This window comes from Hyla sarda, chromosome 4 (genome assembly GCF_029499605.1).
Source record: "Hyla sarda isolate aHylSar1 chromosome 4, aHylSar1.hap1, whole genome shotgun sequence".
In the NCBI taxonomy this organism is placed as follows: Eukaryota; Metazoa; Chordata; class Amphibia; order Anura; family Hylidae; genus Hyla; species Hyla sarda.
In genome coordinates, this window is record NC_079192.1 from 385945763 (window position 1) to 386017851 (window position 72089).

General features: G+C 41.1%; 2 long non-coding RNA genes across 2 annotated transcripts in view; both read left to right on the forward strand.

The window, feature by feature from the left end:
• The first annotated feature begins 25090 nt into the window (after nt 1-25090).
• On the forward strand, nt 25091-39770 carry LOC130267379 (uncharacterized). The gene is made up of 3 exons (XR_008843168.1): nt 25091-25234; nt 28661-28778; nt 38548-39770. It is a non-coding gene; the product is annotated as an uncharacterized LOC130267379 (long non-coding RNA).
• A 31122-nt stretch (nt 39771-70892) lies between these two features.
• Nucleotides 70893-72089, forward strand: part of LOC130367098 (uncharacterized) — a 3326-nt gene continuing 2129 nt past the window's right edge. Inside the window, exons 1-2 of the long non-coding RNA XR_008892075.1 lie at nt 70893-70985; nt 71719-71777. This is a non-coding gene — a long non-coding RNA (uncharacterized LOC130367098). The remainder of the gene's footprint in view (nt 70986-71718; nt 71778-72089) is intronic.

The window sequence follows — 72089 nt, forward strand, 5'->3', positions numbered from 1 at the left end:
TGCCATACCATTCTCTCTCTTGTAGGCCACATGTTACTTTAGGCCGGTGGAATTCAAGACACCACAACCACGCCTAGGACATCAGTGCCCTGGTGAAGGTGGCATAATGATGTTACTGCATCACATGTCCTGTGCCAGGCTACCAAATTTACCAGCCAGAAGGGGATTTAGCTGCCCTGATTTTCATGGTATTTAAGTGGGGTGAGGATAAGTTTCATTACTTTCTAAAGAAAAAACTGGGCGATGTTATCTATTATGAGCCATAAATGTGAGTATTTTTGCTATGTGGGAACACAATGGAGACACTGTTACTTCCAAGTGGACACAACAAGAAGCATAAACACTTTCTAAAATGGGTTATTACTTTGTAGGGAACCCAATTCTGGGCATTTATACATTGTATTGAGCACAGAGGGGGTCAATATTACTGTGTTGGGGCAGAATGAGATAAATATTGCTGGGTAACTGTATAACATGCAGCTTTTTATAATATAATGAAGTATCAAAAGAGTGTAAGAGTTAATATTTGCATTATATCTTTACAACATGAGTAGATCAGATTCATTGGTCACAGACACTCACCAGCTAGTTTCCATGTAGAAGCTTCTGGAAAAGCTGAGGGAAGAGTTCCCTAGTCCAACCCCCTCTCCCCAGAGGACTGGTTCAAAAACCAGTTTAGTCTAGCTCAGGCCTGAGTAGTGTGCACATCTCTCTCGCTCTACTGCTGCTAGGCAGACCAGTTTAGTCAGTTAGCCTGGCTACCATATGACTAAAAGCTGTAACTTTGCAAACTTTATTTGGATTTTGCACAGTAAGTTTAAGTAAAATGCCACCTTGTTTGCAAGTTACTGGAAAGTCTGGATTATCATTTGTGTACCCGATGCCACAGGTACAACCACATTGACAAAAGTGTTATTTGGGCTCACAGGGGATCCACAAGGTTAGCAAGATCACCCTGCCATATGACATTAGCATCTATTGCTACCAAGAGATTACAACTTCCATCTAGCCTGCACTACAGCCCCTATCCGTGGAGGTACCACAGTATTACATCACCAAACAGAGAAGGTTTTATTTTGAATGCTGTCCCTGCTTTTCTACATTAAGTAATGGCATCGGTTCTTATTATCCTACTCAATGATTACTGACCTTTAAGCTAGTATTCAGCAAGTACTGACTATATAGTTTCAATGGTGGCCTAGCATTGAGTGTCACAAAAAGCTATGTGAGTGGAGCAGGGACTCTTATCATAACCTGACAGGAGCCTGCTGCTCCATTTACAAAAACAGAGATGTTTTAGAAATCACTGGCTTACTTGTAGTAGATTATCTAGGCCATGTACTTTCCCCCTAAGTAGTATTGTAAAAATATTTACCCCTTTCACTGCACCTGTTTGTGGCCAGGTCCAGGCAGGTGTTTTCCTCTGCATGTCCTAGTGACCACTTACTGTAAACATCCAATGCAATGCTATTTACTGTATAGGCCAAGGAGATAAGTGGCAATGCTGTGCTTTGCCACTTATCTACTTACACTCCATGGGACGGGCACTCTGCACCTGACCTAGGTAGAGCAGAATCTGATCAAGCATTGAATATGAAACAAATTTGACTGCCTAAGGCTACATTCACATCATGTTTTGTCCTATGGCTGCCGGGTCCGGCTGCAAAATTTAAAAACTGGGTGCTCCAATATCCCAGCTAGACTGGCGGCGGATTTTATTCACTAAAATGAGCCGACCAGAGTCATATAGTGACGTGGGTCAGCTCATTTTTGCCCTGTATTCGGTTTTGGGACTGGACTTAAAACCATAGTATACCATGGTTTTAAGTCCGGTCACAACCAGATACTGGGCAAAAATAGGCTGACCGGAGTCACCATCTGACTCCGGTCGACTCATTTTAGTGAATGAGATTCGGCCCTGGTCTGGATAGGATACGGGAGCGTCATGTTTTGAAATTTCCCAGCTGGACCATACACTTGCAGCCCTAGAGACAAAACGTGATGTGAATGCAGCCTAATTCAAGTTCATCTCAGTATTCCCCTTCTCGATAGAATGATGGCAGAATAGGGCACAATGATAGATGCAAGAGATGCACTTTAAATGTATTTTTCATGTATCTTTTTCTTTATATTGTGTTTAGCCACTGTTCTTTGTTTTGATCTTTTTTTCATACATTATATATCTGATAAATCATTTTCCCTCATGAGAATGTGTAGACCAGCTGCAGTCCTGTAGATAGTGTTGAAAAGGAGCACATTCCTAGCATTCAATCTGTGTCTGGCAATGCACTAGGGGCAGTGAAGTGGCGAGAAGACTTGGCTGTGTCCAAACCACACTTCTTACTATCTCCTTCAGGTATATTAATGAGATTTTTTTTTTTTTATAGAAAAAATAACTTTAATTAGTAAATTTCTAATCCTTGTTTAATGAATCATTCCATTGTCGACTATGAGTAAGAGCATTTCAACTTTTCTTCTGCTATGGTTGTTGTAATTGAAGATATTTTGGTATGTTTAAGTCAAGGAGCCAGTTCAATGTTTACTTTATATATTTGCTATACAAGGTCTTTAACAAAAGAATGTAAAGGGCAGTCGATTTTGGAGAAACCATCCTGTTAAAATATATATTGATCACAGAGTATCCTTTGCTGATAACCTGGTACCCCTAACAACCAACTGTAGTCTGTTGGATAACCCAGCAGAAACAGTATTGTTCAGTTTCCCAGTTTTAAGCATTACACATTTCCTATTGTAATTGAAGGGCCTTTTAAAGGGGGAGGCATCATAAAAGAGAAGAAAAGAAATGAGTAAACTTTCTGAAATCCATTTCAGAAAGGTTCATTTGAATTGCCCAATAAATTTGATTTGGATTTGATAGCTAATTTAGATTTGTGCAGGAGCAGGGACTCCTGTCAAGATGTAGGAGTCCCTGCTCCTGTAAGAAGCGAGACATACACTACATGCTTTGCACTCATACAGACAGACAGACACTTCATGCTTTGTTAACATTTGCTTTGCCCGGCAACATCACCTCTTTCAAGCAGCCACAGACACTCCTTGGCACCGGTGGTCTGTACACGGCCCAGTGTATGTTAACTGAGCAGTGAGGTTACGGTGTATTTTTCACCTCTCAACCTAAACGAGTAGGGACTTCTGCATTTCACAAGAGTCGATACTCCTGTATGTACTTTCCATGGCGCCCTATGCTATAGGCTTAGGGTGCCAAGGACAGTCTGTGCAGAAGTGGTCATTTCTGTCAAGGTAGGTGAATGTCAATTTAAAGACATTTTAATCAAATATATCATGTTGTTATGAATGATCTAAGCAAACTTAGTGGAAACCCACAGCTGGGACTCCAAACAATACTTATGAACAATGAGTCTTTTCATTCTTTGCCACCCTTATCTAACTATGAGAACCTCTCAGAACGATGTGGTATACTAGCTGGCGTATTGTATAATACATGACATTTCTGATTAACAAGTCATAAAAGTCTTTAGGTATAAAAACCCTTTAAAGGAGTACTCCGGAGCGCTGGTACTTAAAAAAAAAGTTTATCTCATCTGATAGCTCTTTCAAAGACCTTTCCAACGATACCTCATTTGTCAAATTTGGCCCAACCATTCTCTTGTAATTGCCACCTGTAGCAGTAAGCAGCCATGTCATAAAGACTACATTTCCCCTGACACCCTGCGCCCCCCCCCAGGAAATTAAAATAAATTATAATAAAGTGATGCCCACAGCTCCTTCCCTTGTGGTTATCTCCTCCCATTATCCCCCTCCCAGCTCATCAGCCCTCTCCATGTGCCCACTAGCCCAATGATCCACCCATCCATGTGCCCACTAGCCCACTGATCAATGTGCCCACTAGCCCACTGATCCACCCATCCATGTGCCCACTAGCCCACTAATCCATGTGCCCACTAGCGCAGTGTTTCCCAACGAGGGTGCCTCCAGCTGTTGCAAAACTACAACTCCCAGCATGCCCAGAGTTGTAGTTTTGCAACAGCTGGAGGCACCCTGGTTGGGAAACACTGCACTAGCGGTGTCACAAGAATGCCGCAGCACTACGCAAATAGCGTAGGGCTAACATAGGCAGCGATAGGAGCCTAGCGTTAGCCCTACGCTATTTGCGTAGTACTGCGCATGCGCAGAATAAATTAACTTTGGGGGAGTAGCCGACTCCGGGCGGGGAGGCCGGCACAGCCCGCAGTGACTCATGGGAGCGATGAGTCACCGGGTGAAGATGGCGGCGGATCAAGAAGAAATACAGGTCGAGCGTCATCAAAAGACCCAGCTTCCGGACGGAGAGAAAAGCGAGGATAAGACCGGGAAGAAGACCATATGGAAAACGTGAGTATATTAGAATGTTATATAACTTTGCCTCATGCTCCAATTCCCCCATAAAAGGTTAGCTCCGGAGTACTCCTTTAAAGTTTTTTTTTTCTCTCGCTGTAAAACCCCCTTTAGTGGGATGAAAAATATAAAATGACACATAACGTATCAATAGGACAAATACATCATATGCACTGGCACTTTCACAAAGTAGATGTTGAGCTTCTCAGTTAAAGGGAATAGCCTTGTAAAATATAAGTCAATTTAACACTACATAAAGTGCAAACATTACATAGCAGAATACAGAATGAAGGAGAATATAACAATACAATAAAAGCTGGCCTATATTGTTTTTAATAACGCCGGGTGATTGTGTGCCAGGCTTAGTGGTAGTTAAGTATAGAAACAATCCTTACCAAAGAAAGCTTTGAAGGGAGAAATCAAACAACAATTGCCTTTTGGTTATTATTACAATTTATTTAGATTCAGGTTATTGAAAGTCAGAAATAAATATTGGAGACGCCAGCCCCCCAAGTATCGTAAATCGTATTCAGCTATGGCACCCTGTGTTTCTACTTTAATTAAAGGGCAGAAGGTGAAATAAACTAGCGAATGAAAATAAACGTTTTAAAACTTTTGCTGAGGAGACAGAGGGGTTATTTACCCAAAGCCAAAATCGCACATGAAGTTTTACGGCAGTATATGTTTAAAAAAAATATAAGGAAGTACTTATACTTCTCATTCCCACTGGATCCACTTTTGGCATTGGCTCAAACACTGCATGTGTGTGTCCAACCTTAGACCCCCCCTTCAGTGAGAATAGAGGAGAAGCAGTAGTCTAAGACCCCTTCACATATGTCCAGCGATCCTATGGCATTTCCCTCTGGCGCTGAAGAAAAGTGTTGGAGGGAAACTTATATAAGTGATCCCATTCATTTGAATGGGACAGTTAACATTTATCAGGCATCCCAATGTGGACACCAGGTTGCCAGACAGGCCAGACGGGAAGGCATCCTTGCTGATCCTAGAAAACTCATGCCATTTGATGCACTTTGCCATCAGTTTAAGGCTGGGTTCACTGAGTTGGATCGCCAGATATATGTGAACACAGGCTAAATGGTTGGAGTTGGAGGACTGACCTTGTTATGTCATTTAGGGGCATATCTATAGGAAAAGCCGGCATAGCTGTCACACATGGGCCATGTTGTTTCTGATAAGAAGACACCACCAGTATTATGAACTACGTATAGTGGGTGAGGGTTCTGATACAGATTTTGCATTAGGACCCCTGAGCTTATCACAAGATAAAAAGTTATAACTAGCTGATCGGTGGGGGTCTGACCACTCTGGCTCCTCTTGGAGAATTGAAGTCAATTGTCACCCAATTGATGGAGTGGTAAGGTACATGCTCATCCACTGCTCTATCTACTATCTATGAGACTTAATTTCCATAGAAAATAAATGGAGTGGTGCTTGGACGTGAACGCTGCTATACTATTCATTCAGGGGACAACTGACCTCCATAATGGTCATCAGTGGGGATCCCAGTGGTCAGATTCCAATTGATCAGCTAGATATTCTCTATCAGGCAGGCACTCTACCTAGCAGATAGGGTATAACTTTTAATATTAGATAACCTGTTCTAAATAAACCTACGACCTCTAGTCAGTCCCCACCCACTACATTCTGAACCCACTCTATGGGACCTATAATGGCTGTTAAACCAGACGGTAGAACAAGCGTCAATACCCTAAAGCAATATCAGGAGGGAAATTTTGAATAAGTGAATATGGAATGAAACTGCAATTCAGTGTATGATAGTAGGTAAAAAAAAGTTATGCCCAGCAATTTTTGGGTTACGTGAGGAGGCAAAGGATGAAAGCTGTTATTAAAGATGCCAACCTACGGTATTTATGGTGCAGGAAAATACTGTAATATGATGTGTTGGAAAGAAGAGCAGAGTTTCAAGCATATCCCGAAATCTGCACCAAATGTATCATTCTGCTTGATCCATTTCGATTAATTTGGCGCAATTTGTGGCATTTTTCATAAATTGATTCTACAACACTTCTGATATTCCACAATCTCTTTCTTTTTTGTACACTTGTTTCCTCAACTCATTTAGTTTATTCTCATCTATACTAAACAGTATGATATATTTAATGCAATATCTTCTCATCATTGGTATAGCAATAAGAGCAGCAGGAACAGCAACTGCTACTGGCTCCAATGTACGCAGCAGCACAGCAGTACCCAGTGCGTTCTATACCTGCCTAGGCTTCTCGCTCATTTCCTCAGCTTGTTTCTTCACACACAATTATAAGTAAAAAAAAGCTTTATAAATCTTAATGTTCTGACGTGTCCTACCTACTGTTTTCATGCTAGATGTTCTTAGAAGAGACTAAAAGTGGAGTCTATAGATCTCTGATTTCTAGAGGGTGTCTGGATTTTTAAAGATTTGGGATAACACTCTACAGAAAAAATCAAATTGTGCCCACATTAAGGTGCCAGTTTTTTTTTTCCAGCTACATTGTCTCTGTGATTGTATTCCCTCTTCCACACTCTTTTTATGAACTTTAAAAGAGTCAAAAAGACAGAACGCTCACTGGAAAGAAGCGGCCCCATTTTAGAGATCACAGGGAGTCCCAGCGGCTACCACCCCCCCCCCCCCTCCACGATCAGACACTTATCCCCTCTCCTGTGGATAAAAGTCTTTTTCATACTCACTTGCCCTGGATCCTGCAGTTGCTTTTCCAATGGCGGCAAGCCCTCACTGCTCCCCTCTTCCTCTAACATGTAGTTCCTGCAGAAAAACATTGGTTGAGGTGAGTCTCCAGTGATTGGCTTAGTTGGCATCTTCTGCAAGAACGACACATCAGAGGAAGTGGGGAGCAGCGGAGAACAGAGGGGACCCAAAGCTATCTTAATAGCATTTCCGGGGGATGAAGTCAGATGAGTATGCTCTTATTTTGTAAGCTCCTAAAAACCCTTTTCCTTTAATACTGCAAATGTTACAGACTTAACCTATCAATTTGTTGACTGTCCCATCTCAAAAGTTAAACATTTCTTATTTTGTGGGATGGGGGATGCATTAGACAGCTATGCTATTTTTTCGTTTTCTTTTTTTGCGATTTTTACCATATGGTACAATTAGGACTTTTTTCTATAGGTTGTTATGATTGTATCAGTGTAAAATATGTATTTCTTTTTCATAGTTATGGTTTGTTTTTTATTTTTAATTTAATGTTATTAACGTAAACTATACTTTTTGCCTAATAGATTCTTATAGCAGACCTGTTGCTAACAGCCTGAGCATTGGGACTGTATAGGGCATAGAGCTGCAATGCAATCTCTATGTTATACCTCTCCCGAGAAATAAGTATTCATAATATCAACTTGTATGTGACAAAGAGGATTACTCCACCTTTCTTGTAAAGTATTACAATGATAAAACTTTTTTTTTAAAAAACACCTGTTCTCAGGTTGTGTGTGGTATTTCAGCTCAGGTCCATTGAATTGAGCCAAGAAGTTATAACACCACAAACAAATTGAAGACAGCTGTGGTGCTGTTTATCCCTATATGTGGATATCCAGTTATTGTAAACTTAATAGAGCACTCAAAAAGCTTTATTTACATTACAGTAACAGAAAAAGCAAGTAAGCACTGCTTACCGACTTCTAGTATCCATTTCTCAGTAGGGCCTATAATACAGGGGCATGGAAAGCCTTTGGACCTATAAAGCAATATGATAGATAGATATATAGGAAAAGATAACCTAGCTCCCAGACAACATAAAATCTTTAATGCTTTTGTCACGATCACACCCTATGGGTCCAGCCAAGACGCTAGAGAGAGTGTGATGGTGCAAGGGTTAATGCCGCCAGACCTCTGGGTATCCACTACTAGTCCCAGCAAGTCACCAAATTAACCATCAGATAAACGTGTTTCCACCCGAGCTGCTTTCAGAAAGGTGAGCTCATATATTCAGAGACCAGAGCTGATTAATTAAACATTTAATCTGATAAAAGGTATCACAGTGCTATGCATAAAAATAAACAAATAACATATAGGTATAAGAATATATATAAGAGTTCAGCAAGACAAGTTCAGAAAGCAAAAATGAAGTTCTTACAGCACGATGATATTAGCAGTCCATGAGAGAGAGTGAGGTTCCAGCTGTTCTTAGGATGGTCTTGTCAGCTTGTTCAACAGCATTGACCACCCTCTCTAGCATTGTTAAATATTATATATCTCCTTTTTTGGAGGGAGACTCCATTCCCCTCTCCCCTCTTATCCCACCAGGGGGGCATCTCTCTTCCCAGCCCTCTTTTCTGGTTGAATATATGATGGGACCAGAGTGCATGACTTCAAAGGAGATGAAAACACACAGCCAGACCCCCAATAAACTGCAATACACAAAAAACACAGGATACACCGTCTGAATGACCCCTCACCCCCCAGGTCTTAGTTTATACATAGATGCAATTATAAAAAACATGTATGTTTCCATAATCAGGCATTGGGCCTGACAGCTTTATTGATCCATTTTAAAGAACCAATATGTCATGTTCTTCAGATACACTCATGACTAAGGGTGCTTGCATGCATCTGAAAAGCGTCAGTGACAAACTGACTTTTCAAAATGGATCAATAAAGCATTGAAGATTTTATTTTGTCTTGGGGCTGGTTTAAGTTTTTTCTCTGCATGTTGCGATTATTATGCTGAAAAGGTTTCATGAGAAATTTGAATCCTTAAATGGACACTGTCAGAATAAAAAAATGTTTTTTTATATGTTGTACATCCTGGCAAAACAGTAACCTTTCTAACATATTTCATATACAATTCATATCTTTTTATAGAAATTATGGCTTATAAAACAGACCACTAGGGGTCCCCATACCATCCAGAAAATGATCCTGCCCGGCTACAGCTGAAGCACAGCCTGGGACAGAGTCCAGGAGGTGAGGGCAGGACTAGCACTTCTCTTTGCTGACTCCTGTCTGAAAACAGAGAGGATGGGGTTACAGAGCAGCCTGCAGTGATTGGATGAAGAGACCCAGCACAGTACAGTAGACTCAGGGAGGAGGTGAATGCATGGTGAGTGAGGGCAGGCTCAGTACTTGCCTCTGACACACCCCTTCCTGAGCAGTGGATGTCATAATGAGTGAGTAGAAGAACAGAGAGATTTGTGAGCTGAATTCAAAAGCTAGGCACATAAAAGACATGTAAAGCATCTGCATGATCTAGTGAGTAACATCTATGAGCATTAGATGACAGGTACACTTTAATTTAATAAAAGGAAAGGTGGACACATCTTTACAGTACTGATATCTTCATTTTGGGCAGAGAGACAATTAGGGTCTCTGCAGTCTCTAGGACATTACATTATGCCCCTAAACTTTATAACAGTCAGTCAGCACTTTCTTTATTTACATACATGACCATTTGCTGACTTTTCATCCTAACTAATCCTAATGTCGCAGCTTCTAGTCCCCCCCCCCCCCCCTGGATGTGCTATTTTTATGGAACAGAACACACACAAGCTAAAGACAAGAAACTATTGAATGTATTTGGGTTTTTAAGACTAATCCTTTAATGTAATGGCCCTGCCAGTGTATAAACCATGTACGTAACTTCCTCGTTTAGAAAGCTTTAGCATACATTTGTAGAAGAGAAGACGCCAAAATGACTAAACCAATTTCACGTAACAGTAGCATAAGAAATTAAAACCGGGCTTACAGCTACCATGTATGAAATATAGGACAATAACACCAAGAGAATTCTAGAACAAACCCGACCATTGTACATTTCTCAGTGAAATGCTGTACACTTGGAAAAACAAATGTAAAAAATGTTTCTGGGTATGCATCACATACTGCAAGAAACCAAGGATCTGTGAAATGGAAATTTAAAACCAGCAAGATACAGCAAAAAGTAAAAAAAAAAAATATTGTAAGCACAGCTCTGTAGTATTCAGTTGTTTTTACAGCTTTCCATATGTTTGTGCAATAAGTGTGGGAACTGGGTACAAGCTCTGGGTGCCCTGGCTATCACAGCTATTGACAACCTAAGAGAGATGACAGGTGACATACAGAATCTCTGTGCACGTCTCCCCGGCTTGCTACTTAATCCATTTCATTGTAGTAGATGGACTCCAAAGGCTTACAGTATAACGGAACCTTACTCCTGCAAAGAGTTGGATTGGGAGGCGAGCCTTTGAGTGAAGCGCGCAGCCACAAGCTTCTCCTGGCTACATTTAGGCTATGTTCACACTACGGAATTCTCGCGGAATTCCATGAGCGCAATTCCGCGGTGTTAACTTGACATTAGTGTGAATGGGTCTCCGCGAGACCCGTTCACACTGCGGAATTTCCGCGGCGGACAATTCCGCTGCTGAAATTGTTCCGCGCAAAGAAAGAACATGTTCATTCTTTGCGCGGATTCCGCGAGCACTGTATAGCCGTCAATGGTGACGGCTCAGTGCCCCGCAGCCCTAGCGCCGAGCCTACCTCAGCGGCGGCCGCCAGGCGGAATCTCCGCGCGCCGAATTCAGTGAGCGGAGATTCCGTAGCATGAACGGGGCCATAGAGGGATCTCAGCACTAGCCAAGCTTAGCCTTAACAGCAGCTGGATGTCGGTCTGATCCTGTGATCCTATGACACGGTAGTTGTGCTGATGCTATTCCCGGTGTTGTACGCACAGCACAACACCAAAAGGTGAGGTGATCTCGACTTCTCTGATTATACACCTGTTCTACTGGTGGTAACAACACTAAGAGCCCTTTTATCTGTTACATTTTGTCTTTTTGACATATCAAAAGTTTTTCACATGTCAAAAGTTTTTTAAATGACCATGACACTTTACTAAAAAAAACTGTCCCAAGCCATTATACTGTGCCCACAGGCTACCCTGGGGCATTTTTGTAACTGTTTTCTTTTCTGTTGGATTCCATATGATCATCATAACATGATCCATTGGAAGCCACATTCCTTTTAACCCCTTAAGGGCTCAGTCCTTAAAGGGGTACTCCGGTGAAAAGCTTTTTTCTTTTAAATCACCTGGTGGCAGAAAGTTAAACATATTTGTAAATTACTTCTATTAAAAAATCTTAATCCTTCCAGTACTTATTAGCTGCTGAATGCTACAGAGGAAATTCCTTTCTTTTTGGAACACTGATGACATCACGAGCACAGTGCTCTCCGCTGACATATCTGTCCATTTTAGCAACCATGCATAGCAGATGTATGCTAAGGGCAGCATGGTGGCTCAGTGGTTAGCACTGCTGCCTTGCAGTCCTGGGGACTAAGGACAACAATAAATAAAGCGTTATTATTATTATAATAACGTCAGCAGAGAGAACTGTGCTCGTGAGGTCATCAGAGAGCATTCCAAAAAGAAAAGAATTTCCTCTGTAGTATTCAGCAGCCAATAAGTACAGGAAGGATTAACATTTTTTAATAGAAGTAATTTACAAATATGTTTAACTTTCTGCCACCAGTTGATTTAAAAGAAAAAAGGTTTTCACCGGAGTACCCCTTTAAGGATTGAGCCCTTTTTCGCAATTCTGACCACCGTCACTTTACTCATTAATAACTCGAAAACGCTTTTACCGAATATTCTGATTCTGTGATAGTTTTTTCGTAACTTATTCTACTTTATTTTGGTGGTAAATTTTTGCCGTTACTTGCATCCCTTTTGAAAAATCCCAAAATTTCATGAAAATTTTGAACATTTAGCATTTTTCTAACTTTGAAGCTCTCTGCTTGTAAGGAAAATGGATATTCCAAATAAATTTTATTTTTCTTCACAAATACAATATGTCCACTTTATGTTGGCATCATAAAATGGACATATTTAAACTTTTTGGAAAAATTAGAGGGCTTCAAAGTAGAGCAGCAATTTTCAAAAATGTCATGAAAATTGCAAAATCTCAAGGGACAGATGTTACAGAACTACAACTCCCAGCATGCCTGGGCAGTCTAGGCATGCTGAGAGTTGTAGTTTGGCAACATCTGGAGGGCTACCATTTGGGCACCACTGTAACAGTGGTCTCCAAACTGTGACCTTCCAGATGTTGCAAAACTACAACTCCCAGCATGCCCAGACAGCCTTTGGCTGTCTGGGCATGCTGGGAGTTGCAGTTTGGCATTCCTAGTGGTTGCCACTGTAAAGATTGCTTTACTTTCACTTTTATTCCCCCCCCCCCTCCCCCCCACCGTCGTTTCCCTACCTGAGCCGGGATCTCTGCAGTCTCCATGTTGATCGTCGGTCCCCACACCATCTTCAGGTAAGGTACCGGTCTCCATATTCTCCCCCCATTCTTCTCGACATCCAGGGGTGGGCAGAATGGGGGGTTTCCATGGCAACCCCCTGTCCTCCGCTGCCATTGGTCAGAACTCAGTTCTGACTAATGGCAGGGGACAGGAGGAGATCGCAGCACTGCGACCTCGCTCCTATCCTGCAGGATGATCGAGGGTGTCACTGACAACTCCATTCATCCCTATTTTCCGGGTGATCGGGTCACCAGAGACCCGATCAGCCCAGAATAGCAGAAAATCGCATGTATGAATCTGTGATCGCCGACAGGGGGGGTCTTAGGACCCCCCTCGGCCATGTGTCGGGATGCCTGCTGAATGATTCCAGCAGGCATCCTGGTCCGGTCCCCAACCGGCTAGCAGCGGGGAACGGAATTCCCACGGGCGTATCCATACGCCTTACGTCCTTAAGGACTCGGGATGCAGGGCGTATGCATACGCCCCACGTCCTGAATAGGTTAAGGGAGTATAACTTGTTAATTCATTGCCATAACAAGCACCATAGTCCCACTGCTTTCCTCGACTGACTCGGGACATCCTCTTTGACGACTGCTGTCTCTTTGAGAGTGTGCATTACTATTACCTGTCCATCTCCAATCTCTTCCATGAAAGCACTCCTCGCTTCCCTATAGTGTTGGAGGAATAGTGTAGCTTTCTATAAGTTAAGGTGTCTGTTCCTGTCCTGTGGTCCTGTGTCTGACCTAAGCCTGTAACCTGACTCTAGCTTTGCCTGATCCTGTTGTATCTTGCTGACCTCCTCCTGTGCCTGACTTGGACTCTTGACCACACCTGTGCTCTTATCAAGCCTGCACCCCCCGGGTGAATCTGAGCCCCTCAACTCTGCAGTTCTACAAACTTAGCTTTGCTCTAACACTAACTCAGCTGTACTACAGTGAACTTTGCATTGCCATGCTACTGTCATCTATTACCACCTTTCATAATGGGCCTTCGCTTCTCCAAGCTATCCAGAATGCCTTTGCCAGTCTAATCTTACTGTCCACTGCTACATTTACACCTCTACCCTGGGTTCCTATAAGTTATGGAAAAAAAATTCCTCTGTCCATGTCAGGAACTATCAAGAGCAGGAGAGGATTGTTATGGGGATTTGCTCCTACTCTGGACAGTTCCTGACAGGATAAAGGATAAGATGTCTGATCGCAGGGGTCCTGCTTTGTGAGCTCTCCACAGTGCTGGAGGCTCTGAATGTGCAGCATGATGACCATGGGGCCAGAGTATCGTGTTACTCCTCCCCGTGGTCATCACGCTGCACACTCGGAGCCTCCAGCGCTGCGTAGAGCTCGCAAAGGTGGGTGCTGAATGAGAGATTACGGGGGTCCCCAGCAGTGGGACTCCCATGATCAGACATCTTATCCCCTATCCTTTGGATAGGGGATGATATGTATTAGGGCCGGAGTACCCCTTTAAGATTTTTAAATAGAAGTAATTAAAAAAATATATATATTTTCTACTGGAATACCCATTTAACACTTCCACCTACAAAGCTCTCCACAATTGTGAACTTTCCTACACCTCCTAGCTTTCTGTTCTGCCAAAGTATAACATCCTCCACCAGCTTCCACTCTCATCTACAAGACTTTCTTCATGCTGCAGCAGTTCTCTGGAATGCACTTCCCTGGACTGATTTAAAGGGGTTATCCAGGAAAAAACTTTTTTTTATATATCAACTGGCTCCAGAAAGTTAAACAGATTTGTAAATTACAATATGAATTCTAGTAGAATACAGACATAGCGCACATCTACAATCTTGTATAATGATCTGATTGCTTCTCAGCACAATATCAAAAACTAACAGGTTGTTAGTATACATTTTTGATCAAAAAGTACAAGCCCACTTGCCACGTCAAGGCCACCTATTCAGAGTGGGTCCCTAACGTCCCTAGCATAAAATGGCGCAGCACTGGGTGGCGACCACCACCGCCGCAACACAGGTGCCCACGGGGGGGGGGGGAGCGACCCACTGGCAGAGCGGCCCCAATGCCACTCAAACCAGTCTATAGGCCGCACCCGCCCTCAGACACAGCGCCCCGCACCACACCAGTGTGAACAAGGTGTAATGGCTCACCCACCCTGCTCTCCCAGTCAGACTGGGAGGCAGCTAGGAGTGAAATGGCCCTAGTGTAGCTAATTACCACCTATATAGGTTTGGGGTGAGGGGGTGGGGAAGAGTGCAGCACATGTTCAAAAAAAAAAAAAAAAAAAAGAAAAAGGGGGAAGATAGAAATCACAATATGAATTCGAGTAGAATACAGACCGGTGCTGCGCCATTTTATGATAGGGACGTTAGGGACCCACTCTGAATAGGTGGCCTTGACGTGGCGAGTGGGCTTGTATTTTTGATCAAAAATGTATACTAACAACCTGTTAGTTTTTGATATTGTGCTGAGAAGCAATCAGATCATTGTACAAGATTGTAGATGTGCGCTGTGTCTGTATTCTACTCGAATTCAGATTTGTAAATTACTTCTATTAAAAAATCTTAATCCTTTCAGTACTTATGAGCTTCTGAAGTTTAGGTTGTTCTTTTCTGTCTAAGTAAACTCTGATGACACGTGTCTCGGGAACCGTCCAGTTTAGAAGAGGTTTGCTATGGGAATTTGCTTCTAAACTGGGCCTTTCCCGAGACAAGTGTCATCAGAGATTACTAAAACAGAAAAGAACAACCTTAACTTCAGAAGCTCATACGTACTGAAAGGATTAAGATTTTTTAATAGAAGTAATTTGCAAATCTGTTTAACTTTCTGGAACCAGTTGATATATAGAAAAAAGTTTTTTTTTCCTGGAATACCCCTTTAAGTTCAATGATCACAGTTTTAAGTGAACCCCGAAAAATCACATCTTTTTAGTCAGTCCTTGTAATAATTTCCTGATTCACAATTTATTTTTACCCCTCTTCAAAATGACTCCTCGTAACCTGGTGCCTTCACGTAGCACTTTACCCTAAACTCCATACACTTGAATGCACTGCCGTGTCTATCAGGTTTTACACATATTTCCAATAATAAATGGTTTCACTTGAAATTTCCTTTATTCTGAGTTTTGTAAGATTTATTTAGATATTTAAAACTTGCGGAAACTATGATGAATGTGGTTAATATACAGTATAATATGTATAATGTACACCGCTTGCTATTTGTATGCACAAGGCCTTATGCATTTTGATGGAATGGTAAGTGTAGAATTTTAGAGACTAAAGCTGTAAAAATAAATAAATAATATAATAATAAAAGGAACAGAACATGTGAAATCCGACAATTAATATGTTTCAGCAGGAAATAGCCCCTGTCCTTACAGCTTTAGATAAGCTCTGCTTGTGCTTCATTAAAACCACCTGCAAGTCAAATTTCCTGCCACCTTTAATTGTTACAGGAAAGTGCGAGGTGTATGTCGAGTCTAATGAGTGCCAAGCCAGAATCGGGCTGACCATTAAAAAGTAGAATGTGGTTTATTTTAGATATAAAATAATAATCTCACTTTTATAGAGATTAGACCACAGAATCATCATATCCCTGAAATATATGTATATATATATATATATATATATATATATATATATATATATATATAATATTCCAAGGATTTCTCTACAGTATTTAATAATCTAGACTTTAGTATAGCACATTGTTTTCTCCCTTTGATATTTTTTTTCAGGTTTTTTCTATGTTGGTCTGTCAAATGCAGTATAGGAAAACACACAAGGCTCCTTACTTTAAAGCATTACTGTCATTTTAATAAACTTTTTACATGTCACATTCAATTTCAAAAGATTAGATCTGTCAGGGTCTCATTGTCGGTTATTAGATATGTCCTGGTGTAGCACACGGCAGTAGGATTCACTCCCTGGCCCAGTACTTGATATATCTCATTGCAGGTGTCAGGCTTCATAGACTATTAGACTGATTAAGCCCATAAAAGAGGTTGTCTTTTAACCCCTTAAGGACTGAGGGTTTTTCGGTTTTTGCACTTTCGTTTTTTCCTCCTCACCTTTTAAAAATCATAACCCTTTCAATTTTGCACCTAAAAATCCATATGATGGCTTTTTTTTTGCGACACCAATTCTAATTTGCAGTGACATCAGTCATTTTACCCAAAAATCGACAGCAAAATGAAAAAAAAAATCATGGTCCGACGAAATTGAAGAAAAAATGCCATTTTGTAATTTTTGGGGCTTCCGTTTCTACGCAGTACATTTTTCGGTAAAAATGACACCTTCTCTTTATTCTGTAGGCCCATACGATTAAAATGATAACCTACTTATATTGGTTTGATTTTGTCATACTTCTGGAAAAAATCATAACTACATGAACGGAAATTTATAAGTTTAAAATTGTCATTTCTGACCCCTATAACTTTTTTATTTTTCTGCGTATGGGGCGGTATGAGGGCTCATTTTTTGCGCCGTGATCTGACGTTTTTAGTGGTACCATTTTTGTATTGTTCGGACTTTTTAATCGATGTTTATTCATTTTTTCATGATATAAAAAGCGACCCAAAAATACGTTATTTTTTGTGCGTACGCCATTGACCGTGCGGTTTAATTAACAATATATTTTTATAGTTTGGACATTTACGCACGCGGCGATACCACATATGTTTACTTTTATTTACATGGTGTTTTTTTTATGGGAAAGGGGGGGTGATTTGAACTTTTATTAAGGAAAGGGTTAAATCACATTTACTAACTTTTTTTAAAACATTTTTTTTGCAGTGTTATAGCCCCCATAGGGACCTATAACACTGCACACACTGATTGCCAGCACTGTTCACTGCAAAGCCATAGCTTTGCAATGATCAGCGTTATCGGCGGTCGATTGCTCAAGCCTGCATCTCAGGCTTGGAGCAATCGCTGAGGGGACACGCCGGAGGCAGGTAAGAGGACCTCGTGTCCCAGCTGATCAGGACACTGCATTTTCACTGCGGTAGTCCCGAGCAGCCCCGCTGAGCAGCCGGGCAGCTTTCAGTTTCGTTTTAGAAGCGGCGTTCAACTTTGAACGCTGCGTCAAAAGGGTTAATAGCGTGCGGCACCGCGTAGTCCCGGGTCCTGGCTTCAGATACATGCCAGGACCGACCCGATATGACGCTGTGTGACCCCGCGTTATATTGCGGGAGCCGGCCAAGGACGTAAATATACGTCCTCGGTCGTTAAGGGGTTAAAAAAGTTTACTAATATAATGTTATTAGCTATAGAGTACAGATCTCTCATATCAGCTGTGGTATCTGGCTTGTAACTGTGACATCATTTCACAGGCTGTGAAAGCAAAGTTTCCATACTCCCCCCTCCCATCTTCTCAGGAGACACCAGTGATGTGATGAGGGGACCTTATGTTACTGCTTATTGGATTTATGATTCATTAGATAAGGCAGCAGTAAGCCTATTTTGACAGAAACTACTTCGAATGAGAATGGATTCTTGCTGCCTTATCCAATGAGTTGTAAATCTATGGAGCTTTAATATGACCCCCCCCCCCCCCCCCCCTTTACATTACTTGACTTGTCCCGAGCAGACAGGTGGAGAGGGGGGAGCAGGGACGGAAGTTCTGCATTCAGAGAGTGTGACTTGATGTCATAGCTACAAGCCAGACAGCTCAGCTGATATCAAAGATCTGTGCACTATGGCTAATAACATTATAATAGTAAGTTGCTTTACTATACTTTTTGACACCACAAGTAGTATCTTTTGCTGGACAACCCCTTTTATTTTTGCATGTGCCCTTAGGCCCACTATGGGGACAGGAGGCACTTCACAATACTAAACTATAAATACTCAGGTATTTTAGAAGTTTCCTGGAAAATGTAGGATTTTTTAACACATTATGGTTAATGGTGCATTTATTGACATAATTTTTCCAAAACTTAGTATAATCTTTGCAATTTTGGAAAAAAAAATGTAATGTAAGTGCAACATGGCCTAGATGTCCAAATCATCCTTTATGCTGGTTATACAAGTTAATCGAAACTTCATGATCAGCTGACATCAACAGCAGATGAAGAAAAACAGATCAGGTATGCACAATTTTAACACTGTGCCTGCTGGGCAGGGACGTGCAGAGGAATTTTGAGGAGCAGGGGCTCAATGTGAAAAAAAGGGCACACTCGATCCATATGCAACTCCCTAGACCAGTATAAACCCAAGCACGGTCCTTAACCCCTTAAGGACCGGGGTTTTTTCCGTTTTTGCATTTTCGTTTTTTGCTCCTTGCCTTTAAAAAATCATAACTCTTTCAATTTTGCACCTAAAAATCCATATGATGGCTTATTTTTTGCGCCACCAATTTTACTTTGTAATGCCGTCAATAATTTTGCCCAAAAATCTACGGTGAAACGGAAAAAAAATCATTGTGCGACAAAATTGAAAAAAAAACGCAGTTTTGTAACTTTTGGGGGCTTCCGTTTCTACGTAGTATATTTTTCGGTAAAAATGACACCTTATCTTTATTCTGTAGGTCCATACAATTAAAATGATACCCTACTTATATAGGTTTGATTTTGTCAGACTTCTGGAAAAAATCATAACAACATGCAGGAAAATTAATAAGTTTAAAATTGTCATCTTCTCATCCCTATAACTTTTTTATTTTTCCGTGTATGGGGTGGTATGAGGACTCATTTTTTTGCGCCGTGATCTGAAGTTTTTAATTATACCATTTTTGCATTGATAGGACTTATTGATCGCTTTTTATTCATTTTTAAATGATATAAAAAGTGACCAAAAATGCACTATTTTGGACTTTGGAATTTTTTTGCGCGCACGCCATTGAACGAGCGGTTTAATTAATGATATATTTTTATAATTCGGACATTTCCGCACGCGGTGATACCATATATGTTTATTTTTATTTTTATTTACACTGTGTGTTTTTTTTTTTTTTATTGGAAAAGGGGGGTGATTCAAACTTTTAATAGGGGAGGAGTTAAATGATCTTTATTCACTTTTTTTTTTCTCATAGAGACCTATAACACTGCACACACTGATCTTCATCATTGATCACTGGTTTCTCATAAGAAACCAGTGATCAACGATTCTGCCGCATGACTGCTCGTGCCTGGATCTCAGGCACTGAGCAGTCATTCGGCGATCGGACAGCGAGGAGGCAGGTAGGGGCCCTCCCGCTGTCCTGTCAGCTGTTCGGGATGCCGCGATTAGCCGCGGCTATCCCGAACAGCCCGACTGAGCTAGAGGGCAACTTTCACTTTTAGCCGCGCGGCTCAGCTCTGAGCGCGCGGCTAAAGGGTTAATAGTGCGCGGCGCCGGGCCCGCCGTGATATGACGTGGGGTTACTGTGTAACCCCGCGTTATATCAGGAGAGCAGGACCAAGGGCATACCTGTACGCCCTTGGTCCTTAAGGGGTTAAAGGACAACTGCAGCCAAAATTTAACTTATGCCCTATCCACAGGATAGGGGATAAGTGTTTGATCATGGGGGGTCCGACATGCCCCCTCCATACATCTGTATGGGAGAAGTGGGGAGGCAGCGTTCATGCCTCCCACATAGAACTGTATGGGGACGGGGCATAAACCGTCGAGCTCAGAGCTCGACACTACGCGCATTAGCGCTCACAATGAGCGCTAATGCCGGCGCCCCATTAGGGAGATCGCGGGGGGTCCCAGCGGTCGGACCCCCCGCGATCAAACACTTATCCCCTATCTTGTGGATAGGGGCTAAGTTAAATTTGGCTGCAGTTGTCCTTTAAATACCCCCAACAGGTCATGTTATCAGGTGATATAGTTGTAGAGATGCCTGATGCACAGACCAGAATTATATCACCTGTGAAAGACTAAGGGAATCTTGAAAACATGACCTGTTAGGGGGACTTGAGGACCGCGCTTGGGAAATCTACAGGATAGAGGATAAGTGTTTGACCCCCGCGATCTCCCTAACGGGGCCCCTGCATTAGCACTCAGTGAAAGGTCGACAGTTACGCACCCTCCCCGCCCTGTCCCCTTATAGTTCTATGGGAACGCTGCCTTCCCGCTTCTCCGATTGAACTACATGGAGGAGGTGTGTCAGCCGTGACGTCACGCTGCGGCTGGCACGCCCCCTGCGCGGCAGAGCTGTGGCCCCGTGCACGAGATTGTGGGGGGCCCAGCGTTTGGACCCCCCGCGATCAAACACTTATCCCCTTTAACCTCTTCAGGACAAAGGGTGTATGGATACGCCCTGCATTCCGAGTCCTTAAGGACCGAGGGCGTATCCATACGCCCCTGGGAAATCCGGTCCCCACCGCTAGTCGGTTGGGGACCAGAGCCGGATGCCTGCTGAAATCGTTCAGCAGGCATCGCGGCATATCGCCCAGGGGGGTCATTATGTCCCCCCATGTTGGTGATGGCCGCAGATCGCTGGACAATTCAGCCCAGCGATCTGCGGCGATTCCGGGTCAATCGGGTCTCCAGTGACCCGGTGACCCGGAATTACTGACTGATCGGGTCCGTCTCTGACGGCACCGAACAGCCATAGCCAGCAGGGGTGAGGTGGCACTGTTGCCACCTCATGATCGCCCTGATTCGTCGGCCGGTTTACCGGCCGACCAATCAGGGCACCTACTGCGGGTGTCACTCCCGCAACCCACTCCGCCCCTCTTCCGGAGGGCGTGAGCGGGTGCGGGACGTGGACCCCGGCAGCTGGGGACCCCGATCCCCGGCGTCCCTGATGGGATCGGGGCCCCAGGAGTGGCAGCGACGACGAGGGACTGACCTGTGTGCGGCGGCGTGGAGCAGCAGTCGGTGGTGAGTGACAGCCTCCTGCTGTTGCTCAGCAACAGCTCCCAGCATGCAAAAAGGGCATGCTGGGAGCTGTAGTTATGCAACAGCAGCAGGCAGACCACCACAATTCCCAGCATTCCCTTATGGGCATGCTGGGACTTATAGTTTTGCAACAGCTGGAGGCACATTTTTTCTATGGAAAAGTGTACCTTCAGCTGTTGTATAACTACAACCCCCAGCTTGCACAAACAGCTAAAGTGCATGCTGGGAGTTGTAGTGGTGCATCTGCTGGTTGCATAACTACAACTCCCAGCATGCCCGTTGGCTGTCGGTGACTGCTGAGAGTTGTAGTTTTGCAACAGCTGAAGGCACACTGGTTGTGAAACTAAGTTTTTTTTTACCCAACTCAGTGTTTCACGACCGGTGTGCCTCCAGCTGTTGCAAACTACAACTTCCACCATGCACCGTACATGCTGGGAGTTGTAGTTTTGCAACAGCTGGAGGCACACTGGTTGTGAAACACTGAGTTAGGTCACAAATTCAGTGATACACAACCAGTGTGCCTACAGCTGTTGCAAAACTAAAACTCTCAGCATGTACAGTCTGTCAGCGCATGCTGGGAGTTATAGCTTTGCAACAGCTGGATGTCCCCCCCCCCCCCTCCCCAATGTGAACGTACAGGGTACACTCACATGGGCGGAGGTTTACAGTAAGTATTCGGCTGCAAGTTTGAGCTGCAGCAAATTTTCTGCCGCAGCTCAAACTGCCAGCTCAAACTACTGTGAACCCCCGTCCGTGTGACTGTACCCTAAAAACACTACACTACACTAACACAAAATAAAATAAAAAAAAGTAAAAAACACTACATATACACAGCCCCCCTCCCCTCCCCAATAAAAATGACAAACGTCTGGTACGCCACTGTTTCCAAAACAGAGCCTCCAGCTGTTGCAAAACAACTACTCCCAGTATTACCAGATAGCCACTGACTGTCCAGGCATGCTGGGAGTTTTACAACAGCTGGAGGCACCCTGTTTGGGAATCACTTGCATAGAATACCCATATGTCCACCCCTATTCAAATCCCTAATTTAGGCCTCAAATGGGCATGGCGCTCTCACTTTGGAGCTCTGTTGTATTTCAAGGCAACAGTTTAGGGTCACATATGGGGTATCACCGTACTCGGGAGAAATTGTGTTACAAATTTTGGGGGCTATTTTCTGCTTTTACCCTTTTTACCCTTGTTAAATGTAAAATTTTTGGGAAAACAAGCATTTTAGGTAAATTTTTTTTTATTTTTTTACATATCGTAACATAAAGTCGTGAAACACCTGTGGGGTATAAAGGTTCACTTAACCCCTTGTTACCTTCCCCAAGGGGTCTAGTTTCCAAAATGGTATGCCATGTGTTTTTTTTTTTTGCTGTTTTGGCACCATAGGAGCTTCCTAAATGCGGCATGCCCCCAGAGCAAAATTTGCTTCCAAAAAGCCAAATGTGACTACTCCTCTTCTGAGACCTTTAGTGCGCCAGCAGAGCAATTTTCACCCCCATATGGGGTGTTTTCTGAATCGGGAGAAATTGGGCTTCAAATTTTGTGGGGTATTTTCTGCTATTACCCTTTTTAAAAATGTTACATTTTTGGGAAAACAAGCATTTTAGGTAATTTTTTTATTTTTACATTTGCAAAAGTCATGAAACACCTGTGGGGTATTAAGGCTCACTTTATCCCATGTTACATTCCCCGAGGAGTCTAGTTTCCAAAATGGTATGCCATATGTTTTTTTTTTTTGTTGCTGTTTTGACACCCTAGGGGCTTCCTAAATGCAACATGCCCCCCAAAAACCATTTCAGAACAATTTTCTCTCGAAAATCCCCTTGTCGCTCCTTCGCTTCTGAGCCCTCTACTGCGCCCGCCGAACACTTTCCATAGACATATGAGGTATGTGCTTACTCGAGAGAAATTGGGCTACAAATACAAGTAAAAATTTTCTCCTTTTACCACTTGCAAAAATTCTAAAATTGGGTCTACAAGAACATGCGAGTGTAAAAAATTTAGATTTTGAATTTTCTCCTTCACTTTGCTGCTATTCCTGGGAAACACCTAAAGGGTTAAAACACTGACTGAATGTCATTTTGAATACTTTGTGGGGGTGCAGTTTTTATAATGGGGTCATTTATGGGGTATTTCTAATAGGAATATCCTTCAAATCCACTTTAAAACTGAACTGGTCCCTGAAAAATATCGAGTTTGAAAATTTTGTGAAAAATTGGAAAATTGCTGCTGAACTTTGAAGCCCTCTGGTGTCTTCCAAAAGTAAAATCATGTCAACTTTTTGATGCAAGCATAAAGTAGACATATTGCATATGTGAATAAATATATATATATATATATATTTGTAATATACATTTTCCTTACAAGCAGAAAGCTTCAAAGTTAGAAAAATGCTAAATTTTCTAATTTTTCATCAAATTTTGGGATTTTTCACCAAGAAAGGATGCAAGTTACCACAAAAATTTACAGCTATGTTAAAGTAGAATATGTCACGAAAAAACTGTCTCGGAATCAGAATGATAACTAAAAGCATTCCAGCCAAAATGGGCTTGGTCCTTAAGGGGTTAACATACCATCCACAGCTCCCCAGTTGCACTGATATAGCTTTCCTGTCCTCCGTTCCGGCCTTCTTTCTGCTTCCTGTGCACAGATCGAAACACTGCGATGAACTTATTGCCGGGCGCAGCGATTTCCCGCCTTGACCAGTGATACAATGAGCGCAGTGTCATATAACAGGCCAAGGCTCCTTATATGACATGCGCTCAGCCTATTACCGACCGAGGTGGGACATCACTGCGGCTGGAGATAAGCTCATCACAGTGTTCTGGTGCTGTCCACACCTCGTGTCACACTGGGTCTGGTGCTACATAAGCTGCATATGGACTATGCTCAGTTATCAGCTGTACACAGTTCCAGGAGTGGGGAGAAAGGAGCCCTGTTAAAAGGGTACTCTGGTGGAAAACGTTATTTTTTTTTTTTTTAAATCAACTGGTCCCAGAAAGTTAAACAGATTTGTAAATTACTTTTATTAAAAAAAATCTTGACCCTTCCAGTACTTATTAGCAGCTATATACTACAGAGGAAATTATTTTCTTTATGAATTTCTTTTTGTCTTGTCCACAGTGTTCTCTTCTGACACCTGATGCCTGTATCAGGAACTGTCCAGAGCAGGAGAAAATCCCCATAGCAAACCTCTCCTGCCCTGGACAGTTACTGTCATGGACAGAGGTGTCAGCAGAGAGCAGTGTGGACAGGACAAAAAAGAAATTTAAAAAGAAAAGAATTTCCTCTGTAGCGTACAGCTGCTATATTATTAAATTGCAGTAATTTAGAAATCTGTTTAACTTTCTGGCACCAGTTCTTTAAAAAAAAGAAATACCCCTTTAAGGTATTTAGAAGCCAAATTGGTTCTGCACAATAGTTATTTATCATAAGCAACGGAGTTGTGCTTTAAATGTTAACACAAATACAGTGTAAATCCAGCCATTGGGATTTTGCTACAGATTTTTTTGCTGCAGATTTTATAATGTGGATTTTGTTATGGAATTACCAGCAGAAATTCTGCAGCAAAATGAGGGAGATTTATCAAAACCTGTCCAGAAGAAAAGTTGTCCAGTTGCCCATAGCAACCAATCAGATTGCTTCTTTCATTTTTAACAAGGCCTCTGAAAACTGAAAGCAGCGATCTGATTGGTTGCTATGGGCAACTTTTCCTCTGGACAGGTCCACAAGAAAGGTGGGACAATACAAAGATTGTAGGGACTGATGATGTGGGGAAGATACAGATGTGGAATGGCATTATAGGGGCACAGGTGGGTAACACTATTGGTTTATAGCAGTGTTCCCCAAGCAGGGTGCCTCCAGCTGTTGCAAAACTGCAACTCCCAGCATGCCTGGACAGCCTTTGGCTGAGAGTTGTAGTTTTGTACCATCTGGAGGCACCCTGGTTGGGAAACACTGGTTTATAGGGAGGGAAAGAACAACTATGCTGGACTAAGCTTTTCAGGTACTGTAGGTGGGGGACACTATGGGGGAGATTTAACAAGACCTGTCCAGAGGAAAAGATGCCCATAGCAACCAATCAGATCCTTTCTTTCATTTTTCAGAGGCCTTTTCAAAAGTAAAATAAGCAATCTGATTGGTTGCTATGCGCAACTTTTCCTCTGGACAGGTCTTGTTAAATCTCCCCCATAGTGTATATCAGAATAAATAAGGAAAAAAAACAAAACAACACGAAAACACACTATAATTTCCCTGAAGCTGCTTGTACAGAGGAGGCCAGTCCTCCCTGACAGACCACCCTGCTGATCATCAGTTACTGTCTCTGTGGACTCTTCTAACTCTTCTAAGTCCCCTCACACAGTCCACCCTCCCTACAGTCCTCCCTGACAGACCCGGCTTTAATTTTTTTATGTTTGATGTGTATAAATTGTATATATTTTATTATGTGTATAGTACTTCCAGGACCTTAGGTCACATGATCACTAAGTCTAATGTTAAATGGGTACTCTCATTTAAAAAAAAAAAATTATTAAATAGATTATGAAAAAAAAAATGTTTTTAATATATTTTATTTTAAAAAAAAGTCATGTTTTATGTGTTTTTTTAACGTTTGTAAACCTGGCCACTACTTGTCACCCTATATGGCTCAGGATTACTTCCCCCCCCCCCCCCCCCCCTTGTGGTTCAGCACGTTCGGATCAACGCTGGCCGGGCAGCGTGGCCCAGCGTGGTCCAAAACGCGCGTTCACTTGAATGAGGAGAGGGAGATGCAGGGGGGAGGGATTATTAAAATTTTGTATACAGGCAGAGAGTGAGTACAGCGATCGTGTGCGCGCGGCGCGCAAAATTTTAATATCCCCGCCCCCTGCATCTCCCTCTCCTCATTCATTGCAGCACGCGAGCTGCAGGAAAGAGAGAGGAGATGGGCGGAAGAGAGCCCCGGCCAGGCTTCAGATGACGTCGCGCCTGCCGGGGCCGCCCACTTCCTGCCCTCACTAGAGAGCTCAACTCTGAGCTCCTGCAGCCGTTTTTCCAAAGGTATTTTTATGGGGATTTGGGCAGAAATTCAGACAGGGATAGATGTAGTTAGTGTCAGGGACAGATGGGGAGGGGGAATAGGGAAATTTAATTTAGTGATAGCTACTCTTTAAGCTTAAGGACCTTCCAGGGCACGTGATGTGGTCACATGTTGTACCATAATGCTTTGTGAAAGGACTGACAGCTGGTGGGAACCAATAAGCTCTAAGCCTGACCCTCTCCATATAAGGGAGCTGTTAACCAATCCTCGCTCTCTTGCTCCTGGGCTGCAAAGCAAGCAGCATCTCTTGGTTTCCAGACTAGCAGAGAGAGAGAGAGATCCGTGCAAACCTGCTAGACAAAACTAAGCCTGAAGCCTATCAATTCAGCAGCTTACTAAACGTGAGTCTACCAAATCTAAATCCTGTTAATCCTGCGTGACTGTTGGACTGAACAATTCCCCTAAATCCAGCGGAACAGCGTAATTCCAGACTCAGAGCTTATATACTACTAGGTCCCAACCAACTGTGAGGAACTTACAGACTACTCTTCTGTATAGACTGTTTGCCGTTATCAACCTGCATAAAAGCTGCAATAAAGTTATCTATAATTTACTAAACCTCTGGTTGTGGACAATCCTTTATTCCTCCCTATCATTCCTGGGACGGGTGGCAGTAGGATATATATATATATATATATATATATATATATATATATATATATATATAAACAAAGAATAAGTTGTCCAGCACTATTTGATTCCAAACTATTGTATAGACCTGGCTTACAGGTGCAGGCTGCTGGGCTAAATATACAGCAACAGGAGAATACAGCAGCACACTGCTAGCACAAAGATATAGATAAAACATGAGTATATAGATAAAACATGAGTATATAGATAGAACATGAAAAGCTATACAGCTGTAGTGCAATAAATGAAAATATGAAACTATGAAATTATGAGGTACTTAGCTTGCGAATTTGGCGGCCAAATAGCGTGGACCGTCCCACCACGGTAAGGTGACCTCATTCTGGGACGGACCCTACACTATGAATATGCCTCTGTGTGAACAGTTCAACAGGCATTGCAAGGTCTGAAACTTCCAAGGCACCTTATATACACCTAATAGAGGTGGGTGGGGTGCAGGAGCAAACATGGAGGTAGATCCCTTGAATGCTCTCTTAGTACATTTGTTTGACTACTGTTGGCAATGCCTCTCCACTAACTTTCATTGGAGGAAAGAAAAGTCACTAATTCAGTAAATATTTTGCAGCATAAATTCAGACTTTACATAAAAGTGGGCCAAATTAGATGATACATTCCCAACATTGAGCTAAAAAAAAAAATATACATTTTCTCCACAAGTCTTAAAAAAAAATGTTGTTAAGTTTCTCTTCTCCAACCTGTATAGTTTTCTGTGTGAGCTCTAACTTTTCTTTATATTTCCACACAGACTATCCCCTGTAGACTGCCTTGTATTCTCACTGCCCTCTTTAAAGCCTGTGTGAGCATTAGGACGTCTCTGTTAAAAAATGTTATTTAGTTTATCTTTTACAGCCTTTATAGTTTACTGTGTGGACTCTAATTTCTTTTTATATTTTTACACAACTTATTTGATTCTTCCCTAAAAATGTTGTTTAGTTTCTCTTCCACAGCCTGTATTGTTTGCTGTGTGAACTATATTTTCTCTTTATATTTGTAAACAGCCTATTTGATTCTTTCCTTTAGACTGCCATGTATTTGCAATCCTCTCTTTAAAGCTTCTGTGAGCTTTGGGAGGTCTTTATTAAAATGTTTTTAAGTTTCTCTTCTATAGCCTTCATAGTGTTCTGTGTAAACTATTGTTTATCTTTATATTTTTACACAGCCTATTTAATTCTCCCCTTCAGACTGCCTTGTATTTGCACTCCTCTGTTTAAAGCCTTTGTGAGCTTTGAGAGGTCTTTATAAATAATGCATTTTTTTTGTTTCTCTTCTACAGCCTTTATAGTGTGGTGTGTGAACTCTAATTTATCTTTATATTTGTACACAGCCTATTTGGTTCTCCCATGAAAAGTGACTTGCATTTGTGCTCCTCTCTTTGAAGCCTGTGTGAGCTTTGTGAGGTCTTTTTTTTTTTAATGTTGTTTAGTTTCTCTTCTACAGCCTGTATTGTTTGCTGTATGAACTTTGTTTTCTCTTTCTATTTGTAAACAGCCTATTTTATTCTCCCCTGCAGACTGCCATGTATTTGCTCTCCACTCCTTGCCCAGCCTTTTTGAGATGGCCTCCAAGGTAGCTCTTTCTCTGTTCACCATATGAACTGTTATGCCCAATACTGAGAGAGAGAACATAAAGTAAGTCCATCATTTTGCATTCAGGAAATAAATCTGCAATACAAAACAAAAAAAAAAAAAAAAAACGCCACTGCAATGGTGTCCATAACCTTTAAACTTTTTACAGGACTGTTAAGCATTGTGTTCATAAATATTTAGTGAATGGTGATATGCGTTTGGGGGGTTCTGTACCATGCCACCTGGTTTTGCATGCCGACATTAAAGTTCCCTACCAGGTTACCCTGTAAACTTCTCTTCCAGGTTTACATCCCTGATGCTCTGGGCAATCCAGCTGCTTATTCTTTGAAGTAAATCGTATAAATATCTGCAAACTGCTATAGTCAAAACCGAAATAATCAAATACCAACACTATAAATAATAAAATATAGTGGCTGTCAGATCTCATGTACCTATTCCGAAAGCTGGATCATGACCAGAATCTCTTCTGCTCTTTAGTCCACAGCATGTTCCATAAAATGAAAATACTAATAATGATAAAGGGAGCAGCACTCTGGGTTTCATAATCAAAATGTATTCCCACGTTCATTTTTTATTTTGTCAGCGTTTTCATCCGATGTGTGAGAAACAGAAGCACAAGACAGATCCTTAACAGATGCATTAGGAATTATAATACCATCACAGCTCTAAAAGGCCCATTACATCCGAGGATTACTCTACCCGCTGCATTACTCTTTGAGTTAGCAAACATATCTGTTCCTTTGTTGTATTGCTTAGCAAGCTTTGGAGGAAGGCGGCATCGATGTCTTTTAACCCTAACGCTATCTCTCAACAATGCTTTGTTACATAGCATACGTTCTGCTAATCCTGTTCCAGTTAAACTACCATATTGTAAGATCCTTGTTCTAAACTTTTTGGAAGAAAACTCTTGCTAAAAGCTATAACACAGTAATGAAAATGTAGAATGTACAATGATCCTTGTTGGGTATGTGCACTATTGAACATCATTTTAAAGTTCATATATAGAAGTATTCTACTTAAAAGGTGTGTAAGCTTTCGGATACTTCTCTTGCTCTGATCCTAAAATTCTGTTTAGGTGCGTATTCAAACACTAGTTTGTTCTGAGCAGTTTGCTATTCTCCCTGGATTAGGAATGGTTAATGCTCAGAACCAATGAGATCTCAGGTGTGTCTATTTTAAACAGAGTTTTCCTGCATTCTAGCTGCTGGTTATTGTGCTATGCACTTCCTAGTTTGCTTGAGCATGCACCTTGTATTTATCCTGTGATATAGCTTAGTTTTAGCCATGGTTAAATAGTCTTGTTTATTGTAGATTTTAGTCTGTGTCATTTGTCGGTTTTAGGATGTATGTCTGTTCTTCTTAGTCTGTGTTCACACTGTCCTGTCCTATTCCTCCATATTGTGGAGTTTGGTTTAGAATTTATCCTGTCTTGTATATTGAGAAATATCCCGTCTTACCAGTTATCCTCTACGTTGTAGAGTTTGGTTTTCTTATATCTGTTTTTATGAAGTTCATGTTTGTTATCTGTGTCCAGTGGGAACTGTGTCCTATGTTACCTGATCAGTTTAGTGTCCCAGCTAAAGCCCCAACATTTGTCAATCTCCAAGGAAAGCAGTTGTATGCATAGAGACTGTTCAGTTTATGAAGCTTGCTGAAAATCTTCAGTAAAAGTTATACCTGTTTCAGAAAACTCTCCGGTTGTGGACATTCTATTATTATCTACCTCCCTATCGCTCTTGGGAAGGGTGGCGGTAGGACAAGCATTACGGGGGAGCCCTCACCCTGGCGTCACGAATAGCCAACAAGCACCCTTTAGTCACCGCACAGCTACACTCCCCATACACTACATCCCCCAGGCTATCACAGCATATTGAATGTTTTTCTTTGCAAATGTAGAAAGTGAATGGCTTTCTTTATTGTAATGAAATGTATCGCTGTATACATGAATAGGCCACTTAAGAAGAGACACCATCAGCAGATGCTTGACTCAGTTACAACACCAGCATACGTGACACTTCAATCCGATCGGTAGGAGTGCACGAAAGAGGAAACATGAATGAGCAGCAAAGTCATAAAACTCTCCATGCTACAGGCCTGAAAACCCATCATAAGACCCAAATATACCTGCATAACATTTAGAAACAGTGGGTGACATATTCAAAAACTACTGCCATGTTTGTTACAGCAAGATCATTCAAACTTTTTTTTTCTCCTGAGTTAATTATTGCGACATTTAATTACTTTTTTTTGCTCCATTTGATTTTTTTGTGTGCCAAAATTGTCTGAATTAGGTCAGGTTCACGTGCTCTGAAAATGTGCCGAATGCCCGCACAGAAAACATGTGTTGTTATTTCACACATTTGCCCAATCCGGCGGGCGCTAGGACAACTCGGAAATGGGCCGTCTCATAGACAGCAATTCATTTCCTTGCAGACTCTATTGTTTCTGCAGAAGCAAATATCTGGCGTGCAAATTCTACCGTGTGAACAATGCAGCAGAATCCCATTAAAATCAATAGGAGTCTGCTGTAACGGAATGTCCGTGCGGAATATTCCCTGAGAACGTTTTGCACAAGTTGCGCCCGTGTGAACATACCCTAGGGGCCAAATATTAAATCAAGATAATTCTGGTGGGAACAAGCTACTTTCATGAAATATTCCATGATTACACTATTAGTGCCCAGACAAGCGACAGCTGTGTGGATGAAACATGTCTGAAGGCAAAGAAAAGAAGAAAACAGATATAGATATAAAAAGTAATCTAAAGAGTTAATGGCGGACATCAGCATCATCACTGATGTCCACCATAAGTGGCTTTCAGCAGCCGGGATAGGCAGTCTATGAGTAGAGCGCAGCTCCAGCGCTCGCTTCATAGACTGTAAACCTGCCGAAATGTACATGTACGTCGCTGTGTGCCAATTACCAGGGCATAATGACTTAAATCTACGTTGCATGTCCCCTAGGGGTGAAAGGGGTACTTCGCCCCTAGACATCTCACCCTCCCCCCCTTCACCCCCTCCCATAGACATGAATGGAGGGGGAGTAATGTGACATCAGGAGGGGGCATGACGTGACATCACGACCGCCCAAACCCAGCATTCTGAACATATTGTTTTGAACACCAGGTGCTGGGACCCCCGCGATTAGACATCTTATCCCCTATACTTAGAGGATAAGATGTCTAGGGATGGAGTACCCTTTTAAATGTAAGTGCAGGTGCAGCGACCTGCAATTTTCATTGAAACAACCATGATGACAGCATGTCCTTGACAGATATGTTGTTGCAGCCCTATAAAGAAAAATGTAGTCTAAGTCAGAGTTTAAATTTTTTTTAATTTTTTTATTATCATTTGCCAAAAAATAATATTTATTTGATAAAAAAATTAATTCAATAATGGAGCCAATGCAACTTTAAAAAAACACACAAAAAAAAAAGAAAACATATTTTTTTTTTTTGTGATTTTCCACTAGCAAAGAGCTAGTGTGAAATTTGGGATTTAACCCGTTAAGGACTCAGCATTTTTCCATTTTTGCATTTAAATTTTTTCCTCATCACCTTCTAAAAATCATAACGCTTTCAATTTTGCACATAAAATTCCATATGATGGCTTATTTTTTGCACCACCAATTCTAATTTGCAGTGACATTAGTCATTTTACCAAAAAATCCACGGTGAAACGGAAAAAATAATTAATTGTGCAACAAAATTGAAGAAAAAATTCCAATATGTAACTTTTGGGGGCTTCCGCTTCTACGCATCTAAAAATTACATTTGACCTTTGTTCTGTAGTTCCATACGGTTAAAATGATACCCTACTTATATAGGTTTGATTTTGTTGTACTTCTGAAAAAAATCATAACTGCATGAAGGAAAATGTATATGTTTAAAATTGTAATCTTTTGATCCCTATAACTTTTTTTATTTTGCATTGACTGGACTTTTTGATCGCTTTTTATAAATTTTTTATGATATAAAAAGTGACTAAAAATACGCTATTTTGGACTTTGGAATTTTTTTGGCGGACGCCATTGACCATGTGCTTTAATTAACAATATATTTTTATAGTTTGGACATTTACGCACGCGGCAACACCACAAATATTTATTTTTATTTACACAGTTTTGTTTATGGGAAAAGGGGGGGGGGGGGGGTGATTCAAACTTTTATTAGGGAAGGGGTTAAATGACCTTTATTAACTTTTTTTCTTTCTTTTTCTTGCAGTGTTATAGCTCCCATAGGGGGCAATAACACTGCACGCACTGATCTTTTACCCTGATCCCTGCAAAGCCATTGCTTTGCATGGATCAGCGTAATAGGGGCTCGATTGCTCAAGCCTGTGTTACGCCGAGCGCTCCGGGTCCCTGCTCCTCCCCGGAGTGCTCGCAGCTTTCTCCTCTCTGCAGCGCCCCGGTCAGACCCGCTGTCACTGCCGGCGGGGATGCGATCCGCGTAGCCCAATCAGTGTCAATCACTTCCATTGATATAAAAACCCACTTCCCCTTCCTGTCCTCGCCGGATCTTGGCCCTCATTTACTATTCTAAACCCGACCTCTTTTGTCGGGTTTTTTTGTCGCATCTTTGTCTGCGCCATGTCGCAGACATCGTGCGCCAGTCTGCGACACTATGCGACATTTCTTCCCGACAGACCCGATGTGGATTCTCCCAAACCCGAAAAAGGGGCGTAACCTGACATTTCTGAGCTTTCCCACGTATTTATTAAGGTTTCCAACCCGAATTTGTTGAATTGTTGTGGATTTTTTCCCGACAGCTCAGAGGAGTTGGAAACCAAAACCTACAAAACCCACGTGCGACAAACAGGATGCGACATAATAATAAATACCAGGGGAAAAAAAGCAGTCGGGTAAGAAAGCAACATAGACTTACAACCCGATTTTCTTAGTAAATGAGGGCCCTTGTTGTCTTAGTGCCCTGAGAAAGCGTTTTAGTGTGTTCCCAAGCCTGTGTACCCAGATCTTCTGCTGTTGCCCCTGACTACGACTCTTGCTGCCTGCCCTGACCTTCTGCTACGTCCGACCTTGCTCTTGCCTTGTCCCTGTGTACCGCGTCTGTCTCAGCTGTCAGTGGGGTTGAGTCGCTATCGGGTGGAACGACCTGGGGGTTACCTGCCGCTGCAAGTCCATCCCGCTTTGCGGCGGGCTCTGGTGAAAACCAGTAACCCCTTAGATTCCGTTCCCCTGGTACGGCCCACGCCATCACCTCACTGACACAGAGGATCCACCTCCAGTGTCCTCGCTGCATACCAGTCCGGATCCTGACAGCCTGTAGGGGCTTGGAGCAATCAAACGCCGATCGGATGCGACTGAGCAAGGTAAGGGGGCCTCCGCTTGCGTCGTAGCTGATTGGGACATCATAATTTTATCGCGATAGTCCCGATCAGCCCAACTGAGCTGCCAGGAAGCTTTTACTTTCTTTTTCGACATGGCTATCAACTTTGATCGCTGCGTCTGAAGGGTTAATAGTGCGCGGCTATTAGCCCAGGGTCCTGGCTATCAATAGCAGCCGGGACCGACCCGGTGTGATGCGGGGTCATGGCGTGACCCATTTTAAACTCTGGGAGCAGGGCGTACAGGTATGCCCTGCGTCCTTAAGAGGTTAAAATATACTCTCCCCCTTTGAAAAATTATGAAATTTACATAGCAATGCCCACTTGCATATCTGCCATGAATGGTGTTGAACTCAGATCATTCTCATGTAAAACCCTTTGAATGTTTAGTGGAAACATTTTGCGGCAAAATTTGCACCTTTCCCGACAGAATTTTGATGCAAAAAAAGTTTGGAATATGTTCCCAAGTCATTTTCAAACAGTGGGGGAGATTTATTAAAACCTGTGCAGAGGAAAAATTGTGCAGTAAGTCCATAGCAACCAATCAGATCGCTTCTTTCAGTTTTGATAAAAGCCTGTGAAAAAATGAAAGAAGCAATTTGATTGGTTGCTATGGGCAACTGGTCAACTTTCCTCAGCAAAGGTTTTCATAAATCTCCCCCAGTTTGCCCCAGTGTGCCTTCATTGACATGAATGGGATTTTTTGACGGCTGTTCTATGGACTTTCTGACAGGAGTTCATGACAGGAGTTTTTACAGGAGCAAAACAGAAGTGGGAGAGGGGCCTAAGTTATCAATACGCACAAAATTATTCAAACCGCTCACCGTGTCACTCAGCAATGACAGTAGCAAATTCAGCTCTGCTACATCTGTTTCCTATTCCTACATCCTACCTTATGCACAGTTATACACTTCTTCTAAATTGTATATGGGTACATAAATCTAAAACTGACATTCCAAACCCATGTATACAGTTGTAAGGGTGTGGGTATACAGAAGTTTTAGCAGTTCCTGTCTCAGATGTGTGTTCTGCACTATAGGTCCAGAGAACAAGTAGATTTGACAGTCATGTTAATTGACATTGAGATAGCATGCCGAGGAAATCTGCTTCTAACCACATTGCTGCCGTGCTGCAGATTTGTCTCAATGTACTTCTGCAGACGTAAATGGATTTAGCGCACAATGTATAGTGATTCATTCTGTTAAGAAATGATAAAGTTGTGTGCAAAGTATCTAGTCCATGCAAAAAATATCTATCAATGTATCCATCTATCTAATATCTATCTATCTAATCTGTCTCATATCTATCTATCTATCTAATATCTTTTTATCTAATATATTTTTATTTCATTTCTATCTATAATCTATTTATCTCATATTTATCTATTTAATTCATATTTGTTTATTTGATATCCATCTGTTATATATATATATATATATATATATATATATATATATATATATATATATATTATCTATCTATCTCATATCTATCTATCTCTATCTATCTCATATTTATCTATCTAATATTTATCTATCTATCTCATATCTATCTATCTCTATCTATCTATCTATCTATCTCATATCTATCTCTATCTATCTATCTAATATCTATCTATCTATCTCATATCTATCTATATGTCTAATATCCATCTATCTCATATCTATCTATCTCTATCTATCTATCTAATATCTATCTATCTCATATCTATCTACAGTGGTCCCTCAACATACCATGGTAATTCGTTCCAAACGAGTCATCGTTTGTCGAATACATCGTATGTTGAGGGATTCGTGCAATGTAAAGTATAGGAAGCTGTACTCACCTGTCCCCGCCGCTCGCGATGGTGTCCCCGCCGCTCTCGATGGTGACCCCGGGCCTCCGCTTGGCTCTCCGCTGTCTTCTCCAGTGCTCCGCTGTCTTCTCCGGTCCTCCGCTGTCTTCTCCGGTCCTCTGCTGTCTTCCGCAAGGCCTTACTGGGCCTGTGTAGCGACGTCATTACGCCGGTGCATACGCCATTCCTATTGGATGACGTGCGCAGCAGCGTATTGACGTCATCGGAGAGGGCCGAGAAGACACCGGAAGACCAGCGCTGGACCCGGAGGGCACCCCGGAGCATCGTGGAGGGGTAAGTAATACTTACCATACCACACGTTGAACATTAACCTCTTAAGGACCAATGACGTATGCATACGTCATGGGTCCCGGTCCTGCGATATAACGCAGGGTCACACGGTGACCGCGCATCATATCGCGGCGGGCCCGGCGTCATAGTGAAGCCGGGACCCGCCTCTAATAGCGCGCGGCACTGATCGCTGTGCCGCGCGCTATTAACCCTTTAGCCGCGCGCTCAAAGCTGAGCTGCGCGGCTAAAAACGAAAGTAAAAGTGCCCGGCTAGCTCAGGGAGCTGTTCGGGATCGCCGCGGTATAATCGCGGCATCCCGAACAGCTGTAGCACAGGAGGAAGGTCTCTTACCTTCTCCTGTGCTGTCCGATCGCCGAATGAATGCTTCAAGCCTGAGATCCAGGCTTGAGCATTCAATCGCCGAAAACACTGATTGATCCATTCCTATGGAGATGCATCAATTAGTGTAAAAGATCAGTAAATGCAATGTTATAGCCCCTTATGGGAGCTATAATGTTGCATAAGAAAAGTGTAAAAAAATCATTAACCCTTTCAATTATCCCTTCCCCTAATAAAAGTTTAAATCACCCGGCATTTCCAAAAATAAAAAAAACATTATGTAACTAATAATAAAAATAAACATATGTGGTATCGCCGCGTGCGGAAATGTCCGATTTATAAAAATATACCGCTTTTTAAACCGCATGTTCAATGGCGTACGCGCAAAAAAATTCCAAAGTCCAAAATAGCGCATTTTTGATCACTTTTTATACCACAAAAAAGTGAATAAAAAGTGATCAAAAAGTCTGATCAGAACAAAAATGGTACCGCTAAAAACTTCAGATGACGGCGCAAAAAATGAGTCCTCAAAGCGCCCTGAACACAGAAAAATAAAAAAGTTATAGGGGTCAAAAGATTACCATTTTAAACGTATAAATTTTCCTGCATGTATTCATGATTTTTTTCGGAAGTGATACAAATTCAAACCTATACAAGTAGGGGATCATTTTAACCGTATGGACCTACAGAATAAAGATAAGGTATCATTTTTGACAAAAAATGTACTGCGTAAAAATAGAAGCCCCCAAAACTTACAAAATAGTGTTTTTTCATCAATTTTGTCGCACATTGATTTTTTTTCCCGTTTCACCGTAGATTTTTGGGTAAAATGACTAATGTCATTACAAAGTAGAATTAGTGACGCAAAAATTAAGCCATTATATATAATTTTAGGTGAAAATTTTTAAGAGTTATGATTTTTTAAAGTTAAGGAGGAAAAATTGAAAATGAAAAAACGGAAAAAGCCCGGGTCCTTAAGGGGTTAAGCTGCTATCCGGCAGCAGCTTAAGCATTTTGCGCTGCCGGATAGCAGTTAATACGATGGCCCCGACATAAAAAAGCATTGTATGTCGATGCTGACATCGACATGCGATGGCCTCTGAGAGGCCATCGTATGTCGATTTGATCATATGTCGGGGCCATCGTAGGTCGGGGGGTCATTGTATATATCTAATATCTATCTCATATCTATCTTTCTTTCTATCTATCTATCTATCTCATATCAATCTATCTATCTCATATCTATCTATCTATCTATCCATCTATCTCATATCTATCTATCTATCTATTATTTTATCTTTACATTTCAAGGTTTCCTAGTCTTCTTTTTATCTTCCACCATTTTACGCAGTGCTTACTTTGGCTTCTGTATTCATACACAATTGAAGTAGATAAACTCCTCTTCTTTCGCCTGGGTTTGTTTTCTGTGCATTGCAGGTTTTTAGCAGCTTTCCATCACTTCCCTGCTTAACATGGAGTGCAGGGTGCGGGCTGTGTGACTGACAGCCATCCTTTTCATATTTACTTCCCAAACTTTCCCTGCACTTGTCTCATTTTGTATGCAGATTAGGCATCACTAAGCCTCCTCCAGGTACAATGCACAACCAGCTGTCATCCAATCCTTAATGGACTGGTTTCCTTCCCTGACAATAATTAAAGTTCCTTTTAAATATTACAAATAACTCCATATTAGGGATTTCTACATTTCTTTCTCCAGACATGGATCACTCAGGCAGAGCATCCTCTCCATAGCTGATCTGGGAAATGTCAAGTTAATAGATAAAAAAAAAAAAATAATAATTAAACCATTTGCATTTGTTCATCTATTATCAAGAAAAGGAAAGGGATATTTTTTTTCCTTCATCATCATTAGGAAACATCTGACAATTCTATCTCAGAGTTGTAGACGCTGCACTTTCCATCATATTTAAAAGTTAGCTGATAAATGGGATTGTGTTTACTTCTGTTTTCCCATGGAACTAACAGTAATTTTATTTTCTAGGCGGTGGATGGTATAAAGCTAATGAAACAAGAGAAAATAATTACAATACATCATGAAGATGAGTATACTTTGCTTTGGAATTACATTGAATTAAACCTCAATAAACCTGCCATAATGAATGCAATGTGCGGGATAAAAAACAACAATAATCAATAAAAATACCGCGGATCCTCGCAATGTGATGATGCTGCCAACTATTCGGAGCGATCGCCTTTTCAATTCAGTGCAAAGAGGTCACCGTTGTTCTTCATAGATAACATAGTTGTCCATAGACGAGAGCTGTTTTGTAGGAGCAGTAGTCTCTGGTGGATTAAAGGGGTATTCCAGGAATTATTTTTTATTTGACTATGCTACAGGGGCTGTAAAGTTAGTGTAGTTCATAATATAGTGTCTGTTCCTGTGTGTGACGGTTTTCTCACAATTCTTCTGTGATTTTCACCCCAATATTTATTTTTACCAGCATACAAAAGTACTGTTGTCTCAGATTTTTCCCAGGTTACAATGCGGCCGAGACCTGACTCACTAGTCAGCTGATGACAGGGAGCCTGTCTGGTTCAATTGGTGGAGGGATCACTTGGTGGGAGAGAGATCAATCTGCAACTAATGCAACAGCTGGAGGCACCCTGATTGAAAACCACACTGATTTGAATGGATGCAGCTCATTTATGTTTCAATGGGTGGGGTGGCTGATGTGTGGGAGGGAGGAAGATGAAATTGTGGGATTTGTAGTCAAAAAACGAAAAGTCAAACAGGAAATACTAGTTCACAAACAGCTAGTCACAGTGTTATGGTAATCTTACAACACAGCCATTTAGCCCCAAGACAAGCCCAGATCCTTCCTAAGCATGTCCATTACTGTCTGCCAGGTATGTACTAAAATCATCTTATGGAGGATAACCCCTTTAAAGTTGTCTACATAATACATGGACCGCCAACAATCTAAATAAATGCCATACAATATGATGTTTTTTGACTGAGGTGAAGTGTCCGGAGTGGCATGGCTAATCCTGACTTAAATGTGTGGCACAAAGAAGAAAACACCTTTAAATTTAAACAGGCACTGTTAATTCAACTAATTTTGCATAAATGAATAGTACATGCTTATATAAAAAAAAATGGTATATCTTATGAGAGAAAAATGCCTCTGTCAGGAAGTTTTCAAGGGGACTTCAATGCGATGTCACAGAATTTCTAATTAATAGACACGAGCCCGCTGAGAAATGACCTGACATAGACTCAAGCAGTGTTCAAAATCAGTTCTCTTGAGGGGGAGAAAGACCCCTCCTTATATATATATATATATATATATATATATATATATATATATGTTACAAGCAGAAAAAAAAGTAGGGTGATGGCATCCATATGGTACAATACTTAATTAAGATGTCTTTCCACTTGCAAAGAGGCCAACATCCTGTTGAAGCTGTGTTCTCAAGCCCTTGCATTCCTTCCAGAAAAATCTTATCTCAGGTTGCTAACAAATGTGATATAGAGTTCAATCATGACTGAAATTTTACATCATGGCGTCTTGAACCAACTTTATTCTCTCACAAATCCCCCATTAGAAGCTTGGAAAATGGCAGCATTGTTTATATTGAAGGTACTTCAGAAGCTCTAAACCGCCGTCTGCTGGACTTTGGATTTCATGCTTTGGTGCTTCACCGGATTCCCACCACTGTTCCATTTTCCTTTAACTTCTGAAATATAAAGAGACAAGTGAAAGCATTATTTGAAATACAGGGGTATGCGACTTACTTGACGTTTAATCCTACAATAAACCCATATGTTAATTTTTAAAAAAAAGGACAAAAAGCAAGAATAATATAGTCATGGGACCAAACAGGAAATAACCAATTTCAGTAGCCGTTGTCGACCAACTGCTAAATATGTCATACCATTTGTGTGCAGTTTCATCCTTAATAGATCAAGCTAACCCTAGAACCTGATCTTTGTCTATATATGCAGACACTAAGCTATCCTGTAAGGTATGATTATATTTAGGTGGCCAAGCAACAAAGGACACCTATTGTTTGTGCTCAGATTATTATTATTATTCCGCCACAAATTTCAAATGCTTATATCTGCTGCACGGTAACTCCAAAACTTATAAGACTTTGCATAGTGGTAGACCCATGAGCTGTGCATAATCTTGTGTAATATAAAAGTTATAGGTCACATGGTAAGGTCGCTATCTAGGTTTTTTGTGGCAATTTTGCACAATATTCAAAAATCTTCTTCTCCACAACCACTAAAGCTACAGGTATATTATTTGCTGTATGTGGTTACACTGTCGTCCTGAGTCAGATTTGTTCATTGTAAGATTTTTTGATCACATGGTGTGGCTGCCATATTGAATTGCACAATATTATACAAACATCTGCTCTGAAACCGTTGGTTAGAATAATGTATAATTTGGCAGACATGTTCATGGTTACCTCCTGTACCAAGTTTGTTAAATCTGGTTCATTTGCATAATCAATATGGCCACTGTTCACCAATATTTTTTTTTTTAAATGTATGTAATATGTACACCGTAAATTAAAATGAATAATTCAAAAAATGGTAGAGTACTCTATTGTGATTAATATTTTTTTAACATAAAGGTCATAGGTCACATGAGCAGGCAGCCATTTTGTTTTAAGTGACAATATTCAGTGCTATTTGCAAAGATATGTCTTTCTGAAACCATTAAAGATACAGATGTACAAATAGTGCACGGTTACACTGTGATCTAGACTCATACATGTTTGTTTGATGTCAATCAACCATATGATTCGGCCGCCATATTGAATAATGTAAATATCCACAATTATTCCAATTATTTCTATGGGCCTTTTTGTAATATGCCTGTAATTGCCTCAATGTTAATTCACAAATCAGGAAATGTTACCCAAAGGTAGAGTCCTATACCATGTATAATCTGTTGCAGTATAAAGGTCATAGGTCACATGGTCAGGCAGCCATATTGGTTTGTGTGGCACGATTTCGCACATTATTGAAACCTCTGCATTTCCTCAAGCACTAAAGATACAAATAAAAAAATTGTCTTATTTGGTTATACTGTGATCACAATTATTACTTGTTAATTACAAGTCTGTTGTTCACATGGTTTAGCCGTCATGTTGAATTGCACAATATTCTATAAACATCTTCTTCTCTAAAACCGTTTGTTAGAATAACGTATATTTTGGTGCACATATTCATAGTTACCTCCTGTACCAAGGTTGTTAAAGCTGATTCATTTGCATAATCAATATGGCCACCGCAAGCCAATAACATTTAGATAGCATTAATAATGATATGCAATTTTGTTAAGTGTGCGTAATATGTAAACTGTTAATCTAAAAAGTTATATTTCTTTGCACAATATTAGATTACTCATTTTCTGTACCACAGTTGATCACCAGATTTGGCAGCCATATTGGATTGCTCAATAGTCTGCAAACAGTTGTCTCTAAAATTGCAGGTCAGAACAATATGAAAATTAGCACACATGTTCGTGGTCACATTCTGTAGCACTATTAAGGACCAGATTTGGAGGCCATATTGGATTGCGCAATATTCTGCAAGCAAAGTTGTCTCTAAAGTTACACATGCTCGTCATGACTTTCTGTACCACATCTGATCACCAGATTTGTGGCCATATTGGATTGCGCAATATTCTGCATACATAGATTTTTCTTAAATTGCTGGTCAGAACAATGTGAAAATTAGCACATATGTTTGTGATAACATTCTGTACCACAAATGATGACCTAGTTTGGCAGCCATATTTGATTGCACAATATTCTCCATACATTGTTCCTTCCGGAAATGTTGGTCTGAACAATGTTAAAATTGCCACACATGTTCTAGATCATGTCCTGTGTCACAATTAATCACGTTTGGCTGCCCTATTGGATTGCACAATATTCTGCATACATTTTTTCTCCACAAATGCTGTTTGGAATGATGTTTGTGATCACTTTCTGTACCCCAAATGATGACCTTGTTTGGCAGCCATATTGAATTGTGCAATATTTTGCAAATAGTTTTCTCTAAAATGACTGGTCAGAACAGTGTGAAAAGTAGCACACATGTTCATGATCACTTTCTGTACCACTCGTGATCACAAGATTCGGCAGCCATATTGAATTGCTCAATATTCTGCAAACAGTTTTTCTTTAAAAATTGTTGGTCAGAACAATGTGAAAAGTAGCACACATGTTCATGATCACTTTCTGTACCAGAACTGATCACAAGATTTGGTGGCCATATTGAATTGTGCAAAGTTCTACAAACATAGCTTTCTCTAAAATGACTGGTCAGAACAGTGTGAAAATTAGCACACATGTTCGTGATCACATTCTGTACTGCACGTTATCACAAGTTTTGGCAGCCATATTGGATTGCACAATATTGTGCAAATATAGTTTTCTTTGACAATGCTGGTCAGAGCAATGTGAAATTTAGCACAGATATCCATGATCACCTTCTCCAATATAGGGGGTTAATCAATCATGTGCCATAACCCAGATTTCTTGCTTGGATACAGACCCTCACACAATTTAAATATAATTTACTCCCCCTTTCATTTAAAAATTAAAGAAATTGACAGAAAAAAAAGCGGTATATACAGTATATCATCATGAGTAAATACTGCCTTTGAAAAGTAAATTATTTCTGAGTTAACACATAAGCAATTAGAAGAGTGAGAGTTTTATTGTCTCATATTTCATGCTATATCCCAGAGACTGGCTGCTCCTTTATCAGGGCATGATTCCTTAGTTGTAGTGTGTGTCAGGATCCGGATAGGTATGCACCGAGGACACTGGTGGTGGATCCTCTGTGTTAGTGGGGTGATGACGTGGGCAGTACCAGGGGAACGGAGTCTAAGGGGTTACTGGTTTTCACCAGAGCCCGCCGCAAAGCGGGATGGACTTGCAGCGGCAGGTAACCCCCAGGTCGTTCCACCCGATAGCGACTCAACCCCAGCTGACAGCTGAGACAGGCGCGGTACACAGGGACAAGGCAAGAGCAAGGTCGGACATAGCAGAAGGTCAGGGCAGGCAGCAAGAGTCATAGTCAGGGGCAACAGCAGAAGGTCTAGAAACACAGGCTTGGGAACACACTAGACGCTTTCACAGCGCACAAGGCAACAAGATCTGGCGAGGACAGGAAGGGGAAGTGGGTTTTTATAAGGAAGACACAGGTGCAGGTACTGATTGGGCCAGGCACCAATCAATGGCGCACTGGCCCTTTAAATCTCAGAGAGCCGGCGCGCGCCCTAAAGAGCGGGGCCGCGTGCGCCGGGACTGAGAAGATGGAGGACGGGGCAGGTGAGGAGATTGGGATGCGACCCGCGGGCGGGCGCGTCCCGCTACGCGGATCGCATCCCCGCCGATGACACTAGTGCAGCGCTCCCGGTCAGCGGGTCTGACCGGGGCGCTGCACGGAGACGAACGCCGTGAGCGCTCCGGGGAGGAGCGGGGACCCGGAGCGCTCGGCGTAACAGTGTGTCATAGCACACTACAGCATCTTGGGATAGCTTAACAGATCACACATTATAGGATTTATCTATCTATTTCACATGTATCACAATTTCTGGATACCTCTCTGTCTACTTACCTATGTCTTACAACAAGGGGCCCTTTATAACAAGAAATGTTTTATGTTATAAACTATAAAGCACTTTGTGTAGGTTTTTACTTAAACTCTCTAAACCATTAAACAGTAAATTAGCTCTTACGCCTCACCCTTTCAAGACAAGTGACATAAATGATGTATTTTGGTCTGGAAGTAATTCTTATCTTACTGGGGCCCCTGTTGTTTTACACTAACAAGATCTGCTGACTAAAAGATACATTTATATTTCTAAACTTAAATAACATTATATCATGTATAAAGATATAAACACGGCTTTATTTGCATTATGTGCATGTTGACTATTACCCAATTAGTTATAAAATACACAAAAATGTGTCTGCATGTGTGTGTGTGTTATACAGCATGTGTGTCAGTGTTATACAGCATTTGTGTCAGTGTTATATAGCAAGCATTGCTCTTTCTGAGGCTAATAATTTTTGAATGGAATTCAAGAAACGCAGTAAAGACTGACACATATTAAGGCATTTAAAAGAAAGCTCCAGACTCACTGTAATATTTTATCCTATATAACATTGTGAGTCTGCAGCATTGTTCATCCTAACCTCCCTGTTTCATGAACAGAATACAAACCTGAAATTAGGAATGAAAAACATGTAGGCTTTGCATAGAGAAATGTAACTTTCTGTACAATGAGTTAAATGGTGTCTACCATCACTGCTCAGACAGTCATACATGGAACACAAAAAGTACAGTGAGGACTGACATACATCCTCCTCATGTAATGTCTGCATTAGAAGACCCTGTTTGTAATTCTAGGTTTTTGGAAAGTTGTGTGACGGCACTACAATTGTTACCCAATCTGAGTCAAAAACAGAGAGAGACTAAAGGAATATTCTGTATACATGGTTTTCTCCGAAATTCCTGTTCTGAACAATGTGACAATTAGTGATCACTTTCTGTACAACTGATCACCAGATTTGGTGGCCATATTGGATTGCGCAATATTCTGCAAATAAAATTACTGGTCAGAGTATTGTGAAAATTAGCACACATGTTAGTCATCACTTTGTGTACCCCAATTGCTTACCATACTTGGCTCCCTATTGGATTGCACACTATTCTGCAAACACAATTTTCTTTAAAATTAATGGTCAGAGCAGGGCAAAAATTAGCACACATGTTCGTGATCACTTTCTGTACCACTATTGCTCACCATACTTGTCGGCCATATTGGATTGCGCAGCATTCTGCAAACATAGTTTTCTCTAAAATTACTGGTCAGAACAGTGTGAAAATTAGCACACATGTCTATGATCAGCTTCTCTACCACCAGGAGTCACAGCAATTGTGTTCCATACCCCAGCTCTGCAGCTTGGCCACCTGTATTGCTGCTTGCAACTATATTTATTTATGTGTTTTCTTACATGTTCTGAATCTTTTAAACCCTTAACGAGGCAGGACGTATATTTACGTCCTTCGCCGGCTCCGCGATCCTGCATCATATCGCGTCGGTCCCGACACTCATCAACGGCCGGGACCCGCGGCTAATACCACACATCGCCGATCGCGGCGATGTGCGGTATTAACCCTTTAGAAGTGGTGGTCAAAGCTGACCGCCGCTTCTAAAGTGAAAGTGACCCGGCTGCTCAGTGGGGCTGTTCGGGACCGCCGCGGTGAAATCGCGGCATCCCGAACAGCTTACAGGACATCAGGAGGGCCTTTACCTGCCTCCTCGGTGTCCGATCGACGAATGACTGCTCCTGCCTGAGATCCAGGCAGGAGCAGTCAAGCGTCGATAACACTGATCACAGGCGTGTTAATACACGCCAGTGATCTGTGCAAGAGATCAGTGTGTGCAGTGTTATAGGTCCCTATGGGAACTATAACACTGCAAAAAAGAAAGTTAAAAAAAGTGTTAATAAAGGTCATTTAACCCCTTCCCTAATAAAAGTTTGAATCACCCCCATAAAAAAAATAAAACAGTGTAAAAAAAATAAATAAATAAACATATGTGGTATTGCTGCGTGCGTAAATTTACGAACTATAAAAATATATCATTAATTAAACCGCACGGTCAATGGCGTATGCGCAAAAAAATTCCTAAGTCAAAAAAGTGTATTTTTGGTCACTTTTTATACCATTAAAAAATTAATAAAAAGTGATCAAAAAGTCCGATCAAAACAAAAATCATACTGATAAAAACTTCAGATCACGGCACAAAACATTAGTCCTCATATTGCCCTGTACGTGGAAAAATAAAAAAGTTATAGGGGTCAGAAGATGACATTTTTAAACGTATACATTTTCCTGCATGTAGTTATGATTTTTTCCAGAAGTACTACAAAATCAAACCTATATAAGTAGGGTATCATTTTAACCGTATGGACCTACAGAATAATAACAAGATGTAATTTTTACCAAAATATGCACTGCGTAGAAACGGAAGCCCCTAAAAGTTACAAAATGGCATTTTTTCTTCGATTTTGTCACACAATGATTTTTTCTTCCGTTTCGCCGTGAATTTTTGGGTAAAATGACTAATGTCACTGCAAAGTAGAATTGGTGACGCAAAAAATAAGCCATAATATGGATTTTTAGGTGGAAAATTGAAAGGGTTATGATTTTTAAAAGGTAAGGAGGAAAAAACGAAAGTGCAAAAACTGAAAAACCCTGAGTCCTTAAGGGGTTAACAAATTATGCAATTTAGATAAGTCGTAGATTTATGTAGGTAATTCAGCAAAGCAGAGAAGAGTAATGTTTACGAGTATAAACAAGCGTATATCATTTTCAAACAAGAAAGTCTCATTTTCCCAATGCAGTACACGAATACCTGATATGCACCCTAAGATGGGAGCAGTAAGATTAAGGGGTATGAGAGTTTCATTATCATTACTCACCAAACCCACTTGTATAGGACCTACCTCAATAAAATGATTCCCCATAGTGACCATAGTTCTGTAGAACTTACATATGTTACTTTCATGTTGTAACAGACAAGGTTCACATAGCTCAGTCCCTTCACCACAAACTTTACACTTATTTGCATCATTACACAAGGCTAAATCATGTGTCTTGTTCTTTCCATCCAAATATTTACCCAGAATTTCAGGATACCAGAATTCTGGAGGATTGTTTACTGTAGTAACAAGTAGAGGTATGGTAGTCAATCTACACATTACAGTTGTTTTTCCAGGCTTTACATTATAGGCCTCAAAGTCTCCTACACACCACCTATCTTCACATCGGACATCTTTACCATGTTTTCGTGATGTTTATAATTGCATTGTCCCAGTCTTCTTTCTAACAACAGTTTATCAAGTCCATTAGTTGCACAATTACCCAATAACAGAACACAAGGTTCTCGGTTGTATTCTTTACTGTATCATTGATTAGGGAATCAGTACAGTCAGACAAGGATATACTCATATTGATCAACCTCAGGCAGTAAGATGAAGTCCAAACAGGAAAGGCTGGGTCCACACTACGTTTTGTCCCATACGGGAGCGCATACGGCAGGAGGGAGCTAAAACCTCGCACTCCCGTATGTCACCGTATGCGCTCCCGTATGCCATTCACTTCAATGAGCCGACCGGAGTGAAACGTTCGGTCCGGTCGGCTCATTTTTGCGCCGTATGCGCTTTTACAACCGGACCTAAAACTGTGGTCAACCACGGTTTTAGGTCCGGTTGTAAAAGCGCATACGGCGCAAAAATGAGCCGACCGGACCGAACGTTTCACTCCGGTCGGCTCATTGAAGTGAATGGCATACGGGAGCGCATACGGTCACATACGGGAGCGCGAGGTTTTAGCTCCCTCCTGCCGTATGCGCTCCCGTATGGGACAAAACGTAGTGTGGACCCAGCCTAAGATGGTCATGGGGTGTCAGACAGATACCTTTTTTTTTGTTTTATCAAGGTCATAACAGATGCAAATAATGCAAGTCTGTGCAAGCCTTCTTTTCTGCATTGTCGAATCTTATCTCAGGTTGCTAACAAATGTAATGCAGAATTCAATCATGGCTGAAAATTAACATCATGGTGTCTTGAACCAACTTTATTCTCTCACACCTCTTTTTTCCACTTCAGAGACAGGAAAAGGAGGAGGGGAGGAGTGAGTGGGGTACAGACATAGGAATGATGAAAGTGTTTAACTGTGGTTTGTTCACACTTAAAAGCATGGGGTACTAAGCGGTAAACTTTCCTTTTTTTGAGAGAGATTTTGACTCTCACATTCTAAGACTTTTAAAGGAGAAAGATACTTTGCATATCTTTTTTCCTAGTAAAGCATAAATGGCCTGCACATTTTTTGGTGCTCTGCCCACCTTTTGGTGTTCTGCCCCCCAAAAAAGTTTACCCTCTATGTAGGATGATATAGTAACACCTATTACAACCTACAGTAGTGTATGCTCTGCCTCTCTCCATCAGCATGCTACCTGATCCTGCAGGTAGGTAGTAGTTTATCTAGTTTTTCTAGACAATTTTAAGTAGTGTTTTTAGAGTAAATGATCAATGCAGGAGCATTTTCTCTAGTAAGATATATTACTGTTTCTTTATAGTTACTTTTATCAATTATTTAGGTAAACTTTATTAAAAGGTAATTGTTCTTTAAGTAGACAAGAATAATGATCATTGTATCTCCTTGGTTCAAAAGGGGTTATCCATTGAAAAGTGTTATGCAGCATTGTACCCAGGCTTTATAATGAATAAAAAATCATATACTTACCTCCCTTATACTTACCTTGCTTCCTTGTAGCCTCCAATATCTCAGCCATCGTAGCACTTAACAAATTGCAAGGGCTAAGAGGGAACAAGTGAGGTGTATAGAAGCTTTTTTTTTTTTTTGTTTCATTATGCAACCTGGACACATTGCTTGAATAATTTTGCAGTGGGCATCCCCATTAAGATTTTAGACCAGCAAGGTTCAACTGATCACATTATTGAGGCCTCTGATGGTGCCATTGCTTCCACCTTAGGACAGAGCAATACAATAATCCAACCATTGCATTCATTTAAATTTGGAAACACAGGAAAGTTCTTCTAGGACCGACATTACTTGAATATTTTAGGCGATTTTTCTTTTAACTTAAAAATTTATGGGATTTCAATGATACAATTGCAAAACTATGTCTGATCACCCAACTATTCACTTTGACGTTATTAGTCAATTGGGGACCCTTTGGTATAGTTGTTCTTGTTAGCAACAAATATATTTCTTTTGGCAACAGAGATCATTGTACAGATACCCAGAATTAAAGGGGTACTCCGGTGGAAAACTTATTTCTTTAAATGAACTGGTGCCAGAAAGTTAAACAGATTTGTAAATTACTTCTCTTTAGAAATCTTAATCCTTCCAGTACTTATTAGCAGCTGTATGCTACAGAGGAAATTATTTTCTTTTTGAATTTATTTTTTGTCTTGTCCCCAGTGCTCTCTGCTGACACCTCTGTCCATGTCAGAAACTGTCCAGAGCAGCATAGAATTGCTATGGGGATTTTCTCCTGCTCTGGACAGTTCCTGATACTGGCATCAGGTGCCAGCAGAGAGCAAAAAAGAAAATAATTTCCTCTGTAGCATACAGCTGCTAATAACTACTGAAAGAACAAATATTTTTTAATAGAAGTAATTTACAAATCTGTTTAACTTTTTGGCACCAGTTGATTTAAAACATTATGGCGTAAAGTGCTGAATGGGTGATCTGATCATAACAGTAAGAGGGCAGATGATGACCAGAGCAAGTGGAGTGGAATGAAAAGTATCTCTCTAGGCTATGAGAAAAAAGACTACATCTGATTTGTAGTTGACTAAAATAAGAGCTGTTGTGTATGACGAGAGACCTAATGTCAAGGTGGTGGGGTTTACTGAAAGTTCCTATACCTCCTCCAAGGTAGCCAAACTCGTGAATTGTGATCTGGTGCGCAGTTCCTAGTGGGAGATTTTTTCAAAGTGACATATGTCACAGTCTGCGCTCCGGCCAGACACCCTGGCCGTGAGCGCTCCCTTCCCGCACCTGCCAGTGGGGCTGGGTTTCGCATTGCGGGATGCGCCCGCATGCGAATCCCAGCCCGTCACTCACCTCCGCCCTCCTCCGTCCCTTCTGTCTTCTCGCAGTTCCAGCGTGCGTGCCCCTGTCTCCTAGTGCGTGTCGGGGCTCTAAAATTTAAAGGGCCAGTGCTCCCTTAATTAGTACATGCACCCTGCACTGTTTTTTTTTTTTTTATAAATATCTGCACCTCTCATCACTCCCTGCAAGATCTTTGTTGCTCCAGAGCCTTAGAGAAAGCATTTGTTGTTTCTCCTTGCCGTGTTCCAGACCCTTGCATTCCGAAACCTGACCTTGCTCCTTGCCGCCTGCCTATTGACCTCCTGCTACGTCCCTGTCTACTCACTTGTGCTGCCAGCCCAGACCTCCTGCTATCCAGACAATGTCTTGCCTATCCCTCCTGTGCCTTGCATCACCTCAGCCGCCTGTGTGGTCGAGTCGGGCCAGGGGTAATGACCTGGGTGCTGCCTGCCGCAGCAAGACCATCCCACTTTGCAGCGGGCTCTGGTGAAAATCAGTGGCACCTTAGACGGTTCCCCAGCATGGTTACCTAGCACGGCCCATGTCATCTGCCACACTTGTCCAGCGGATCTACTACCTCTAGAGTGTCCTGCCAACTGCCGTGAGTCCTTACAATATGTTTGATCAATCTTTGCAACTCAGTGTTGAACCACAATTGTATAGAGAGCCAATGCATCAGTATTAGGAATCTGGCCTCCGAGAGGAGGGGCAGAAAGAGAAGGGGAATTTCACCGTTGGTTCTATGACACTGACGGACAAGAGGGCTATGTCTGGCGAACAGGGAACAGAGAAGTGGCAGATGGCATTACTACGGAAGAATATATCAATCCACCAATTACGAATCACCAGACATTCTCACCACACATGAATAAAGGAGCCCACATGGGTTTAACATCTCCAGCAGAACATTGAATTTGAACAGAAATATCAGGAGGGGATGTCACATGTTTTGTACCAATGGCTCAAAATTTTGTAGCCATTTTCTTGTCTGCAAACACATCTCGATATTCCATGTGGCTAGCAACAAATGTATTTCTTAGGGCATGTTCACACAGACTAAAATAGGCCAAAACAGTGTATTTTTTGCCTCAAACCCCCACACTTTATTAGCTTGAAAATGACCATCTAGTGAATAGGAACCTTGTAAAAACTGTTTTTTTTTTTTGCCTGAAAAATAATTGGCATGTCAATTCTTTAGGTAAGGTTCGGCCTGTAAGCATAGTTTTTTTTTCCCATTTAAATCAATGGAAGCACTCACATACCACTTTCTGCATCTTTGGTGTGTTTTTTTTAAATGTTGGTGCTGTTTTGGTGCTGTTTTTGTTACACATGTGTTTTATATCTGAGTGAACATGCCCTTATTGCTACCTAAATACGTACTCTACTGAAACACATAAACAAATATACAAAAGAAATAATGACTGCTTGTAAAAACAAAACATATACCATGAATGCAGCAGTAAAGCTCATAAAGTTGTTAATTCCAAATGTCAAAATGCAATTAAACCAGCATGAGAAACGCCTCCAGGTGTGTGACCTTATGAATGCGAGAAACACTACCTTCATTTATTCTGTATATTAAATACAGATGCAGTACATGTATGTTAACTATGTATCACCATTCCTAGCCCCGTCCGTCTCCATGGAAAAGCACCAGGTTCTTCGGCAAAGCGAGAGTTAACTGATTAACATTCGCAAAGTCGTAAGGAATTTATATTTCAGAAACTCTACAAATAATCTTCACATTTGTGTGGATTAGACTTCTGTTTGCTCTGATTAACTTATTTTTTACACTGTAATTTCCCTCTGCAATGCAATCCAGATTCCTTGCCCAGAGCGTTTAGCATGTGGAATCTGACGAAAAGACATTTTTTTTCCTTCCCAGATATATTCAGGTGATTAAACATAACCCTCATCCTTTACATCTGCTTCGCTAGAAAATTCTCACCTTGGAATCTAGTTGAAAAGCGCTTAGAATAAAAAATATAGAGATACGGCTGCAAAGATTCTTTCCTTGACATTTCTTAGAACCCGTTCTAACTTATCTAACCACAGTGTGGGAGAAGAAATAATGGTGCAGAAATAAAACTATTTTTACTAAATTTCTGTCAATTTGCTGAAAATATACCACTTGACAGTGCATTGGGCTTCTGAGACCACTTGAAATCCAGAACTGTATTGGGCGCAATGTTGTGGGTCGTCTAGTTGTAACATAGTTACATAGGGAGGAATTTATCATTGGTTGGATATGTTTTTTCTGTGTATTTTTCTCTGCAAAAATTTGCGCAGTGGTCATATTGTTTTACTCTGTGTCGGGTTTGGTGGAACTTTTCGTTCCGATGTCTACGTGCAGGTGTACCGTAGAGCACTTTTTTTTCGTGGAAAGCGATTTATCAACTGCGGACTTTCGGTTTCAGTGCACAAATAATGCGCAACTGGCCTTTTTATGCGCAAATGTACACCAGCTCAGAGGACACGTACGTATCAGAGCTACGGAGAAGGGATGAGATGATTTCTATTATTGTGCAAGATTTACAGAGATGTGTGCAGCGGGTTGGAAATTCAGAGCAGCAACATGGGGAATACACACAGCAGAAATGGGTAAAAATGTCTCTATAATACACTGAAAATGATAAATGTCCCTTATAGTTCATAAGGTTGAAAAAAGACAAGTGTCCATTAAGTTCGATCTATGTCCATATTGTGTTGATCCAGAGGGAGACAAAAAAAACAGAGGTTAGTGCCAATTGCCCCATGACAGAGGAAAAATTCCTTCCCGACTCCAATATGGCATCAGAATAAATCCCTTGACCAATGTTCTATCCCCATAAATCTACTATCCATAACCTGTAATATTATATTTTCCAGAAAAACATCCAGGCCTTCCTTGAACTTGTTTATTGAGTCAGACATTACAACATCATGTGGCAGAGAGTTCCATAGTCTTACTGCTCTTACAGTAAAGAATCTATGTCTGTGGTGATGGTGAAACTTTCTTTCCTCTAGACGGAGAGGATGCCCCCTTGTCATGGTTACCGGCCTAGATATAAAAAGATCACTAGAAAGATCTCTGTACTGTCCATTCATACATTTGTACATTGTGATCAGATCGTCCCTAAGACATATTTTCTCTAATCTAAATAACCCAAAGCTTGATAACCGGTCCTGGTTCTGTAAATCCTCCCATGCCATCAATTGTCTTTGTCGCTCTCCTCTGCACCCGATCCAGTTCGACCATATTCTTTTTATTTACAGGTGACCAGAAGTGGACACAAAACTCCATATGTGGTCTGATTAGTGATTCATACATTTTGTTTTTACGGTCTCATGAATAGAATTTTTATGTGTTTCAAGAGAGATTCACATTCAAATATGTAGCATCTAGTAGATTGACTCATATTTAAAAATAAACAAAACCAGAAAAAAAAAAAAACTTCATATACGACAAAAAAACTAAAATGTTTTACCATAAGGTGGCCCAGTGGTGAGCACTGGGGTCCTAGATTTAAATCCCACCAAGGACAATATCTGCAAGGGTTTTGTAGCTGTAGTTCTCCCTGTGTTTTTTGGGGTTTTTTCTCCAGGTACTCTGGTTTCCTCCCAAACTCCAAAACATTTTGGTACAGTTAGAATCTAGATTGTAGCCCCAATAGGGACAGGGACCATGTTGAATGATGATAAGCTCTGTACAATGCTGCATAATATGCAGGCACAATATAAATAAATGGATTATTATTAAAATAAAGTTCTTCTTCTTTCCTCTTCCTCCTCTTCTTCATTATTATTATTAATAGTTCAGGATCTATGTGGCTGTAAAGGATATGGTCACATCTAACAGATTTTCTGCTGAAAATATGAACATTAAATGTGTAGAAATCCACAGGTACATTCATATGACAAGTCAATACCAAATAGTGTGAATTCTGATGCAGACTATTTTGCATATTCCTCTGCAGAAAAAAAAGCAAAAAAAAATTAAACAGTAAAGCCTCTAAAATCTTTGCCCTGCCTTTTAAAATGCCAATCAAAGTGTGGCCAATGAAGCCAGACATAGGCTGCGGCAGTCAGGACACATCACTGAAGGTGGTAAGTGTAGAGAGCAGTGTGAGGACGGGGGAAGCCATGCCACAGGAGTGCCATGGGTGATGGGTACTGTGTATCTTTATCTACTGTAAACATGCCCAACAATCAAACAAGTAGTGATAAAATACTTGTCAGTAAATCTTGCCCTTGTAAGAACGGGAGATTTGCTGTCGGCGGTCATGGCAATAGGATTAGTGAAAACAATCATTTATAGAAACTCCTATACATTATTAGAGTATGAAAATGAAAGTAAGTGCCGATCGACTTGGTCCTTGTCAATGACTTAATTATTCAATGGAGGAAAATTTAATGCACAACCCTGGGAGTGATGTGCATTCCCAGATACTATACCGATAAATTGTGTTCAAACACGGGGACTCTAAGAAATTTTTTTTTTGCTCATGTAACATTTATTAATATTTTTTTTGTTTGTAGTAGCTGGAGGGCCACTGTTTGGAAATCACTGATTTACAGGGTGGCTACTAGGGCTGCACAATTTGGGGAAAATGTCATATTGATATTATGAAGGTATATTGTGATTTGGATATGCGATTGGACATCATAAACAAATTATGAAATTGACCGATTTTATGTCTAATCCCATATTTCATGTTTTCACCCCTTATTTAACATGACCTCATTTCATGTCTATCTCTCCATTTCATCTCTCTCTCTCTCCCATTTCACTGCCCCCACTTTCATGGGTTCCTCGTAGATCTGCTGCAGTTTTCCTTCTCCTTTATGTGGTCCCGTGTCTTCTGTGCTTCCTTCTTCAGAGATCTTCCTGCTCAGCCAATACAGGACACTACTGCAGCCAGTGATTGGCTGTACGGGAAGGTCCTGCAGCCAGATGCTTTTCTCTGAAGAAGGACACTGGGACCTCTCAGATGAGAACGGGATCTGCGGAAGTCCTACATGGGACCGGGGCTAAGTAAGCATCATTTTTTTTATGCTTTCCTTGCGCCTTGCCATATTACACACACATACACGGTGGTCAGGTCAGGGGCCAAAATTTTAATGCTAGGTACTGATAGCAGGCCCGTGATTGCAGTAACATGGCTAACACACAATTTAATTGTTTTCAGGATAACTCTTGCAGTCCTAGTAGCTACTTTCAAAAGGTTACACTCAACATCCATCCTATTTCTTTCTAGAAGATTACTGACTTGTGTAGATAACTATGTCATTTTACAAGAACTATAATAATAATAGTAATTCTTCATGTAGCACACACAGGTTCCACGATCAAATTGGTCCCTGTCCCCATTGGGGCTCACAATCTAAATCGATCAGTATGGGAAGAAAGCCACTCAAACACAGAGAGAACATACAAACTCTTTGTAGACATTGTCCTTGTGGGATTTGAACTCAGGACCCTAGCATTACAAGGAAACAGTGCTAAGCACTGAGCCACCATGCTGCCAGTGTTAGGTCTCCATAGAGGAGAGGAAAAGTGAAAGGGGAACATTTTGGCTCAGGTAGACCCAGGAGCATCCAACTACATGAAGCTTATACTCTAGCAATGCAAATACATATTGTAATATATTCTGAAATGACATCTAGAGTTTGAAAGCAACAGCATAAAATAGTAATGACTCCTACAAAAATAAGAAAAAATAATATATACAAGAATTCCCAACAAAACAACTCAATACTATGATTACCATTGCCCTAAAATGTGCCAAGTTAGCTGTCAAAATGTAAAATAGTCAAAATTCCAGTTGTTCAAATTAAGGTCAGCGTAGAAGGGAAAGTGTTAAATTTGCATGCATCTCTCCACTCCATACACTCTCCGCTCCTGCCCCCTTTTTCTCTGGGGCTATAAATCACTGTCTCGGCAGAAACACTGGCGGCACATCCTCATTTAGGGTATGTATGTATTTGTGTATTTCTTTTGACATTTTTATTATTACAAGATAGTTCCCCTGAAGGGGAAATGAATAATGAAACATAAGCGTTTGCATTTATAGAAAACGGTAAGCAAATTTGGAAAGCGATCCTGTACAGAAGGTGCGAGAAAGAAAATAAACAGCAAAATAAGAAAGTAGGCCAATATCTGTTTTACCCTTTAGTTGCCAAATATTATTATTATTATTATTGCTTATATATTTTTTTTATCAGTGTGTCTGGAAAATAAATTTGTTTTTGGGTCAAAAGGAAACTTAAGATAAAAAAATTGAATCTAGGAATTTAATAGATTCAATCAATTACTAACAACAAAGTATCCAGCAGTCAAAAGGTATAACACTTAGAGGATCAAAGAGGAAAGTCCTAGACAAAAAATATATATATAAATTCTTCAATTGTTCCGATGTCTCTATAAAACAAAGATCAGAACTGACTTGGCTGTAGTATTATCTGGGGTTGGACAAGAAGGAGAAGTATAGGAGGACATTGTCCCAGATTTATCAAACTGTGTGAGAGAAAAATGGAGGGATCTTCCCACAGTGACCAATCACAGCTCAGATAACAAGCTCTGGCAAAGTGAAAGCTGAACTGTGATTGGTTGCTGTTGGAAAATAACAATTTTTTTTCTCTCACACAGTTTAATAAATCTAGGCCATTGAATTTTGATGTTTCAAGGCTTTTTAGAGTGCTATAAACAGAACAGAATAGACAAGAGGGAAACATATCGATCATTGGCCAATCGTGTTCTTCTATACTATATAAAATGACCAGCTGTAGCAGAATGGTATTTTCTTATATGATGAGTTGTTTTTCCACATCCACTCCATTCGAAAATTGAAGGTATCTATTATATGCATTTGAACAATATTTATAAAATATAATATTTTAACCAGTTCTCAGTACTGTTTACTGTGGCATGTGTTTATCCCAAAGGATGCCAAAATAATGTCCATGCCCACAAAAAGGGATTAAATAGCATAGAATAATATGCTATTTCATCCTGCAGTGTCCAGTTAAAATGTAAATATAGGATCCTATGGGTGATGAATGCCTCAATAGTGTCATTACCTTATTAGATACAATTTAAGTATAGGTATCGATCTGGAGCAGCTCACCTTTATGTGTTGCGCTTGCAGACACAACACCTTCAAGCACTTTCGTGCCGGCACAATCTGGGAGCTGCTGACCGGTACCACATACAGCGGTGTGGGGCTTGAATGCAGTGTAGGACTGTTTGGGGTAGGGAATCTCCCCTACGGTCTGACTTTGGCACATAGCACTTCACCGGTGATGAAGGACATAATAGGTGTGGGTGATAGCAGTGATTTCTTTGTTCTTTAGAGTGCAGGTACATAGTGTGCAGTACAAGTACATAGAACATCAGGACAACACTTTTCTAGAGGTAGATTCCTCTCTTCCTCAGGTCCAGTTACACATCAGTTACACATAAACACATAAACAAAATTGGGTATTTGTCCAGCTCCCCTAGCTCTCAAATTTCCCTGACTCTTGCATGGAGTCTGTGTCCTCAATCTCTGACACCAGTAGATCTCCAGAACCAACAAGCAATGGATCCAGCAAATTCAGTTAAAAGGAATTCCGGTGCATTTAAAGTTTCCCTGCATGACAGTAAAAATTACACTGCAACTGGAGGACTGATGTGTTTCTGGTGCCTAGGCACCCTTAATCATGGGAGACTGCACAGTTTTTTATTGCATTTGCTTGATCCAATTGTGGCTTATTCTAGAGATCAGTTAAACGTACATGTCAAGGCACCATAAATGGAATGTAAACAGCCTATAACTAGCAGTATGTTGTTCCATGTTCTAAAAGTGTAGAATTACAGTGAGGAATGTTATTGAATAGATTACCATCACTAGTTTTCGGGACCTAAGAGACCTACTGTTATCTATCCAATCAGCCAATGACAACTGACTTCAGGAAACAATGAAAACCACTTCATTTAGTGAGAAAATCCAACTAAAGTATATCTTTTTCCATAACAGAAGATCACACCACATGCCACCAAGATCATACCACATGCCCCCACTAAGGTAAAGGAGATTCTTCACTCTATAGAGCCCTACACATTTTTAACACTTTAACAGATTTGCCATTCAAACCCTTCTAAGCAAAACACCACTTGATAGACCTTTAAAGGATTCTAAAATGCATCAAAAGGTTCCTAGTTTGAAAGTTCAACTCCTATGTGACCATATGAATTGCTATGTGCCATTTTTGGGTGGATGTTTTTCGTGAGGAAGACATTGGGGTGAATTTAATAAATTCTGTCTAAAGTACCTGTTTAAAGTATCCACCCTAGGTGATAGCTGACAACTGGGCTACAGTTTTCTAACTGTACAGGAAAAGGAAATATAGTCAACTGGTTGTGTCAGAATCAAATGAACTAATCAGTAGCAAAAGCCAAGGTCACAGCCAGGAGGGTATGACAGGGAAAGAGTCCGTAACCATACCGGAGTCAGAAGCCAGAGTCAGAACCAGGAGGGAATGTTAGAACTAGTATCAGAACCAGAAGCAGGAAACAAACCAGGGGTCAGAACACAACAGATCCAGTAAGCAGAAGAGATGCATGTAAAATACTTAGAGTAACAATGACCGGCAGACATCTGAATTTGGAGCTTCTCAGAAAGCGTGGAATGCCGGCGCAAAACATGCATGGAAAACACTTCAAGCTGGGTTTCTTGGTCCCTGAGCAACATTGCTGGATTTTCACAGGGCCAGGTAAGTACAGATTATTCAGAAAATGAATAATACAATTTATTTTAAAACTAATTAAAAAAATAACCTACATACAGAAACTACAGAAAGTTAGTATAGAAAACCAAAAGTACTATAGTCACTATAGTCAAAATATAGACTAAACATGTCTAGACTGATTGTAAATTATTCATATACTAGCCACAGTTTATCAAAAGTCTCCTCAATTCAGCCTGCTCCACTAGCTAAATAGTAAATAAGTCACCATTAATAGCATACAGGTATCTTACTAGTCAAGCCCTAAATCCAGAAAAAAATAAAAATCCTATAAGAAATAGCAATAATGATAAGAAAGATGGCTTCACATTTTCTGTAAGTATTTTCTTTTTTTTCTGAATTTTTTTATTAATTTTATTTAAAAAAAAATCCCTCAATAAAGTGAATACTATTTATGAGTTATCTGGAGCATACAAAGGTATATATTTTGTTTAAAGGGGTACTTCGGTGGAAAACACTTTTTTTTTTTTTAAATCAACTGGCTCGAGAAAGTTAAACAGATTTGTAAATCACTTCTATTTAAAAATCTTAATCCTTCCAGTACTTATCAGCTGCTGTATGCTCCACAAGAAGTTATTTTCTTTTTAAATTTATTTTCTGTCTTACCACAGTGCTCTCTGCTGACACCTCTTTTCATGTCAGGAACTGTCCAGAGCAGGAGAAAATCCCCATAGCAAACATCTCCTACTCTGGACAGTTCCTGACATGGACAGAGGTGGCAGCATAGAGCAACTGTGGTCAGACTGAAAAGAACAATTCAACTTCCTCTGGAACATACAGCTGCTGATAAGTACTGGAAGGATACAGATTTTAAATAGAAGTAAATTACAAATCTGTATAACTTTCTGGCATCAGTTGATTAAAAAAAAATTGTTTTCCACCGGAGTACTCCTTAACCCCATCCCGACCTATGACATACCTGTACATCATGGGTGGCAAGGTGTTCCCGACCCATGACATACAGGTACGTCATGAACATTACTGCCGCTACTCGCGGCATCCCGCAGCGCCCGGAAAGATGGTGGCTATCACTGATAGCCAGCCATCTTACCGTGCGACCACGGGGGGTTTCATCCCCCACCCCCCCCAGCGATCGGGACACACACCGCTCTGCTAAGTGTCCCTGACCCGTCCCCTGGCGTCACTTACCCGTCCATGCGGCGTCCCGAGCGGTCCCGGCGGTCCCGGCGTCCTCCATGCGGTCCCGGCTGCGCTGCGTCCCGGAGGTGAGTTTCCGTCAGCAGTGCGGCATCTTCATTGGCAGCAGTGAGATCGCCGTAAAGCGATCTCACTGCTGCCTCTGAGAGTTTCAAAACTGCAACTCCCAGCATGCCCAGACAGCCTTTGGCTTTCTGGGCATGCTGGGAGTTGTAGTTTTGCAACATCTGGAGGCCCACAGTTTGGAGACCACTGTATAATGGTCTCCAATCTGTGCTCTTCCAGATGTTGCAAAACTACAAATCTCAGCATGCTCAGTCTGTCCAGGCATGCTGGGAGTTGTAGTTCTCTAACATCTGGAAGAGCACAGATTGGAGACCATTATACAGTGGTCTCCAAACTGTGGACCTCCAGATGTTGCAAAACTACAACTCCCAGCATGCCCAGACTGCCCAAGCATGCTGGAAGTTGTAGTTCGGCAACATCTGATCCTTCAGATATTGCCGAACTACAACTTCCAGCATGCCTGGGCAGTCTGGGCATGCTGGGAGTTGTAGTTTTGCAACAACTGGAGGCACACTAGTTGGGAAACATTGTCCGTTTCCTACCATAGTGCCTCCAGCTGTTGCAATTGTTGCAAAACTATAACTCCCAGTATGCACTGACAGACCATGCATGCTGGGAGTTGTAGTTTTGCAACAGCTGGAGGCACACTGGTTTGGAAACACTAAGTTTGGTTGCAAAACACTTGAAAGTTTATTACTTAACTTAGTGTTTCCAAACCAGTGTTCCTCCAGCTGTTGCAAAACTACAACTCTCAGCATGCACGGACAGCCAAAGGGCATGCTCGGAGTTTGCAACAGCTGGATGTTTGCCCCCTCCCCCCAATGTGAATGTACAGGGTACACTCACATGGGCGGAGGTTTACAGTGAGTGCTGCAAGTTTGAGATGGCGCAAATTTTGCGCTGCAGCTCAAACTTCCAGCGGCAAACTTGCTGTGAACCTCTGCCCATGTGACTGTACCCTAAAAACACTACACTACACTAACACTAAGTTAAAATAAAAAGTAAAAAAACACTACATATACACATACCCCTACACAGCCCCCCTCCCCCCAAAAAATGAAAAACGTCTGGTACGCTACTGTTTCCAAAACGGAGCCTCCAGCTGTTGCAAAATAATAACTCCCAGTATTGCCAGACAGCCATTGACTGTCCAGGCATGCTGGGAGTTTTGCAACAGCTGGAGGCACCCTGTTTGGGAATCATTGGCATAGAATACCCCTATGTCCACCCCTATGCAAATCCCTAATCCAGGCCTCAAATGCACATGGCGCTCTCACTTTGAAGCCCTGTCGTATTTCAGGGCAACAGTTTTGGGACACATATGGGGTATCGCCGTACTCGGGAGAAATTGCCTTACAAATTTTGGGGGGCTTTTTCTTCTTTAACCCCTTATGAAAAGGTGAAGTTGGGGTCTACACCAGAATGTTAGTGTAAAAAAATAACTTTTTTACACTGACATGCTGGTGTTGCCCTATACTTTTCATTTTCAAAAGAGGTAAAAGGGAAAAAAGACCCCCAAAATTTGTAAAGCAATTTCTCCCTACTACGGAGATACCCCATATGTGGGCGCAAAGTGCTCTGGGGGCTCACAACAAGGCCCAGAAGGGAGAGTGCGCCATGTACATTTGAGGCGATTTGCACAGGGGTGGCTGATTGTTACAGCAGTTCTGACAAACGCAAAACAATAAATATCCATATGTGACCCCATTTTGGAAACTACACCCCTCACGGAATTTAATAAGGGGTGCAGTGAGCATTTACACCCCACTGGTGTATGACAGATTTTTGGAACAGTGGTCTGTGAAAATGAAAAATAAAATTTTTGATTTTCACAGTCCACTGTTTCAAATATCTGTCAAACGCCAGTGGGGTGTAAATGCTCACTGCACCCCTTATTAAATTCCATGAGGGGTATAGTTTCCAAAATGGGGTCACATGTGGGGGGGGTCCACTGTTCTGGCACCATAGGGGCTTCCTAAATGGGACATGCCCCCCAAAAACCCTTTCAGAAAAACTCACTCTCCAAAATCCCATTGTCGCTCCTTCCCTTCTGAGCCCTCTACTGCGCCCGCCGAACACTTTACATACGCATATGAGGTATTTCCTTACTCGAGAGAAATTGGGTTACAAATTTTAGGGTGATTTCTCTCCTTTTACCCCTTGTAAAAATTCAAAAATTGGGTCTACAAGAAAATGCGAGTGTAAAAAAATGAAGATTTAGAACTTTGAAGCCCTCTGGTGCCCTCCAAAAGTAAAAACTTGTCAATTTTTTGATGCAAACACAAAGTAGACATATTGTATATGCGAATCAATATGTAATTTATTTGGAATATCCATTTTCCTTTCAAGCAGAGACTTTCAAAGTTAGAAAAATGCCAAATTTTCAAAATTTTCATGAAATTTTTAGATTTTTTACCAAGAAAGGATACAAATATCAGTGACATTTTACCAATAACATAAAGTAGAATATGTCACGAAAAAACAATCTCAGAATCAGAATGATAAGTAAAAGCATTCCAGAGTTATTAATGTTTAAAGTGACAGTGGTCAGATTTTCAAAAAATGCCCAGGTCATGAAGGTGAAAATGGGCTGGGTCATGAAGGGGTTAAAGTAATTTTTTTTAATTTGGGGTATTTGGGGTTAAGAGTTAATGATACCAATGGGAATATAAGAAGCTTTTGAAATTGTAAAGCAACGCTAAAATTGGTTCAAAAGCAAAAATATTACAAAAATCTGAACGTTGAACTATGCTTTTTTTCAAAATTATTATTATCCTTATTTAATACTTCTTTTTTTTTATTATGCTGAGAAGCAAGTAGATCAAAGTACAAATGGTGGATGTGTGGCTATGTTTATCTATTTGTGTTGTACATTTGTAGTCTCTCCTTCCTTCCATGGCCAGCACTCCACTCTACCCATTCGGCCCAGACATTTTTAATTAGCAGGAGACTGCATAAGGGTTTCCTCCTAACATTCTCCCACCCCTCTGGCAGGGAGCACATGGTAGGTTTCACACTGGTGTGGCTCTCTGTGGCATCCATTGTTTCTGTGTGTGGTTCTCTGTGATGCTTTGTTTCTGTGGGGTGGTGCGGCCCCGAACCGGGGCTTGGTCGTGCAGCAGTGCGTCTGCCTGGCCCCTGGGTCGTTCCTCCTGTGGGCATGGTGTCTCGGAGGCAGTGGTCGCCGCCCAGCGCTACGCCAGTGTTAGGTTATGGGTGAGAAGCAAGCAAATGGTGGATGTGAGGCTATGTTTCTCTATTTGTGTTTTACATTTATTGTTATTGTTGTTGTTATTATTGTTAATAATAATAATTATAATAACCTAAATGTATTTAATTATAAACTAACCTTTGCCCCAAGTCTGGGTCTGGAATGTGTAAACTCCCCATCAAATTGATCTAACCTTTATCCCCAGGAGGACTATTTATCTTTGTCTTGTTGTGGGCCAACCTATGTGCAAAACCTAAGAAGTCCTTTAATAAAGGAAAAAGGATGTAAGTGGATGTAGCTTCCATGGAAAGTCTTGCACATATTTTTTGTCCCACTGTTACAGCACAGGAAATTTAATTGCTTCCATTGGGATTTCATTTTATGTGAAAAAACAAACCAATATACAGTTTATTTTCTTCATTTCACAGATGAAATATTAGGTTTATATTTTCTTATATATTATTTGATGTTTCCATCACAATGCAACATCTTTAGAGAAGTTTTTATGACAATTATAAGTTTTGTGTAACAGTTTACTATGACCGAGCTATAAAGAAGTTTTATAGGAGTATTCCAGAATCTGAAAACTTACAGGATAGGATAGGATATCCTAAGGATAGGTGATAAGTGTCAGATCGCAGAGGGTTCGACCGCTGGGACCCACTTTATCTCCTGTACGGGGCCCCGGCAGTCTGCAGAAAGGGGGCGTGTTGACCACTGCATTAAGCGGTGTCCGACACGCCCATTCAATACAACGCTATGGAAGAGGCGGAGCGATGCATTCATCAATTTCCGGCTTTGCCCTAGTGCTGCATTAAGGGGGCGTGTTGGCCGCTGCTTTGTGCAGTGGTCAACACATGCTCTTTATGCGGACTGTCAGGGCCCCATACAGGAGATGGCAGGGGGTGCCAGCTGTCTGATCCCTCAGCGATCTGATACTTATCCCCTATCCTTAGGATAGGGGATAAGTTTTCAGATCCTGGAGTACTCCTATAAAATTTGTAAGCAGTGGGTAGACCAGCCCCAAAAAAGTACCAGGATCTTTTGGTGCACTGAGGGTCTGGTAAAATATTGGGTTCCAAAGGTCCAACAGGAGACAAATTTATTTGGAACCGGCCTTGAAGTCAATCACTTGCCGCAAAAGTGTATTTCTTATTGGTTGATACACACATAACCTATAATCCTGCATATGCAAGGAACAAAGAATATACATGTGTACTGGTTGGCCCAAGAAACCATAGTCCGATGCTAAGAGTAGGTATGTGCTTTATGTTTAAGTGGTTGTCTAACCAACAACATTTATCAACTATGCACAATATAGGGGATAAATCTATTATGGTTGGGGTTCAGTTGTTGAGACTTTTCAAAAATGAGGAATCCAAGTCTTCACTCTAAATGAATCAATGGTCACACATGTGTGTACTGCTCCAATATTTATGGGGTTGGTGGAGACATTTGAATTCTGTTCTTGACTATCTTCAGCAGTCCCATAGACAGTGCACACACATGACCACCTGTCCACTCAGATAGGAGTTTCAGGATTTACGGTATGTCAATTATCCAGGGCCATTCTTATCAATAGCCAAACAGAAAGAACCAAACTACTCCTGATGTATCAACAGAATCAGTCTATAGACCATCCCAGTAGAGCAGATAAGTTCACAATGGGTTCACGCTAAGGCATGTATTGAACGTCTCTAAGGCCATGTTCACAATTATGAGACGGCGCCTTCCCAGGCAACCAATCCCAGCTTGTTAGCTGTGGTAAAGTGAAAGCTGAGCTGTGATTGGTTGCTGTAGGAAAATCTCTCTATTTTTTCTCTCACATAGTTTGATAAATCTGGACCATTATGTTTGCTTCTAAGGGAATGAGGACCTGCTATGTCAGGGTGGGATACTCACATTAGTTTAGTTGATCAAACATGGGTTTGGCTTGGCTTGTAAAGTAATTTGAAGTTTAGGAAGGAGATTTATCATTATTTTCAAACATATGGCTTTTATATGACAATTTATTTTAAACTTTCTTTTGCTTACATGCAACCTATTTATCAAATAGTCGCACAACCTTTATAAATAAATCACACGTAAGCAAAACCAGGAAACCCGCTTACAAAAGCATTTTTTAAAGGAGAAAACTTTTCCCATATGTTAATAGCCGAAGTTCTTTATCTACCCTTTATTACCAGTAAGTAGCGTTGCTAGAGAGTGACGGGGAGGGGGGGTACCGCATTGGGTGACACCCTGCGTGGCTTGCCTGGAACTAAATAGCTGCACTCGAACTATCCCGCAACAACCCATCCACTCTCCTCAGAAATTAAAAAATATTAAAAACATTCTATGCCGCACCATGAATATCCCTGCTCTGGAGACTTTTTTGTTTAATTTTGAGCCTGCATTTTGGGACGTTGGTGGGCGGAGTCTTGCGTCATTGCGCTGAGGCTGGAGATTACATCAGGAAGGAAGGCAGTGCAGCACCAACAGGCACATAAACAATAGTGAAGCTGCAAAAAAAATTTAAAAACGGCTCGGTACGTTACCCACCCCAAAATGTGCATGAAGCTGTATTACTATGGATGTTTCTTTATTTTTTTAAGGAAAAATTGTAGTGCCACATATGGGTTATTTACATAGTCTGTAAAAATTCTTACACAATTATTTTGTGCCTTATTCTATTTTAACACAACTAGAGATGAGCAAAGTTACAGAGACTTTCCTATGACTGTATCCACCTTTTCCAGCCTACCGGAGCACCTGAAAGCTGAACTAATTTATGCAGGCTAAAGTCAGCAACTGCCGAGCCGAGAAGTTTGTGATGAATCAAATCACTGTAACTTCACTCATTTCTAAACACAACATTAATTTTAACCGCTTAAAGACTTAGTCCTTTTTCACCTTAAGGACTCGGCCGTTTTTTGCACATCTGACCACTGTCACTTTAAACATTAATAACTCTGGAATGCTTTTAATCATTCTGATTCCGAGATTGTTTTTTCGGGATATATTCTACTTTAACATAGTGGTAAAAGATTATGGTAACTTGCATCCTTTCTTGGTGAAAAATCCCCAAATTTGATGAAAAAATGAAAATTTAGCATTTTTCTAGCTTTGAAGCTCTCTGCTTGTAAGGAAAATGGATATTCAAAATAAATTTTTTTTTTGGTTCAAATATACAATATGTCTACTTTATGTTCCCATCGTAAAATTGATGAGTTTTTACTTTTGGAAGACATCAGAGGGCTTCAAAGTTCAGCAGCAATTTTCCAATTTTTCAACAAATTTTCAAACTCGATATTTTTCAGGGACCAGTTCAGTTTTGAAGTGGATTTGAAGGGTCTTCATATTAGAAATACCCCATAAATGACCCCATTATAAAAACTAAACCCCCCAAAGTATTCAAAATGACATTCAGTCAGTGTTTTAACCCTTTAGGTGTTTCACAGGAATAGCAGCAAAGTGAAGGAGAAAATTCTAAATCTTCAATTTTTACACTCGCATGTTCATGTAGACCCAATTTTTTAATTTTTGCAAGTAGTTAAAGGAGAAAATTTGTACTTGTATTTGTAGCCCAATTTCTCTCGAGTAAGCACACACCTCATATGTCTATGTAAAGTGTTCGGCGGGCGCAGTAGAGGGCTCAGAAGGGAATGAGCGACAAGGGGATTTTGGTGAGAACATTTTTCTGAAATGGTTTTTGGGGGGCATGTCACCTTTAGGAAGCCCCTAGGGTGTCAAAACAAAAAAACAAAAAAACACATGCCATACCATTTTGAAAACTAGACCCCTCGGGGAATATAACATGGGATAAAGTGAGCCTTAATACCCCACAGGTGTTTCATGACTTTTGCAAATGAAAAATAAATAAAAATTTTACCTAAAATGATTGTTTTCACAAAAATTTTACATTTTTTAAAAAGGGTAATAGCAGAAAATACCCCTCAAAATTGTAAGCCCAATTTCTCCCGATTCAGAAAACACCCCATATGGGGGTGAAAAGTGCAATGCTGGCGCACTACAGGTCTCAGAAGAGGAGTAGTCACATTTGGCTTTTTGGAAGCAAATTTTGCTCTGGGGGCATGCCGCATTTAGGAAGCCCCTATGGTGCCAGGACAGCAAAAAAAAAAAAAAAACACATGGCATACTATTTTGGAAACTAGACCCCTCGGGGAACATAACAAGGGGTTAAGTGAACCTTTATACCCCACAGGTGTTTCACGACTTTTGTATATGTAAAGAAAAACATTTTTTTTACCTAAAATGCTTGTTTTCCCCAAAATTTTCCATTTTTAAAAAAGGGTAAAAGCAGAAAATACCCCCCAAAATTTGTAAAACAATTTCTCCCAAGTACGGCGATATCCCATATATGACCCTAAACTGTTGCCTTGAAATACGACAGGGCTCCAAAGTGAGAGCGCCATGCGCATTTGAGGCCTAAATTAGGGACTTGCATAGGGGTGGACATAGGGGTATTCTACGCCAGTGATTCCCAAACAGGGTGCCTCCAGCTGTTGTAAAACTCCCAGCATGCCTGGACAGTCAGTGGCTGTCTGGTAATACTGGGAGTAGTTGTTTTGCAACAGCTGGAGGCTCCGTTTTGGAAACAGTGGCGTACCAGACGTTTTTCATTTTTATTGGGGAGGGGGGCTGTGTATGGGTATGTGTATATGTAGTGTTTTTTACTTTTTATTTTATTTTGTGTTAGTGTAGTGTAGTGTTTTTAGGGTACAGTCGTACGGGCAGGGGGTCACAGTAGTTTCTCGCTGGCAGTTTGAGCTGCGGCAGAAAATTTGCTGCAGCTCAAACTTGCAGCCGGATACTTACTGTAAACCTCCGCCCATGTGAGTGTACCCTGTACATTCACATTGGGGGCAGGGACATCCAGCTGTTGAAAAACTCCCCCCTGCAAAACTCCCCCCTGCTGGCTATGGCTGTTCGGGGCCGTCAGAGACGGCCCGGACAGCCTGTAATTCCGGGTCATCGGGTCACTGGAGACCCGATTGACCCGGAATCTGCCGCAGATCGCTGGGCTGAATTGTCCAGCGATCTGCAGCCATCGCCGACATGGGGGGTCATCATGACTCACCTGGGCGATATGCCGCGATGCCTGCTGAACGATTTCAGCAGACATCTGGCTCCAGTCCCCAACTGGCTAGCGGTGGGGACCAGAATTCCCACGGGCGTGTGGATACGCCCTGCGTCCTTAAGGACTCGGAATGCAGGGCGTATCCATACGCCCTGCGTTCTGAAGAGGTTAAAATTTTGTGGGTACGCCAGCATGTACGTGTCCTAAAATTAACAAGGTGTGCAGTGTGTATTTTCAACCTTAAAATTTATAGTTATTAGTTATATAATTCATTTTTTCTATAATTAACATTAATGTAGTAGCTTTGTTTCATGATGCAGAACAAGAACAGTTGGTAAAGTGGGTGTTAATGTCCTTCCCTGCGGACATATGAACTTTCTGTAAGCCAGGTTGGACCTGGAATACAAATGTGACTTTTAAACGGAGATGTAACTTTCTTCATAAATATCGACTATCGCATTTGATAAATACATGACCACTGCAGAGTAAAAAAAAATAATAATAATTACTACGTGAGCAGATTTCAGAAATGTGCTTTGGAATAAGCAAAAATCAAAAAGTCGTAGCATGTATAGAAAAGTCACACGTGCGCAAGTACGTGCAACTTTTTTACGTTAAAAAAAATCGACTACGAAGCTTGATAAATCTCCTTCTAGATATTTATCTCAAAAAAGCTTCAATCCTACAATTTTTTAAATTAGAACCAGAAAGACAAAAATGGCTCCCTGTAGTCAAGGACCGTTCTTAAGACTATAAACAAAATGACTAGAAACAAAATGCCACCAATGGTCATTCAAACCTAGTGATAGTGCCATCTATTGTACAAGAAGGCAAAGTCTGTGACACCATATGCTATTGAACTCGGACAACTCATCTAGAACTTTTCCAGTTGCGACATTTTCATTCTCCCCGCAACGGACTCATCATTAACTTTTAATTATATCGCTCGAGTAAAAGCGAAAGCTTAAAACTTAACCTAGATGTCTCTGATACATTTCAACAACGTCATTCTTTAAAAGCCCTTCCGATTTTAAGAATGTAGCATTAATGCCAGTATCCTAAATGTCAGAATTACCTTCTTATACACATCAGTTGCCCCCGTAGACTTTAATAATATCACCCAGTTAAAAGTCATGATCATTCTCTTACATAGTCTACTCAGCAGACGCCATAGATTTTAATAGTGTCACAATCTTAAATGTCAAAATTCCTTCCTCTTGCATAAAACAGACTCAACGTTTCGTGGTAAATTTATAATAGTTCTGAACAATTGACAGAGTTATTACTTTTACTATTGTGTCTACTTAGTTGTTTAGTGTTCCCTGTTGTAAATGGATGGATAACTCATTAAAAAGAGCTACATGATACTATATAAAACAACAAGTTGAATTAATTTGTTCCGGCTTTACATGGCGTATTACTGCAGTTAAAGGCTTTTTACTGCTCCGGAGCATCTACAATTACGGAGGAAGCAACAGTGAAAATAATTTTGATTAAAAATATCCTACAGTGTTGTGTATACAGCTCCCATGCAGATCCATGTGTATGTCTGTTGGTAAAGAAGAAACAGGGCCAAAGAAGGCTGAGTAATGCACGGCTGCATGATTTAACTACACACAGGATTTTTTTAGTAGTGTGCAACCATCAATACAAACAGATCAGTATAAGAGCTGTCTACACAAAACAGATATTTGTTAAATTGGTTGCAAAAGTGATGATATTAAAGGGGTACTCCGCCCCTAGCATCTTATTCCCCATCCAAAGGATAGGGGATAAGATGTCAGATCGCAAGGGTCCCGCTGCTGGGGACCACCGGGATCGCCGCTGCTGCACCACTCTATCATTACTGCACAGAGCGAGTTCGCTCTGTGCGTAATGATGGGCAATACAGGGGACGGAGCAGCGTGATGTCATGGCTCCGCCCCTTGTGACATCACAGCCTGCCCCCTTAATGCAAGTCTATGGCAGGGGGCGTGACGACCGCCACGCCCCCTCCCATAGACTTGTATTGAGGGGGTGGGCGGTGACATCACGAGGTGCGGAGCCGTGCCGTAACAATGCTCCGGCCCCTGTATTGCCCGTCATTACGCGCAGAGCGAACTCGCTCTGTGCAGTAATGATAGCGCGGTGCAGAAGTGGCGATCCTGGGGGTCCCCAGCAGCGGGACCCCGGCGATCTGACATCTTATCCCCTATCCTTTGGATAGGGGATAAGATGTCTAGGGGTGGAGTACCCCTTTAAGTGATTCAAGATGTGTGTCAGTGCTATGTTAAAGGGCTAAATGTTTTTGTATTTATGGCTGGGGGTGGTGTTTTTAATAAAATAAAAAATAAATAAGTGATACTCACCTACCCTGATCCCCTGCAGCTGCCATTCCGATTGCTCCCATCATCGTTTAACACTGCTTCTTACTGTTTCCAGTGATTCGTCATCCCCACAATGTTCCCATTGACCAGCTAAGTGGGTAGGCTCTGTACCCTGCAGGGTAATGCATCACAGGAAATAAAGGTGAGTATTGTTTATTTGTTTATCTTTACACCTTCTAAACAAACCCTTAAATAGTAAGCTATTGCCCTCAATGCAGAGCCCAAGCTCCTATTTTTGCAGACCTGAAATAGGATATGGGTCGCCAAATGATGCAAGCTAATCCAATCTCAAGAGCTGGAAAGTATTGCCTAAAATATTGATAAATATTTAACACTTTAGCTACCTTATTTCAACTAGACTTTAGGTTAAAATTTTCATTCTCTGAATGTATTTTTGGGGCGGCAATGTATCTGGGAATACATGCCATACTGGGCAGTGTTGTCTGTTAGTCTCTGCCTTTTAAACTTTAGACATTTGAAGACAGTAGATCAGTGGTTGGCACTGTTACCTTGTAGTGCTGGGGTCCTAAATTCAAATCCCACCAAAGACAACACCTGCAATATGTTGGTATGTTCTCTTCGTGTTTGTGTTGGTTCTCTTCTGGGTACTCCAAAAGATACTGATAGGTCAATAAGGAAATAGACCCAATTGGGTGTACAGGGCTGTGGAATCTGTGTCTGCTAAATAAATAAAGAACTATTATTACCCAGGAAATAAAAATAAAACATGGTTCTTTCTGAACTTCTATAGTATATTCTACCAGATTTAATTCATCTAAATATACAGTAGGACTTCTGATTTGGTTCTTGATATAGTTGTCCCACAGATTGATAACATTCTGCTTCTCCGACTTCCTTTACTTTTTTCTCACTAGAGATTGACAGCTGGTGGCTTTTGCTTGGGGTAGAGCGAGCAGTCAACCTTTTAAATACAGTAAATTAAGTAAGTGCACAATTCTGAACTGTTGGTGGGCCTCAAGGACTGGGTTGGGGACCTGTGGTATCACCTATATGTGTATGTAAACCTCTGAACAACTGAATCACAATAAGTCCACTGTCTTCCCCACCTACAATATGATGAGAATAGAGCATGTTCATTCATCGAGACCACCATGGACTACTGAAGCCCATAGGTCTTGGTTTCTGCCATTGTTTCCCTGATATAGATTTGAGCTCTGATCCCAGCTACCAATAAGAGTCCGAGGTAACATGCCTCCTCCAACATTGTCCATTGTTTGTATTTTTT